Raw genomic sequence first — 66008 nt, 5'->3', positions numbered from 1 at the left:
ACTCTGGAGTACTTTTTTGATATCTCAAATGCATCTGGAAATCTGGGAGACTTCTTGCTGTCTGCTGACATTCAAATAATGGAGGTCTATGGCGCCCGAGACAGAAAGGTCCACAAAAGTCCACAAAAACTTGTCAATATTCCTCCATACTGCTCGTCCAATGTAATCCAAGTGTCCTGAGTGGGTAGCATCCAGAATTTACTCGAAACGAAGTCATTTAGAACGTTTTAGAGCCTAAACAGTAGTGTATAGGATTTCCTAATAGCGCCCCCATGCGCGCTCACGATTCTACGGAAGCCGGCAGACCAAACCAGCGCATTCAGCTCGGCAAAGAACTCATGCTCTTCCTCAACACTGAAGTCCTCAGACATTTTTCTTTCGTTGTTTCTTTCTTTGCACAGGTAAACAGCACATTTCTTCTTCTACGCTTGCATTATCGGCAGACCAGACGCTGAATGCGCACTTCCTTCCGGTTTGGTCTGCCGGCTTCCGTAGAATCGTGAGCGCGCATGGGGGCGCTATTAGGAAATCCTATACACTACTGTTTATGCTCTAAAAACATTCTAAATGACTTCGTTTCGAGTAAATTCTGGATGCTACCCACTCAGGACACTTGGATTACATTGGACGAGCAGTATGGAGGAATATTGACACGTTTTTGTGGACTTTTATGGACCTTTCTGTCTCGGGCGCCATGGACCTCCATTATTTGAATGTCAGCAGACAGCAAGAAGCCTCCCAGATCTCCAGATGCATTTGAGATATCAAAAAAGTACTCCAGAGTGTTGTTCAGCATGGAGGTGAGTAGAAAATGAAGGCTAATCATGTTTTGGGTGTACTATTCCTTTAATCAAGAACCAAAAACCTTTAGTTAAATGATTCTTTTACCTCCTTGAAATAGCTAGCAGCGAATAGACATCAGGCTTCCACTAAATGACTCTTGGTCATACTTGGTAATGGAAATGTAAAGAGCATCTGAGGAACACATGAACACTAATGTTCTATCAGTGTTTAAATCCTTAGTGAATAAAGCTTGTCTAAGCTTTAGCAACAGCTCAACACATATTCCTGTAGCATAGCGTAGCATGCAGTCCATTCTTTAGCATCAATTAGCGTTGTCTTTACTCAGCAGTAAACACACGATATGATTAGCATCATCAAAAGACATATTGCTTGTTCTGTCCCTAATCATGCCAGACCTGCAAACCTTTTTCCATGTCCATTTGGAAAGCTTGAGTTTTATCCAGTTTTGCAGCTCTGCAGTCAGGGATTCTGTGTCTCAGTGTCACAGCAGGGGTCCCCTCAGTCTCACACCCAGGGCATGCTCCTCATCCAGTTTGGCTCTGTAAGTTCTGAAACTCAAGAGAAATGTGTTGCAAAAGTTCTGTTTGCAGCAGTTAGGTTCTGAAGAGTTCTGACTCATCCTTGATGGTTCTGGGGATCTGGTTCCCCTGGGGCCTGCATCTCCACTGTGGGCCACAGTGGGCCCCAGCTTTGAGCGCAGGAGCAGAAGCAGGCTGGATCAGACGAGGGAGAAAGAGAAGAGGCAAAAGAGACAGAATCCTCTGTGCTCTGTGGTTTTCTCTGGCTTCACAGGGAGGGGGGTAGGTTTTCACACCTCTGGTGGCTCCCATGTGACTTGCCTGTGACTTTGGCTGAAAAGGGGGGGCTGCAGAAGTCCCTCAGCTGTTATCCACCAAAGCTGCGTTTTCTTCTCTGGTCCTGGTCCTATCAGGATGAAATATGGACACTGCTTCCCAATGTCCAAAAGGTATGATCATGGCATATGGCACAACACAAGTGATAACCTAAAAGTGGAGAAACCTCAAAATATGACGACACATTTTAGAATGAGTTTAGTAAAACAAGCACATTTTTAACATAAACAATAATTTTCGATGATAAAAACACACAAGTTGTTATAAACTAGCTTATATATGAAAGCCATAGTTTTATGTGATCATCTATTCCAGTACTCATTCTGATCAGTAAAACTGTAATTTGATGAAATAAAAAAATACTGAACACTTAGGGAAAAGAAATAAAATAAAAAAAGGAGGATATAAACGCTTTATGCTGTTCACATCAAATGCGTTTTGAGAGTAGAGCAGCGGTGTCAAAAGTACACACATTTGTTACTTAAGTAGAAGTATAGATACTGCAGTTTAATACACTGGTAAAAGTTGAAGTATCAACTTTACCTCTTTACTCAAGTAAAAGTGAAAAGTGTGTGCTCCAAAAACTACTTAAAGTATAAATGTATAAAGTAACCTTTAAGATAAAATACCCAGATGCCACTGTATGAATTTAAAGCTCAATTTTTCGACTATTTTGAGAAATTCTTTGAGATAGGGCAAAGGATGAGGGAGGTCTTGTTGGTCTCCGTCTCCTGATACGCTCTCGCCTGTGTCCGACCTTTCAGACATTTCAACATCTTTTCAGACATTTCAACATCTTTTTCTGTATCCGACATTATAGCATGGCATAGACAATTCACGTTTGCTTTTTGAAGAACACCTGCTTGCTTCTGAGGATTTCATTTACTGTAGCTAACCAATGAGTGTTTGCATTATATGACTCATCCAATTACACTAGTTTTCACTAGATGTGGATGGTGCCAATGATCTGCATTGGATGGCACACATGACGTGAAATAAATATTTAGAAACATTAAACCAGCGGTAACCAATTGAAAATGCTGCTGTGAAGCAAGATTCTCCACCATGAACAGAATCAAAAATAAATATGGATCTAGGCTCAAAATGAGAAGCTTGATAGGTGCTTGTAGAAAAGGCTATGGACATTACAGACTTTTAGTCTGACAAGTAGTGTTCCCTAGTTATTTTAATGTACTTGCTAGTTTCAGGATATGACATCACATGTTCATCCATCTTTGTTTAGTTCAGATGCAATGCCTCAGAGTTACCTGACTTTCATCCAAAGTAATCCTTGTGTTTGTGTGCATAAATGACCAAAGTAAGTAACCAAATATTGTTATTTAAATAAGTTAATTTTATTTTGATGCATATTTTTGTATATTTTTCCTATTATCTGGTAGTTATTTGGTAGATTTTGCTGAACCTGCCTAGATCACCTGTTGCCTATGCGAATAATGTAATTCTAGTTCATCTACTTCAGTTATGTGTAATATTGATACTAATGATTATTATGGATCTTATTGTGAATTTAGCAGTAACTCCACAGACAGGATTTGAGTTATTTTATCTTCATTTCTGTTGTGTTTAGGATCACACAGACGCATTGTTAAAAACCCAAGTATGATACCACCTAAAGTTAATACAAGAAGGTCAAGTTTAAATCATCCCGTCTGGCGTCCTCCTTTCTGACCTAATCCCCATTCAATGTCCTTCTGGGCTTAAGTAGTGCTCTGGCCGGCACCCCCTTTTGATTGTGTCCGATGGAAAACTGAACGGTGCAAACTAACAGTTCAATATACAGTCCAATCACCTGCTATCTTCCCTACAGTGCTTGAGAATGGCTTTGTCTCCATTCAAACACAGGTTTAAAGCCTTGCAGGGCAGCATAAAGCCCACTGGTTCATTATGCCAGAAGAAAAGATAGAAAATAACAAACAGTCAGTTCAGGTGTTTTATAAAAAATGTGAATCAGGAAATTGTCTATATACCAAACTGAAAGATTTTTGTCCTCTAATAAAAAAAAAAAATGGGCAGCATAAAGCCCACTGGTTCATTATGTCAGAAAAAAGAAAGAAAATAACAAAATTGAATCAGGAAATTGTCTATATACCAAACTGAAAGATTGTTGTTCTCTACTTTAAAACATTTTTTTTATTTATATTCTTTTATTTAAAAATTCAATGTATAACATGAATGCATAAACACCTCAATTCATTTCAGTGTTACATTCTGTTTAAAGTAACAGATCATTAAAAATGTCTCTGGACCTTTACTGGTTGATGATTTTCTTTATTCAGACCCTGCTGATTTTTAATTGGGTACCCCTGGTTTAATGTTTAAAAATATTTATTTTACGTCATGTGCTCCATCTAATGCAGATCATTGGCACCATCCACATCTAGTGAAAACTAGTGTAATTGAATGAGTCATATAACCCAAACACTCAATGGTTAGCTAAATGAAATCCTTAGAAGCAAGCAGGTGTTCTTCAAACTGAAAACGTGAATTGTCTATGCCATGCTAATTTGTCGGATTCAGAAAAAGATGTTGAAGTGTCTGAAAGGTCGAACACAGGCTAAAACGTATCAGGAGATGGAGACGGAAACAAAACAAGACCTCCCAGGCCTCTCAGGCTATATATATATATATATATATATATATATATATATATATATATATATATATATATATATATATATAGCCTCTGGTAGAGGCCTGGGAGCTTGGGTTTCTGCAAAGTATCTTTGCTGATTCTGTTAGGAATCCAGTTTGTGTGGACATATCAACCAGGAGTTGGAAGCCAGCCTCAGATGCCTGTCCGCAACGAACCCCACTGATTGGAGCCGGTTTCTCCCCTGGGTTGAGTATGCCCACAACACACATGTCTCATCTGCCACCAAACTCTCCCGATTGGAGGTCTCTCTCTGGTATCAGCCTCCTCTTTTTCCGGCCAAGGAGGCTGAGATTGCTGTTCCCTGACTTCAGCACCACATCCGCCACTGCAGAGCTGTCAGGAACAGGACTGCAGCAGCTCTCTGACGGTCTGCAGAACTGAACCGTAGGTGGGCTGACCGCAGGAGGAGGGTCGCCCCTACGTTCACGCCAGGCCAAAGGGTGTGGCTCTAAACTCGGGATATTCCCCTGAAGTCCATGGCTGAGTCTTTGTTTCTCTGAGTCTAACTTTGTTTTTGTCTTTGCCTTTTCAGCAGGAAGCCTTCCTGTGTAACTGGATGCCTGGCCTTCTCCCCCTGGAAGGATTAAAAGAGTTCACACAGAGCAGGGGAAAACTTCTACATGTGCCGTTCAAGTCCCTATCGGAAATCTAAGTGACAGTCCGCTCCATTACTCCTCATTGTCCAACGAATGTTTACCTGTCCGCTCTCCAACGAGTTCCCTCTTTTCTGGATAACTGGATCAAGGAAAGACAAGAACCCCCTCAAACGTGAGTCCCGCTTCCACTGTGCTAAAGACTCAAACAGTTTTTCCTACAGCCCATGAACTGATCACTGAGATCTCCTCTCCAGGATTTTCAGTTCCGGTTCACCAGTTCCCTGAGGTCCTGATTCAACTCCTGTACAGTCATCTTAATAAACCTGTTAAACTTTTCCCCTGGTTCTCTGAGTGGTTCTCTGCGTGTGGGTCAGATCTCTTATATTGATCATGACAGATTCTAGAACTGAGGTTTTCCGGACCAAGATGTCTGTTGTATTTCCTGGCAATGCTGCTGATGGAGTTGTCAAAGTGTTTCCCATTTTGATCTTGAGGTTTCTAGCCCATACTGTGCACAGATGTTACTGTGCACAGATGTTCCTGTACATCCTGCAGTTATGTCCCTGAATGTGCCTTTTTGCACAGTCTGCACCTGGGGTCTTGTCCAGTGTGGTAGATGTGGGCCTCTATTGCTCTGGTTCTCAGGGCCTGCTTCTGTGCAGCCATGATGGGTGCCTCTGTGCAGTCCTTCAGTCCAGCTCTGTCTAGCCTTTGGTAGGATTTGCTCACACCTGCCACTTGTTAGGTTACATAACACAGTTACGTTTCAGTAGTACATCCTGTGTAGGGGCTTGTCCTCCCATGACAGAACCTCCAGTACCCAGTCTCCTCTTCCTTATTGTCTGAGAGATTTACTGAGCATGTCATATGTTGGATGGATGTTTTATTCTGAATAGTAGCTGCATTGCTGGATTTGGGGTGGAACCCTCCGTACATGGTTAGGAGCTTTTAGGTTTTAACATCTGGGGCCTTTATCTCATCCTTTGGCCATCTTTTTCCAGCAGGGTATTTGATTACTAGTAGAGTGTAGCGATTTACTGCCGGAGACTTGTTCTTGCCATTTAGCTTTCTTCTAAGGACCTAAAGTGTGTACAGATGCATCCGATGCTTCTGCTGCTTCTATGTTCATTGGCACAGAGTGGCTTTCCTATATTTGCAGTGATAAGCTTGTAAAATGTAGTTTTAAAAGATTTTAAGTGATTAAATCCACCTAAAAACTTCATCTGTGCAGTCAGTTCATCAAGATTCTGATTAAGAATATTATTTCGCTGTTGGAGCAGCTCAGACCCCCACATGACGACAGGGCTCTGTTGCTTGAAATCCCCTCAAACAGCAGCCACTGGCCCTATCGGCTCTTGGGGAATTTCCACTACTGTTCGTGACGGCTGGAAGGCATTTTTCATGTACATAATCGAAACTGCAGGGACCAGAATAATAAAATCATGTTAGGAATCCAGTTTATGTGGGTTGTGTTTTTGTGTCTTCTCTCCCTCCCCCACCAGGTGGTGGATTATGAATTCAATTATGATCTGCTGAGAAGGAAAACAGAGAAAAATAGATGAATAAACCTCTCTTACCTTTAGCATATCCACTCCAGAGTGTGCAAATCACTACAATAAATAACAGACAAATATTAGAACAAAAGAAAAATAAACATTAAACTTAAAAACCAGGTTTACAATGGATAAAACATTTTTCTTTGCAAGAATATGAAAAGTAAAACTGGTTTTAAGCTTTATACAATGGTACATGTAACACACGCCGCTTTGTTTTTAAAACATATAAATATAACTAATATAACTGCGGATGTCTGGGGAACAGTGATTCACCTACATTTTATGAATGCTGGCGTACCATGAATGATAAATTATGAACAGTTTAGTTTGTGCCTTCAACTTGTTTGCCCATAGGAAGACATTACTTGGATGTACGGAATATCTTCAGAACAGCTCCAAACCACACAAAACCTATATGGGTGAGTAGAACATGATGTAATGTCAAATAAAGGGCCCAATGTAAAAAAAAAAAAAAAAAAAAAACGGCGTTCCCCTTTAAGCTTTAATTCAAACATTAAACAGATTCAAATAAAATTTAAAGATAACATATAAACGGAATTTACAAAATCAGAGGTGTCAGGTAACAAAGTACAAATATTTGCTTACTGAAATTTAGTACACTTTTAAGGTATCTATACTTTACTCCATTACATTTTTTTTTCTTCCTACTTCTGACTTTTAATCATTACATTTTCGCATAAATGTCTGTACTGTCCATTCCTTACATTTTTACTCGTTACTCTAGGCTTTGGTTTAATGCAGAGGTCACGGATTAGCGGACCGCGGTCCAGAGTTAAGCCGAAAAGAGCATGTCTTCCGAGATATGCATCATCAGCCACGGGGCACGGCTGGCTCTGTACAACTGCGACTATCGACGAGGAAAATGGATTAAAATATGACAAATCGAGCTACTTGTTTTTATATTATAATATATATATATATAATATATATATATATATAAATATATATATATATATATAAAACATTTGGTTATTTTGCAGATTCATTTACAAAACTACGGGTGTTATGAACAACATTAAATCTAAAGATTTTGTCCAAGGTACGGCTGATTTATGTGTTGCAGTCTCTTGTTATTCACACACAACAATAAACAGTGATAGCTGATGGGAGTTTGGAAACTGCAAAGCGTCAGATAGCTATGGTGCAGTATTTATTCAGAAACATTGTGGGCTTTCTTACAATACTGAATGTTCTATAATTGTATTTGTTATTTTTTGATTATGCAAATCTTTTATTCTAAAAAAATCTATAATATTAGAGCAGCAAATTAACAAAGTTTCACAAAAGCCTGTTTAAAAGCTCCAAATGAGGCTTCAGATCACGCAGCGACAATAAAGCTATCATTGTTTTAAATGGTAGAATTTGCATTTACTGACCCTTTTCCTTTAACTACTGATGGATATACAGGAATACAGTCATACAAGTGTCAACTCCTCTCAGATAGGACAGGATGCAATTTTTTACAATTTCTATTTTTTTTTCTTAAAGGAAAATTCCGGTTTTTAACACTTTTAGCCCATTTTCTGTAGTGTCCAGGATGAAATCGAATGATCGACACCAAAATTTTGACGATTGGTCCTGTCTCTGCTATTTGGCTCATGCAGAATCCCCCCCTGGCTGCTTCAGAATGGCTTCCATAGTGCATGTCCGATAATGTCCTTAAAACAACCTTAAACGTTCTTTTTTAAAACTATGCTACTCACCGGGTCGTCAGCGCTGTTCAATGACGTTCCAAAAAAAGTTTCGTGAAGAAAAACCGTTCCTGTCTTGTTTTAGTTAGCATTTTGTAAATCCCAGAACTATTTTTTCCGATACATCACAACCGCTTATAAACTTCGAATCTGAAGCGTTGCACACTCCAGACCACTAGTTGGCGATGGTATCCTCTACCGTCAAACTCAAAGTCCAATATGTCCTCCTCAAGAATCCACCTTTCGTATTCCATTTTCAGAGTTTTTTAAAGTGTTTAACAGAGACGTTAGCACCTCGATGTCGGAGTACACAAAGTGAAGCAGAAACACTTGGGCCTTGCGAAAAGACTACAACTAAGCGTAAACAGGCCCCATTTCCGTTTCCGGTGGCGGAGGGATATTGACTATTCCAACAGAACTCAATGGGATTTACAAAATGCTAAATAAAACACTACAGGAACGTTTTTCTTTACGAAACTTTTTTTGGAACGTCATTGAACAGCGCTGACGACCCGGTGAGTAGCATATTTTAAAAAAAGAACGTTTAAGGTTGTTTTAAGTACATTTTCGGACATGCACTATGGAAGCCATTCTGAAGCAGCCAGGGGGGATTCTGCATGAGCCAAATAGCAGAGACAGGACCAATTGTCAAAATTTTGGTGTCGATCATTCGATTTCATCCTGGACACTACAGAAAATGGGCTAAAAGTGTTAAAAAACGGAATTTTCCTTTAAATTCAATGTATAACATGAATGCATAAATACCTCATTTTTTTCAGTGTTAAATTTTGCTTAAAGTAACAGATCATTTAAAATGTCTCCGGACCTTTACTGGTTGATGATTTGCTTTATTCGGGCCCCGCTGATTTTTAATTGGTTACCCCTGGTTTAATGTTTATAAATATTTATTTCACGTCATGTGCGCCATCCAATGCAGATCATTGGCGCCATCCACATCTAGTGAAATACATACTTTTTCGCTTTTACTTGAGTAAAGAGGTCAAGTTGATACTTTAACTGTTACCAGATTGTACTTACACTTCTACTTAAAGGAATAGTACACCCAAAACATGATTAGCCTTCATTTTCTACTCACCCCCATGCTGAACAACACCCTTGAGTACTTTTTTGATATCTCAAATGCATCTGGAGATCAGGGAGGCTTCTTGCTGTCTGCTGACATTCAAATAATGGAGGTCTATGGTGACCGAGACAGAAAGGTCCATAAAAGTCCACAAAAAACGTGTCAATATAAACAGTATAAACAGTAGTGTATAGGATTTCCTGAAAGCGCGCACTTGCGCGATCACGAGGCTACGGAAGCCGGCAGACCAAACCAGATGAAAGTGCGCATTCAGCGTCTGCTCTGCCGATAATGCAAGCGTAGAAAAAGAAATGTGCCGTTTACCTGTGCAAAGAAAGAAACAACGAAAGAAAAATGTCTGAGGACTTCAGTGTTGAGGAAGAGCATGAGTTCTTTGCCGAGCTGAATGCGCTGGTTTGGTCTGCCGGCTTCCATAGCGTCGGGATCGCGCAGGTGCGCGCTTTCAGGAAATCCTATACACTACTGTTTATGCTCTAAAAACATTCTAAATGACTTCGTTTCGAGTAAATTCTGGATGCTACCCACTCAGGAAACTTGGAATACATTGGACGAGCAGTATGGAGGAATATTGACACGTTTTTGTGGACTTTTATGGACCTTTCTGCCTCGGGCGCTGGGCACCTCCATTATTTGAATGTCAGCAGACAGCAAGAAGCCTCCCAGATCTCCAGATGCATTTGAGATATCAAAAAAGTACTCCAGAGTGTTGTTCAGCATGGGGGTGAGTAGAAAATGAAGGCTAATCATGTTTTGGGTGTACTATTCCTTTAAGTAAAAAATGTGTGGACTTTTGACACCACTATTTAAAATGAAGATCATATTGATTAATAACTTATACTTTAGACTCATATGTTAAAGTCAAGGCCTGCAATTTAGTTATCCATGGCCCCCTGGATGATATTTATTACCATTAGAACCAGCCTATTCCAAGAAGAGGCTGATTGAAGCCAAAATAAAAGGAGCCTGGATGGAAGGAGGGGCAGATCTGATCCTGCAGGTGATAGAGATGGACACGATGCTGAGTGAGGGGCAGGTGGGATCTGCACGATACTCTTATCGAGACGGAGCGCAACTTACAGACGTGGAGCTCTGCCCTGACTATGCCTTCTGTTCACCTCCTGGAATTGTGTGCCTGGCGTGTGGATCCCACCTGCCCCTCGTGTCCATCTCTATCACCTGCAAAATCAGCTCCCCTCATGTTACCTCAGTCTCTCTTCCCACGAAATTCTGGATGTTTTTCTGTAGTCTTTTTGATTCTTCTGTCCTTTTTGGTATTGGTCTGCTTTTTGTTTACAAAATTCCTTTTTAAAGTACCTCTGACTGAATTCTGGGTCCGCTTCGGTGATTCATCACAAAATTTTTACATTTCTTAGTACAAGACATTGCACTACTAGGACATGATTTTTCTTTCAAGGGAGTATTGTTTTGTCTGTGTGTCATAGAGTCTGGTATTGTATTTTATTTATTCAGATTTTTCAGTTGAATGGACTTGGGGAAAATGCAGATAAGAGCAATGAGAGAGAATACAACTGATTTGATTCTTTTTTTCCACCCACTATTTGAAAGCAGTGATCGATAGGATCGTACAGCAGCACAGTAATGCCTTTTTGGTTTATAATGCTTGCACTTTCATTAATATGTTTATCTTATTAAGTTTATCAATATAATAAAAGTTTATTAATAATATTGATATTTTAGTATTTTGATTTTAAAGAACGATGTGTTAGGTCTTGGTTCAATTGTCTATGTTCATTTCAATATGTTTTAATAAACATTTAACCAGTCCTGCCCTTGGCTTCTAGCAAATTCGTTTTTTTTTTGCGGTAGACTCTCCTCCATTGCAGTCAGGGCCATAAGTAGGCCTACTATTGAGGACGCCTATGTCATGTCTTCTGTATTTTTTTATTTGTTTCAATTTTTGCTTAAATTATGGTAAACTAAAAATAAATTGTACTGAAACTGACTGTTGTTTCCCAAGGAACTGTATGGTGTTTTAGATTTGCAGAGCCTTTAGTAGTGCGGCTGTCCGTTTCTTAACTCACAATAACCCAAGTACAGACTGGGGTCCTCGCCAAGTATGTTCTTGAGAAGAACACAGGAAAGTGTGGACTTGGGGAGAATGGGAGCATGCAGCATAAACATGGGTCAATTGGAACAGAAGCGTACTCGTGACGTCATCACGCACTCGGCTCGTCTGGAGCTGCATTTCACCGCCTGCTATTAATAGTCTGTAGATAATTATAAATTAGTACTGTTTCATTTATTGGGGGTATAATGGTTAACACATTCAGATAAACACATTTTGCCAAATAAAACAAAAAACTTGCCACCAGAGCCAGCAGTCCTTCACACACGGCTAGGCAAAGAGAGGGCTGCTGCAGAGGGGCTATGATTAGACCTGGCTGCCGTTACCCTTTGGAGGTCTGCTGATTGCCGTGGTCCTCTCAACTTCAGAAATGTTTTTAAAATTACGCATTATCTATACTTCTCAGTACTAGAACAGAGGCTGATGACGTTTCACGAGTACACAAGCATATGAGAACACACAAGTACACATATTGAGAACGACAAGTCATTCGAGGGTTTGGACAACTTGCTGCACTTCGTCATCAACATGCAGTGTCGCTATGGTAACCGCCACAAACAGGCTCCGGATGCTGTTAGTGAGTCTATCATTAATGGCCATTGTCATTGCGTTGTGGTCCAGTTTTGATGACACAAAAAAAGAAATTCACCATGGACTAAGTAATTTACGCTGGCAAACGAAAAAAATGTTTCAGGTAAACTTCTTTAGTTTTCCCAGTTAATTTTTCCTCAGATAAGCAAACAGAAGAAGACAAACATTTCCTCCATGCTTCTCTTGTGCAGGTAAAAAACCATACGCCCACCCAGATGCATGCTGGTCCTACCATTGACAGCCTATTTATAAAAATAATTCACACAAATTAATCATAACTAACCAAAAACAAAGGAACATGACTAAATGACCAAAAACAATAATCTGAAAACAGATATCAAACAATAAAGTAGAATAAACTTAACTAAAAACAAAAATCTTTGGAAATAAATAATGTAATTATGGTACTGAAATTACTTATTTCTATCCTTAACTCACTAAAGAACGCTAATACACATCTTTAAAAAAAAGTTTAGACTTTTCTGAGACAATGTTGATGCTTTTTAAATGTTCAGTTAAACTGCTTCTCTGACATCATCATTAGTCATGCTCAGAGTAGACCAGCAAATTTGATTAAACCATTTTTATTTACATTTTAGTTTTTTTTTTTCTGTAGATTACGCACTATACAGGTGCTGGTCATAAAATTAGAATATCATGAAAAAGTAGATTGATTTCAGTAATTCCATTTAAAAAGTGAAACTTGTATATTATATTCATACATTACATACAAACTCATATATTTCAGATGTTTATTTTGTTTAATTTTGATGATTACAAATGACAACAAATGAAAATCTCAAATTCATCATATCAGTAAATTAGAATATTACTGAAGACCAATAAAAACAAAGGATTTATAGAAATGTTGGCCAACTGAAAAGTATGAACATGAAAAGTATGAGCATGTACAGCACTCAGTATTTAGTTGGGCCTCCTTTGGCCTGTATTACTGCAGCAATGCGGCGTGGCATGGAGTCGATCAGTCTGTGGCACTGCTCAGGTGTTATGATAGCCCAGGTTGCTCTAATAGTGGCTTTTAGCTCTTCTGAATTGTTGGGTCTGGTGTATTGCATCTTCTTCTTCACAATACCCCATAGATTTTCTATGGGGTTAAGGTCAGGAGAGTTTGCTGGCCAATTAAGAACAGGGATACCATGGTCCTTCAACCAGGTACTGGTAGCTTTGGCACTGTGTGCAGGTGCCAAGTCCTGTTGGAAAATGAAATCTGCATCTCCAAAAAGTTGGTCAGCTGCAGGAAGCATGACGTGCTCTAAAACTTCCTGGTATGTGGCTGCGTTGACCCTGGACCTCAGAAAACACAATGGACCAACACCAGCAGATGACATGGCACCCCAAACCATCACTGACTGTGGAAACTTTACACTGGACTTCAAGCAACGTGGATGAAGTGCCTCTCTTCTTTTCCTCCAGACTCTGGGACCTTGATTTCCAAAGGAAATGCAAAATTTACTTTCATCAGAGAACATGACTTTGGACCACTCACCAGCAGTCCAGTCCTGTTTCTCTTTAGCCCAGGCAAGAAGCTTCTGACGCTGTCTGTGGTTCAAGAGTGGCTTGACACAAGGAATGCGACAGCAGAAACCCATGTCTTTCATACGTCTGTGTGTGGTGGTTCTTGAAGCACTCACTCCAGCTGCAGTCCACTCTTTGTGAATCTCCCCCACATTTTTGAATGGGTTTTGTTTCACAATCCTCTCCAGGGTGCGGTTATCTCTCTTGCTTGTACACTTTTTTCGACCACATCTTTTCCTTCCCTTCGCCTCTCTATTAATGTGCTTGGACACTGAGCTCTGTGAACAGCCAGCCTCTTTAGCGATGACCTTTTGTGTCTTGCCCTCCTTGTGCAAGGTGTCGATGGTCGTCTTTTGGACAACTGTCAAGTCAGCAGTCTTCCCCATGATTGTGTAGCCTATAGAACTAGACTGAAAGACCATTTAAAGGCTTTTGCAGGTGGTTTGAGTTAATTAGCTGATTAGAGTGTGGCACCAGGGGCCATCAATTTTGAACCTTTTCACAATATTCTAATTTTCTGATATGATGAATTTGAGATTTTCATTTGTTGTCATTTGTAATCATCAAAATTAAACAAAATAAACATCTGAAATATATGAGTTTGTATGTAATGTATGAATATAATATACAAGTTTCACTTTTTAAATGGAATTACTGAAATCAATCTACTTTTTCATGATATTCTAATTTTATGACCAGCACCTGTATACTATAACGTTAACATGAAAGAAAGAAACATAAAACTCAAAAAGACTAGATTTATGTTGACATCCAAAGCCAAGAAAGTTAGCTCCTGTACAGATCGGGCACCGACGACTGATAAAACAGACATTTATTTTCTCAGGAAATACATTGTTAACCTTTAACACATTGTATTTTAGTACGCTTACTATTTTCTTGGAGGGAAAAACATAATTTAGGCCTTTTTTACAAAATAAATCGAGAGCGACCCGGATGTATATCTGGATGCTCATATTAGCTGATGGTACGGATTCTGCGTCCGAGACGGATCGGGTAGTGACAGCTGTTATTGGAATAGGACTCCATAAAGCTACACATGAAGGTGGAGAGCATTTTAAGTTGTAGATGACGGTGAGATAAACAAGCATTTTCAGGGGGAAATATTCAGCCCAGCAAGCTGTTCAGACAGCAAAGAACCATCAAACCAAAGCTTATTTAACTCCATCAGTCACTTTCCACCGACTGAATCAACATCCATTATGCGACTGATATGTTAGCCATGTGTTGGATGTTGAACCCACAGGCGTAACTTTCTAAAGGACTGGTGTGGACATGTCACCCCCAACTTTGGCCTGACGGGGACAGTCCCCACCTATACTTTCCACTTTTTTCCCCTTTCCACTCATTTACTTAAGCCAAAGGTAGCAAAGGTTGGGTGCAGCTATCTGAGTTCAGAGCGTTTTGAGTCAGTGATTTTTTTTCCCTCTCTCGTGCTGCTTCAGTGTCCCGCCTCTTGGTGTAACATAATCGGATCTGTCGCTTTAAGACATCTGATTTGCTGGTGAAATTCACTGTGTACAAAGTAGCTACGTGGAGCAGGACAGAAACACAGCAGCACTCAGTGATTATTAACCGGCAGCTACTTTGATGTTTAAGTAAAATATAAAAAATTTGAGATGCCACCAAAAAATCCGTTCATTAGACATATGGAGCTTTTTCTGCAAAAATGGCAACAGGTTATAAGTTTATAAAAGTGAGTATTATAATGCAAGAAGCTTGAGAAAACATAGTTTAAATGTTCTGTACTTCTTTTACTAGTTTAAAAAATATAGGTTTCTCAGAGGACCATGACTCAAAATTACATGTTAAAATGTTTTCTTATTGTGCAGACAGAATCAAGCTGTAAGGCTTCTACATATCTTGAAATTTTGTTTCTTGCATCATCATATTAGTAAATAGGTTTGTAAATCTTTTTAAACAGAGCACAGCGAGAAGTAGGGATAACTGCAGATTTAAAGGTGAAACAGGTTTACTGGGGTATGTAACATGCAAAAAAATATATCTCCAAGTTTACCAGAAAGTTTACAAGAAAAAGATATGTTATTCTATATTTAAAATGTAACATACCCATATATTTGACTGGATGGATGGAATTGAAATTGGACAGTCTAGCGAATTTGGCATTGGAATCAGCTGTTATTTGTTATTTTTTTATACATTAATATTTTGGGGCTACATATATATATAATGCACCAAAAGCCATCTCTCTAACTATCTATAAATATAAATATCAGTGTATTATGGTTCTCTTGTGTTCTCAACAATAGGAAAGCAGTCAATAAATATATGTTTGAGCTCATTTTTGGAAAATACAAAAACCTAATTAAAGTGTTTGTGTCGAGTTACTGTAGATCCATTAGTCCCCACCCACCCTTCCAGTGTCCCCACCAACTTTCATTACCAAGTTACACCCTTGGTTGAACCTGTTTATTATTTCTGCCATATGCCAAAGCAAATGCAGCAAGATATCACAAAGCGGAAGAGAAAGTCCTGCACAAAAATAAAATAAAGCATCAGCTTAATTTTCATAATAATAACAATAATTTTCTGTGGTAAGCTTCCCTCACTTAAAGAGTCACCACGGTCCTTCAAAAAGCATCAGAATACACCATTTTATTGAGAACTGTTGTAATGTTGAAGAATACTATATTTTTTTATTAAATAAAATTCCTTAACTGTGCATATTTTATGCTGTTTATTTAATATTTATCCTTCAACTTATTTACATCAATTTTTACTATTTCATATTTTGACATTGGACTGCTCTGGAACCTGCAAAACTAATTAAATTACATGTTAACATTTGTTAAATGACAAATAAAACTCCTTGAAACATGTAGAAATACAATATTGTTTTCATTTCTATCAGTTTAGTTTTTGACTGTGTTGATATTCTTTACTGGAAAAACAGGATGTGGAGGAAAAGGCCAAGTCAAACCGAGCTCCTCTTTTGGCCCAAGCAGCAAGAGGAGCAGTCAGGATAGAGATAGAGTGAGATCTCATACTAGAAAAGGAAAATGTTTTGGTTTTAAAACTAAAGTTTTAAAAGTGAAATGTTTAATACTTGATACTTAAGGTATTGTTTAAAATGATAATAGAACTTGGAGTTTAATGGGTTTAATGGAGCAGGGCTGAACACAGACTCACAACAGCAATCTCTGTAGTTGGCCATTTTACAGAGAGCCTTTTTCACCGTGGCACAGCATGAATTATTTAATGGAAATGCTGTTTATTCCTTCTGAGATTTTCAGAGTGAAGGAATCTTTTTGAAAATGTCTTGGCACTTATAGAGAACAGAGCCCTCTCCTTTTCTCCTCCCTGTCTTTTAGCCCATCTCTGCTCAAACTTCTCCACCAGAGATGAGGTAAAAACAAAACATAGTTGGTTTCATTTGATAATCATGCTTAAGAATTAATATCAAAATTCCCTCTTTTAGTGTTTATTGACAAAACATTTGCTGAAATCTTGAAAAGCATGTACGTCATGTCATTTCTCTTGTGCAATACATTAAAGATAACTTTATAACACTTGTTTTCATCAAGTGTCAGAGGAGGACTTGTGGAGAATATGATAATAATATTAAAAATAATAATAACAGTTAGAAAAATAGAACAAGCCGACATTTTTAGAATAAAAACACCAGAAAAACAGTGGAAAGAAATAAACAACAGCAGAGAAACCAGTTCATTCTAATAACACTATTCATCCTGAAAGAATGAACTGAGAATATGATTGTGAGCTTTAATCAGTCAGCCAGACTCACTAGAAACAAATCTGATTTCCCACATCTAAGGATAAATCTTCAGTGATATCAGAGATTTAAAGAGATGCTGCTGTGACCGATTTCTTAATCATAAGTCCTTCCTCAGCTTTCTCAGCCTCCTCCATCTTCTAAAATCTGGTGAATCTTTCTGAAATGATTCTGCTGCTACAACAAATCATTCTGGCTTCCAACTGTAGTAGGACACAAGCATAGGTACCTAGGCCTTCAGTGGGGCCCCCTCTACTTCTACTTCCTAACCCCTTGACGTCTGAATATAAATGTGTGTATATATATAATAAACTGTTAGGGACCAGTTGTAACAGAAACAAGAGCTTACCAAAGGTTCCTGTTCACTAACTGGCACTGAGGGAATGCACATGCTATCTTGGTAATACAAAGGGTCTGTTGTATATTTGCAATGATGTGTGTCAAGGGGTTGATATCACCATTTTCACATTTTAATGAAATAAACCCCCAATAATACTCATATATAATATGACTACTATAATATGAAATGTAACTAGTGCAGGTATAACCGGAAGATTAGTATGAGGGTGAATACAGAAACCAATTAAGCACGAAGCCCAGTTAAGACAATTGTAAATGTCTACTCTATAACTGCAGCTCGGCCATATTTACATCAGCAGGAGCCATTCAGATTAAATATGCATCAAACTACCAGATAGAATACACAATCCATCCTTCTGATTTTGTGCAGGAAATCTTAGTATCTCCATTTATTATCAGCCATTGAGGCCAGAAAAACATGAAACGAAAACAGATATAAAATGCTGATTCTTGCTACCTTAAGATAACATCAGTCAGCACTGCTGACCCTGAAGGCTCTGGGCAGATTTGACTGACATAGCAACACACAGAGGCTGAAATTTGATTGGACAAAAAATATAGCAACCACATAAATGCAATGGAATCATCGCAGCCAAGAGAAATTTAAATTAACAGATTGTTTGGAATAAAATCAAAGGTTTAGGTTATGAATGTAGGTTAGTTTTTCTGAGTGATTTTAGGCCAGCAGAAAAGGCTTTGAAGGCTCTGACTGCCCACCACTGGACACAAGTAACAAGGTTTGATCACATCTGGCTGCCACAGAGTAACATGTTCAAATCCTATATATTTTTAAAGTTTCATACTGTACTTAAAAAAATAAAGTAATATGATACTTTAATTTTTCAGCAAAGACAGTTTAAACTAGCAACATACTATAAACTGCACTATGTAAATTCTCCAATAGATGGAAAGAAAGTAGGTAATTTACTTACAGAAGAAGCCCAGCCTGCAGAGCAAAGTGTGCCCCATCCTCACTTCCAGACCTGCTGCACAGAATCAGAAAACTTTGTTCAAACTTCAGCACAGAAAAGGAGAAGTTACATTAAATGCATATAAAAACTAATGTTCTTATACCTCTTCTTCAGACCATAAAAGTCCTGATCTGTCTGTTTCCTTCCCTTTTTTTTTCAAAGTTCATAAAGTACGTAGCTGCGTCTTTCACCACAATGATGTGTTAGAAACAGATTTCCTGTCTCTGCAGGAACTTCATCTCAGTTTGTGGGAAAATATATCTGTCAGGTTTCAAACATTGTTTAAATGCTAATACACTACTCATTTTTAAAAGACTTGGGGTTCCTAAACACATAAGGGAGGTTTGTTCTAAACAAAAAGACGTTAAATTATGAGCTTTACAACTTTTTCTGCTCTACGCGCATTGTGTTAGAATTATAAATTAAATACAGTTCATCTCTTTTTTTCTCTATCGTCTACAATCTATTTATGCAGCCATTTTCTTGCTGCAAGTATCCGTCTATGGACTTGAAAACAATTCACAGTTGTCTGTTATCCTAACAATTTATCTTAGCTCTTCCATAACACTTCTTTATTTTCTTTCCTGCTGTTGCATGAAGACGCACAGAGTTTAGACCCACCCCATATCTGCAAGAGACTGACCTCTCAGGCTGAGCCAGGTCATCTGACAGAGGACCATTTGAACATTTAATATCATCCTATAAAATATATCTTTAAAAACAAGAAACAAAAGTAACCAAAGTAGATCATTTAATAAAAAAACAAAACAAAACATGAAAAACTAATATAGGATATAGCATCAATATATGGTATGGGGCTGCCATGTGGTCAGTCTCTTCTGCTTTCTGTGTGCTGCAGTGACTTCCTACTCTACCATATAAAGAAAATCATTGCCTATGTGGTAAACGTTCTTGCATTTGGCTGCAAAAATGCAATTATCTTATTCATTCACGCCTTTTCAAGTTAATAGACCAATAGTAGTTTTTGAATAAAGAGATAATGCCATATGCATCACAAACACTTGTGAATCTTGCTTTGTAAATATGTAATTCTTATGTGCTTGTTTGAATCAGCATGTTAATGTGTGGATCTTATCATGTGTGTACCTGTCCAGCCATCAGAGTGAGGACCATTTTTTCAATTTCACCATCAGAGTGAGGACCAGTTGTTGCAAAGTGAGGACATTTTGGCGGTCCTCACAGGCTATTTTGCTAACGGTTAGGTTAAGGGCTAAGGTGTCAATTGGGTTAGGGTTAGGGTGAGGAATGCATTGGTAATGGTTAGGTTTAGGATTAGTGCATAGAAAGGGTTGAAAATGACCGAAAATCAATGGAAGTCAATGGGATACGACACATGGTCCTCACTACATATAGTAGAACAAAATGTGTGTGTGTGTATCTCGTGCTGTGCTTGTGTGAATCACATATATGACTTTGTGAAAACTGAGACTTTTCTAGCTCCGTATAAACTAACACCTTCACCACATTTAGATAGCAGCTACACTGTTAGGAAGTAGATAAGAAGTATCAAACATTGTGAAAGATGCTCAGTTTAGACTTAGACAGATTTATTTGTCATTTTCTTTACATAAGTGTAAAAAAAAAAAGAAATGTCGTTTAGATCAGCTCTCTGGACAATTTCATTGCAGCCTTGAAGCATCGTTAGAAAATATTTACAGGAAATTGGATGATTTTTCCAAGGCAACATTTTATATCTTTAATTACCATTCTTGCCATTTTACTTTAAAAAATATATGTTTCTGGAGAAGTAACATACATTTAGCTTTAAATGCTCTACTTCCTCATTTTAAAGCAGGATAAAAAGCCGCTATGAGATCATTAATTGAGGTGAAGGGACATTTATTTTGAAACCTGCTTTGGATTTAGAAGAACTATGTCACCAACTTAGTCTCTAAAGTTTGTCTATTCCTGCCTTTATTGTTGGGACCTGATCAGGAAAGCCTGCATCGAGCTAATGACTGCTAAAAAATAGAAACCAGGCCTGCTACAACCTGGAAGGATATGAAGGTATACTGGATGGATGGATGGATGGATGGATGGATGGATGGATGGATGGATGGATGGATGGATGGATGGATGGATGGATGGATGGATGGATGGATGGATGGATGGATGGATGGATGGATGGATGTGTTATAGAGCAATACCGACTGACGGTTTGTTTTGATGCAGCCTGTCCCTCTGACATCACATCCTGAATCATGTCGCACCTTTACATTCACTAAGGAAAATCTCTTTCTTTGAACCTTGGTCTGGATGCAACAGAGAGACCTGAAATTCTAGCTGGATATCACGTTACATGTGGTGCAATCTCAGTAACCGAAGTCCATTTTTCTTGGCAAAAAACTGCATCCCTCTTTGAAAAGAGCTCTGAGCTTAAAATGTAGCAGAGCCTTGGTGGTACACCCCCTCTGATACAACAAATGAGGAGTTTTGTTAAATATCCGCCATAGATCAATCAATCATATCATCACCTGGTTCCTGTCCTGGCCAGACACCTTGTGTCAGGTGTGTCATTCTGCGCTGTGACTTGTTCCGACCCAAACACTTTAGTCACTGCCTGCCTTCCTGAGCTGTGGGCTCTAGTAACACCCAGTGCTGAGGTGAGAGCATCATGAGCAGATCTCTTCAAAGCTGCATAGGTTCCCCAGAAGTTCAAGGTCTACGATATCATCTCTGCTGTATTAGAATGACTCTTAGTTTCCCAGAGTGGCCTAGGTGGACATAAGACCGTGACCCATTGGTGTGAGGCCGCCAACGAAACAACTACTCACAACAGATGGTCCTAATCCTTCCTCTCCCCTCCCATGGAAATGTGCCCCATACATACACACTTCATCATTTCATCATTCTTCTCCTTCACTAGACATTGATATATTGTAGTATATTAAAAATTAATAGTAAAATGAGTCTTATCGGGCTACCTTTAGTTTCACTACTCCCCTCCTCACCCACGCTCCCTCCATTCATCTTCTGGTCGCAATCTTTACTCACTGTAGCAGCAGCAACGTCCACCTCTTCCTCTTTGGTTCTTTGAAAGAACGTGTTTATTTTGGGAAGTATTTTCCATTCTTCCAGCAGCTCTTTGCTTTTTCTTTTATGGAATCCACTTAAGTACCACATTTTCGTATTCATCGTCGAGAACACATTTTACGTAACGGTTATGGATTTAATCTACGCTCTGGATTACCCATAATTCCAAGTCGTATTGTAAAAAAAGAAAATAAAACTCAAATACATTGTTCTTTTAAGACCTTTATTGTGGTTTGAAACATATTTTATGAGTGTATTTTTACCAACCGTCCAATGAACAGTTATTAACATAGTAATTTAAAGTACCACTGTCTGCTTTGCTATTGGTGTCGTGTTTAAACGGCTCACCATCATGTTGAAATCTGACATGTGTTGGGGTATAAATACGGTCCGATCAGTCATCCTATTATCAGTTAGGTTTAAGAGGAATTTTTCGCTCCATTACATCTGCAAAGAGACATCCTTGTCCACAATTGTGTAAGGGACCTACCTGGTGTCAGAGGTCGGGGCCCCCTAAGCAACTGCAGTCTCTGCTTACCGATAGTTACGGCATTGTTCCTCTCCACTGTCGCTACAAGCATGCTCGGTGTGAGGGATTTCTTTCGAGTACTTTGAAACACCCTGACTGTATGATCAGGCTCAATTGTGTAATGATCTCAGAATACTGGACCCAGAATTCAAGGCGAGACAGGCAGTGGGAAAGTTAAAAGCGTTTATTGAATACAAACAGGTGCGCGGGGCTGCTCGTCTGCTGCGGGGCGGATTCAAAGTTCAGTCCGTTCGCGGAGAACATCAGAATCCCGGAGGGAGGTTTGACCGCAGATGCGGCGGGCGACGCCCTCAGAGTTCTTAGAGAGCTCCAGCCGACGCCGAGCAGCAACAGAGTCCAGAAGGGAAATCCAAGGCCGAAGTCAGGAGACAGTTCCAGGTTCAGAAGCCGGTAGAATCCAGGACCAGATACGACAAACAGAGCAGACAGGGGCAAGGCAAAAACTTGAGATCCTCAGGGCAGAAACTGGTCACAACTGGGAAAACAGACAGACTAAAGATTGCGAGGGAACGTCTCACAAAAACACGAATAACTTCGCGCTGATGGGAGGCAAACACACAACCTAAATAGTAGAGAAACCAGGTGGAAATGATCTGCGATAATCAGCCGCAGAACCAATTAGACAGGGGAGCAAGGAGCAAAGGAAAAAACCAAACCTTCAGCGCCAAGATCATGACAGAATTGTCTCTGTAAAGTGCCATGAGATGACTTGTGTTATGAATTGGTGCTATATAAAGTTAATTGAAATTTTTTTTAACTTTACCTCCTTTTTATGTACATAAAAACATAACAAAAAAGGAAGTGGTTGAACCTGTTTTTTTACATTTCTCAGCTGTATGATTTTTCTTAGGCTAACGATCTTGATAACAAATTAGGACCAGATGAAAGAAATACTGAAAAGTTCTCACAAATGGTTAAAATGTTTTTATTTTCAAAAGAGTCTATAGAACATTAAACTAAAATTATATTATTATTTTTTTTGCTGCATTGGTTTTACAAGGAAGCATTTGCCTCATTAAACTAAGCTTCTATTCATCAGACTTTTGTTTGTAATGTTTTGATTGTTAATAAGTTTCATGAGGGCTACCTCTTGAATGATAACCAGACTGTGAGATTGTGAGATTTATTTAAATCACATATAGTCCTGGTATTCTGTTTGGTGTGTAATTGATGTATTTTAGTAAAGAGATGTAGGTACTCTGGCTAAGCTGTTGTGCTATCAGTTTATCAAAAGCATATAACTGTTCAAGTTCAATCCAACTTACAGAGAATGTCTAATTGCATTTAGCTATTCATTTTTTAATACATAACAGGCACTGTTTCTCATTCAATCCGAGCCAATAACTAGTTTTATGAAATGCTAGAGGAACATGTCCAACCAGTTATACAATTCTTAGAATATAGAAATGTTTTACATTAAAATGTTAGCAAAAAAGTCAATAGTGCACTTACCAAAGAAGTCCGGCCAGTACAGCAGCCTGTTTAACATGCTTACATATGGACCTGCTGCAAAGTATACTGAGCATTATAACGTGTTCCTTCCCCTTTTACACAAAGTACACACCAGTGCAAATACTGTGACTGTAGCAGTTAATAGAAACTGGAACATTTCCTGTCCATTGCATATTGGCAACAATATGATTTCAAATAAGTGTGACAACAATCTCTTCACATTCAGTCAGATTAGATGCAGAAAACATTGAAGAGAGTTTGATTTACTCGAATAACTAAAGTAAATGTTCTCACCTTTTCTTCTGGTGAAAAATTTCAGCTTTTTTCATTAAATCTGACTTAGCTTATGGCATTTTACAATGAACAGGCTAACTCTCTATATATGCAAAGCTGATAAATACTTCATGCAAAAGTCTTACATTTATAATTTTAGCAAAACATGGTGCTACAAAGTATTTTCTGGGGGAGGTTGAATGCAGAATCATACCACAGTTACCACAGTCACGGCATTATTCTGTGCTATTTTCTACTGCTATATTAATGCAATGAAGAATGAAACTTTTGAGGTTTTTAGCTGTAAGGTGAAAAATGTAAAAACAGAACCACTCTTATAACTATCGGGGATTAGTCAACATTTTAGAGCTGCGAACTGCAGCACCAGGTTGATATTGTATTGTTGTCAACTATCACCTAGAAAAGTCACATATTTTGTTTTCTTTGCATTTCTCTTATTGGGTGTTTTAATAAGCTCACAAAAGGTTTTATGACCTTTGATATTTTGACTAAAAGTAGAACTAAATAAGAATACACAGTATTAATGATGCTTAGATGTGTAGAAACATCTGAAGCATATAACCAATAGTTCAGGATGGATTTCAAGGCAAAGAATGAATGGTCGTACATAAAACTGATCTCACTTCATCATTACTTTAACATGTTTGTAAGAGCCAAATAAGGTTTTTGTAGTTGCGCCTTTTTCACTAATGAAATCCATGTCTGTAAGTTGGAATGTGTACGCGCTTTGTGCACATGCCTCAGCTCCACAGTGATTGGAGGAGGCACTCAGGGAGTGGTAAGTATGTGTGCGTGTTCAACTGCATCTACTTTTGGTGTGTTTGGCCTGCAACATGGGGTGTGGTTAGTCTGGGGGATAAATTTTCTGTTGACAGCATCAATCAAGCTCCTTTATATCAATGAAATGCATGATCTGTCCAAAATGTTATTCAATTCAATTCAGTTTATTTACATAGTGTCAATTCACAACACATGTGACCTTAAGGCACTTTACAGTGAAAAGTAGAAAAGAAAACTAAAGTGTCAGAGGTATCTTAGTTCCAATGAAAACAACAGAAAAGTAAGGGCCATGTCCTTCTCTTTTATGCTGTCAAACACAGGAACACATACTCTAAACAAATGCAAATTGTCAATCCCCCTTTTCCAAGCTCACTCGATTAGGACCTCTTGATCTGCAACAACTATGCGTATACCAGGTCTTTGTTATGTTCATAATAAGGCTTATTATTTGGATCAATGTATCTTTCAGTAACCACAGCAAAAGTAAAAATAACTTTTCTTTACTTTTGCTGGTTTAGAGTGAAATGTATTTTCTTTAATTAATAGAAAATAGCATTTGTCCACCATGTCCTCTTGCACCATTTCAGGCATCCTATATGGGGAAGCTGCCTGCCCGCATAAGTCAGGGAAATTTAGGGTGGATATTTGTGTAGGTTTGTGAAATCCGTAGCTGATAAGAACACATTTAATAGAGTAATAATGTTTGAACATTACAAACCTGAGTCCTCAAAAAAACTACAACCACCTACAGTTTTACCTACTAAAGCCTTTGGAACAACGGTGGGCTTTGGTAGAACGACTCTCGCCACTAGCCATGTACCCCAGTGTAGGCTGTCTGTTGTCCTGACATCCCTGTCACTTCCTTTGGAGACCCTACTAATCTCATCTGAATCATACTACAACTCTTACTTTGAGAAAATGTGCTAAACTCTATCTTTTTTTTTTTTAGATTTTTCATTGTTATTATAAGTATATAAAAGCCAATAATTACTTTGACTTAGACTGATTTATTTTGTAATTTTGTATACACAAGTGTAAACAAAAGAAAATTTCGTTTAGAACAGCTATAGACAATTTCATATTTTAAAGTGTAGCTTTGAAAACAGTAATGAATACATTAAAAATAGTTATATAAACATATGACTGTATATTACAGTTCTAACCTTCTTTTTTTTTCTTATTTTGGAAAGATAGGCCAAACTGTATTTTTGGAGATGTATTCATTGTTATTATAGGTATATCATAACCAATAATTACACTATAGATCATTGTAGTGCCACAAAACGTGTAGCACACATAGATAACTTCATCTAGTTCACATTACAACTCTTATTTCCTGTATTATGAAAAGGATCTGATTGTGCTGCATTTTGATTTTCAGAAGAAGAAGAAACATTCAGGGATATATTTGACTCAGACAAATGCGGGTCAGACATGTTTATTCACTACTCTTTTTTCATCCAAAAATATCCCTCCATAGGGGACATATATTCACCAGAGTAGATAAACGATTTCCAGGGTCTTGGTCTTGATTGTTGGGTGAAGACAGAAACTCGCCGACAGCTGCCAATGTGTGAAAGGCCAGGCTCCTGGGATCTTCTTCTCTGTTGGGAGGTGCCGAAGTGATGCGTTCCATTCGATTTAGGCCCAATGAGATGTTTCTGGGAATGCTGTCTCCTTCGATTTCCTACTGAGGAAAAATGAAGTATTTTAGTAAGATTGACTTAAAAAAAAAATAAATCCTAAAAGTAAAAAAAAATAAAAGGATATTTACTTTCATTTCACCGTCTCATAGTACGCTGGGCACTTGGTCTGATCCTTAGAGCAAGAGGGGGTCTGTCTAGGAGATAAAACAATATATGATTAGATGATGTAAAAAACCTAGAATTATTTATTTATTTATTTTCTTACCAGCGGCTTCATCAGGTCTAGATCTAAAAGTTGACTGGTCAGATCTTTTTAATCGGAATGGATGTGACTGTGAGAAAGAAAAAAAGTAACACATTTTTTAGTTTTATATACACTATATTGCCAAAAGTATTTGCTCACCTGCCTTGACTCACATATGAGCTTAAGTGACATCCCGTTCCTAATCCATAGGGTTCAATATGACGTCGGTCCACCCTTTGCAGCTAGAACAGCTTCAACTCTTCTGGGAAGGCTGTCCACAAGGTTTAGGAGTGTGTTTATGGGAATTTTTGACCATTCTTCCAGAAGCGCATTTGTGAGGTCGCACACTGATGTTGGACGAGAAGGCCTGGCTCTCAGTCTCCGCTCTAATTCATCCCAAAGGTGTTCTATCGGGTTGAGGTCAGGACTCTGTGCAGGCCAGTCAAGTTCATCCACACCAGACTCTGTCATCCATGTCTTTATGGACCTTGCTTTGTGCACTGGTGCACAGTCATGTTGGAAGAGGAAGGGGCCAGCTCCAAACTGTTCCCACAAAGTTGGGAGCATGGAATTGTCCAAAATGTCTTGGTATGCTGAAGCATTCAGAGTTCCTTTCACTGGAACTAAGGGGCCAAGCCCAGCTCCTGAAAAACAACCTCACACCATAATCCCCCCTCCACCAAACTTTACACTTGGCACAATGCAGTCAGACAAGTACCGTTCTCCTGGCAACCGCCAAACCCAGACCCGTCCATCAGATTGCCAGATGGAGAAGCGCGATTCGTCACTCCAGAGAACGCGTCTCCACTGCTCTAGAGTCCAGTGGCGGCGTGCTTTACACCACCGCATCCGACGCTTTGCATTGCACTTGGTGATGTATGGCTTGGATGCAGCTGCTCGACCATGGAAACCCATTCCATGAAGCTCTCTGCGCACTGTTCTTGAGCTAATCTGAAGGCCACATGAAGTTTGGAGGTCTGTAGTGATTGACTCTGCAGAAAGTTGGCGACCTCTTCGCACTATGCGCGTCAGCATCCGCTGACCCCGCTCCGTCAGTTTACGTGGCCTACCACTTCGTGGCTGAGTTGCTGTCGTTCCCAAACACTTCCATTTTCTTATAATACAGCTGACAGTTGACTGTGGAATATTTAGGAGCGAGGAAATTTCACGACTGGATTTGTTGCACAGGTGGCATCCTATCACAGTTCCACGCTGGAATTCACTGAGCTCCTGAGAGCGACCCATTCTTTCACAAATGTTTGTAAAAACAGTCTGCATGCCTAGGTGCTTGAATTTATACACCTGTGGCCATGGAAGTGATTGGAACACCTGATTCCAATAATTTGGATGGGTGAGCAAATACTTTTGGCAATATAGTGTATATATATATATATATATATATATATATATATATATATATATATATATATATATATATATGGAAACCGTAAATTCGGCACACGGAACTAAGATAAAAAAAGCAATATGTTTTTTTTTTTTTTAAAGCTTACCTGTTCTCTCTTGATTTGCAGTAGTTTTGCTTTGTTGATTTTCTCCCTCCGCGTGAAAAACACATCTTGCTTCCACTATAATTTCATCCTGGACAACAGCTTCCCCGGCCTCCGGTTCCGGGCTGTGATGGACCCCCGGCAGTGATTAAATGAGCTGAGTGATTTGATCTGACCTAGAGGAAGGCTTGCTCGCCCTGCTCGGATCTCTGGTAATGAGGTGAGATAGCCGGTTAGGTGATCGGCCGAGTGCCGGGTGGCTGTGGAGTTGGGATCTGGAGGTCTGTCCACTTTCTCCACAAGAGGGCGTACAAGATCTCCTGGAGCCGGAGCTGATTGCACCACCTGTCGCTCATCTGCTCATCAGGAGATCCGTATTTAAGGAGGCGGAGGACTTCCAGTAACGGTTAGCAAGCCTGAGCCAACCAGCCTGTCTGAACCTCTGACTCCCTGAGAATCTGAACCTGAACCTGATCTGTTTTCTCCTCTCTGCTTCCTAGATTGAACCTGCCTGAAACCTGAAAACCTGAAGAGTTTCTCTGCCGGTGATCTGCCTGTCCGTTCTCAGAAGAACTCTGGACAACAATTCCTGTCAAAGATCTGCCTGCCCGCTCTCAGAAGATACTGGAAGGAAACTCTAATCTGTTATCTGCCTGCACTCAATTTAAGCTTTTCCTCCGCCTAACCCTCAGCCTGCCGACAGCCTCTGGACCCTCAAGGTTCCCCCCCTCAGCTGCTCTCCTCAACTCCAGAACAGGTACCGCCCTGCACACTCTCATCCTGCAAAATACCTGGACCTCCACTAACTCCTCTGTCCCCCTCTGCAATGAACCCACTCATGACCAGTCCATTCTCTTCCTGGATCTGATTAATCTGTGTGCCTTTCAGAACCCACTCGTTGCCAGACGACTTCCCTACTTGATCTGATTATTGAATGTGTTCATTCTTCTTAAATAAACCTTTGAACTTTTCTCCTGCCTCTGAGTGTTCTGCATGTGGGTTAGACATGTTAAACCAAACATGACAGAACACTCTGGCCAACAGACTAACCCAGCAGAAACACTCCGGAGGATGTTGGAGCAACAACAAACCCTCATTCAGAGCCATGACACCGCCCTCCGTGAGTTAAACACACGTCATGACGAAACAAATCGCTCATTACAAGAAATAGCCAGCTATTTTCAGAACGCTACACCTGGAACGGAGACCGTTCAACTTCCGGTACAAGATACTAATCCTACACTCAGGTCAGAACCAAGCCCGTCGTTTCCTGAATTCCACCCTTCACTTCCTGAAAGGTTTTTCGGTAATTCAAGTAAGTGCAAGGGATTTTTGCTCCACTGTAAGCTAATTTTTGAGCATTCACAGTCTAGTTTTCCAAATGACAAGAGGAAAATAGCTTTTATTCTGTCTCAATTGTCCGGAAAGGCCCTCGAATGGGCGGAAGCCAGATTTTCTTCAGAATCTAGTTTTGGTTGTTCTTTTGAGGAATTTATCCAGGAGTTCAAGCAAGTTTTCAATCAAGACACTGATAAGTCCACAGAATCTCGTGGACTTTTGGAGTTTAAACAGGGAAATAGAACTGTTGCTGAATTCTCAATCGACTTCCGAGTTAAAGAGGCTGCTTCCGGATGGAACGAATCCGCGCTCTAAAGCGCTTATTTTCATGCTCTTGACGATTCAATTAAGGACGAGCTGGCCACTCTCGATGAGCCAGCAACTCATAAAGTTAACAATCCGCTTGGATAACAGACTGCGAGCCAGATTCAAGTCTAGATTTAGAGACTATGTTTTTTCTGTTTCTGCTCCAGTGGCCAGGACAAATGACACCTCTTCTTCCTCTGTTCCCTCAGAAGTTGAGTCCAGATCTAAGAGCTGTAATCCACCTGTATCTGTTCCTGTTTCTAAGACTCATTACGTCTCTCCTTCCACAGAATCCTCAGAAGTTGAGCCAATGCAGATCGGTCACACGAGGCTCACATCCAAAGAGAGGCAAAGGAGGTTTAAGGAGAACCTTTGTATGTACTGTGGCGAACCCGGTCACTTTGTTTCAACCTGCCCAGCTAAGGTAAAAGCCGGGGTCCGCCAGAGGAAATGAGGAGTCTGGCGGACCATCTTGAAACTGAGAAATCTCCTCGCCTGCTGTTACCCGCAACTCTGTTTCTCGAAGATCAGTCCCTTACGTTATCAGCATTAATAGACTCAGGCTGTGAGAAGAATCCCATAGACTCCAGTTTGGTTAAATAATTGAACATAGAAACCACCCCTTTAACTAAGCCTCTGAGAGTCTCGGCCCTCGACGGAAAAAGATTACCTCAGGTCACACACCTAACCAAGCCGCCCGAACTTTTGACCTCTGGTAACCACAGAGAGACCATATCCTTTTTTTGTGTTTCCATCAGCTAGCTCATCCATAGTCCTTGGATTTGGGTGGCTTCAACATCATAACCCACACATCAACTGGTCCAAAAGACATGTCGAGTCCTGGTCTGCATCCTGCCATGTTTCCTGTCTCCGCTCCGCCGCACCTTCTACTCAGTCTCTGGCCAGTCATCAGGAGGCTGACCCGCCTGATCTTTCCTTAGTACCTCCTGACTACCACGATCTGGCACCTGTTTTCAGTAAGGTTAGTGCTCTTCCCCCGCATAGACCTTATGATTGTGCAATTGATCTTCTACCTGGAGCCCCTCTCCCTAGCAGTCGGTTCTATAATATCTCCAAGCCCGAGAGGGAGACCATGGAAAATTATATTAATGAGTCCTTAGCCGCCGGTATAATTCGACCTTCCTCATCTCCTCTCGGGGCCGGTTTCTTCTTTGTGGGGAAGAAGGATGGATCTCTGCAACCTTGTATCGATTACAGAGGTCTAAATCAAATTACAGTCAAAAACAAATACCCTTTACCCTTGTTAGCATCTGCTTTTGAACCCGTCCAAGGAGCTACGGTTTTCACTAAGTTGGACTTGAGAAATGCTTATCATCTCCTCAGACTCAGAGAGGGAGATGAATGGAAAACCGTATTTAAAACTCCTCTAGGGCAATTTGAGTATCTTGTTATGCCTTTTGGTCTGACCAATGCCCCTGCCTGTTTTCAGGCCCTGGTTAACGATATTCTGAGAGATTTTTTTAACATCTTCGTTTTTGTCTATATTGATGGCATTCTGATCTACTCCAAAAACATATCTGAACATAAGAAGCACGTCCGTTTGATTCTTCAAAGACTCCTTGAAAACAAGCTGTTTGTCAAAGCTGAGAAATGTGAGTTTCATCGTCCATCTGTCACCTTTCTAGGTTTTGTGCTCAAGGGCGGGCAGGTGAAGCCGTCAGAGGACAAGATCAAGGCGGTTCTGGACTGGCCCACTCCCGAGAACCGCAAACAACTACAAAGGTTTCTGGGGTTTGCAAATTTTTATAGAAGGTTCATCCGCAACTACAGCCAGACAGCTCAGCCTCTGACTGCCTTGACATCTGTAAAAAGGACTTTTCACTGGTCTGTGGAGGCTGATGCTGCATTTAATAAACTCAAGGCTCTGTTCTCTAATGCACCCATCCTCATCCAACATGACCGCTCCAAGCAATTCATCTTGGAGGTGGATGCTTCTGATTCTGGGGTGGGGGCAGTCTTGTCACAAGTATCTGATTCTGACCAAAGAGCTCATCCATGCGCATTTTTCTCCCGCAGACTTTCGCCTGCAGAGCAAAATTACGACGTCGGAGACAGAGAACACCTCGCAATTAAACTGTCTCTGGAAGAATGGCGGCATTGGCTGGAGGGCGCAGAGCATCCCGTTCTGGTATGGACAGATCACAAAAACTTATCTTACATTCAGTCTGCTAAACGATCCAATCCCTGTCAGTCCCGTTGGGCCCTGTTCTTCTCTAGATTCAACCTGATTATTTCCTACCAGCCTGGTTCCAAAAACATTAAACCCAACGCCCTTTCTCGCCTCAATGCTTCAGACAAACCTGAAACTCCTGATACGATTCTCCCTGCCAGCTGTACTGTGGCAACAGTTTCCTGGGAAATCTCAGATTATATTAAACTGGCCCAAGTTTCTGAACCCGACCCTTGTAACGGTCCACCAAACCGAACCTATGTCCCTTCTTCAGTTAGATCCCGTCTCATCCACTGGATGCACACTTCAAAATTTTCAGCTCACCCTGGCTCTGATATCACGTCGATACTGGTGGCCATCCCTCCATAAGGACATCAAGGAGTATATCCTAGCCTGTCCCGTCTGCGCTCGCAACAAACCATCACATCAACCTCCCTCTGGTCTTCTCCATCCTCTACCCGTTCCGTCTCGCCCTTGGTCCCACATCGCCGTGGCCTTCGTGACTGGTTTGCCCGCATCTAGAGGGATGACAACCATCTTCACCATCATTGACCGATTTTCAAAAGCCTGCCATCTTGTTCCCCTCAGAAAGCTTCCAAATGCCTTCCAGACAGCACAGCTCCTCGTTAAGCAAGTGTTCAAGTTACATGGAATTCCTCAGGAAATCTTGTCGGAGAGAGGGCCTTAATTCACCGCACAGGTCTGGAAACATTTCTGTTCTGCTCTTGACACTAACATCTCCCTAACATCAGGTTACCATCCACAATCCAATGGTCAAACGGAACGTCTAAACCAGGAACTAGAATCAACCCTCAGATGCTTTACGTCAACCAACCCTGCTCTGATTACTGAATACCGTGAGTCTCTGCCATCTACTTCATTTGGACCGCCAGGAGGCGGTCGTTGAGGGGGGGGTACTGTTGGGATCTGGAGGTCTGTCCACTTTCTCCACCAGAGGGCATACGAGATCTCCTGGAGCCGGAGCTGATTGCACCACCTGTCGCTCATCTGCTCATCAGGAGATCCGTATTTAAGGAGGCGGAGGACTTCTCTCCAGTGCCAGAGTGTTTGCCAGTAACGGCTAGCAAGACTGAGTCAACCAGCCTGTCTGAACCTCTGACTCCCTGAGAATCTGAACCTGAACCTGATCTGTTTTCTCCTCTCTGCTTCCTAGATTGAACCTGCCTGAAACCTGAAAACCTGAAGAGTTTCTCTGCCGGTGATCTGCCTGTCCGTTCTCAGAAGAACTCTGGAGAACAATTCCTGTCAAAGATCTGCTTGCCAGCTCTCAGAAGATACTGGAAGGAAACTCTAATGTGTTATCTGCCTGCACTCAATTTAAGCTCTGCCTCCACCTAGCCCTCAGCCTGCCGACAGCCTCTGGACCCTCAAGGTTCCCCCCCTCAGCTGCTCTCCTCAACTCCAGAACAGGTACAGCCCTGTACACACTCATCCTGCAAAATACCTGGACCTCCACTAACTCCTCTGTCCCCCTCTGCAGTGAACCCACTCGTGACCAGTCCATTCTCTTCCTGGATCTGATTAATCTGTGTGCCTTTCAGAACCCACTCGTTGCCAGACGAGTTCCCTACTTGATCTGATTATTGAATGTGTTCATTCTTCTTAAATAAACCTTTGAACTTTTCTCCTGCCTCTGAGTGTTCTGCATGTGGGTTAGACACGTTAAACAAAACATGACATTTTCTTTCTTATTAAAAGCCTTACCCTTGGTCTTGATTGTTGGGTGAAGACAGAAACTCGCCGACAGCTGCCAATGTGTGAAAGGCCAGGCTCCTGGGATCTTCTTCTCTGTTGGGAGGTGCCGAAGTGATGCGTTCCATTCGATTTAGGCCCAATGAGATGTTTCTGGGAATGCTGTCTCCTTCGATTTCCTACTGAGGAAAAATGAAGTATTTTAGTAAGATTGACTTAGAAAACAAAATAAATCCTAAAAGTAAAAAAAAATAAAAGGATATTTACTTTCATTTCACCGTCTCATAGTACGCTGGGCACTTGGTCTGATCCTTAGAGCAAGAGGGGGTCTGTCTAAGAGATAAAACAATATATGATTAGATGATGTAAAAAACCTAGAATTATTTATTTATTTATTTTCTTACCAGCGGCTTCATCAGGTCTAGATCTAAAAGTTGACTGGTCAGATCTTTTTAATCGGAATGGATGTGACTGTGAGAAAGAAAAAAAGTAACAAATTTTTTAGTTTTATATATATATATATATATATATATATATATATATATATATATATATATATATATATATATATATATATATATATATATATATATATATATGGAAACCGTAAATTCGGCACACGGAACTAAGATAAAAAAAGCAATATGTTTTTTTTTTTTTTAAAGCTTACCTGTTCTCTCTTGATTTGCAGTAGTTTTGCTTTGTTGATTTTCTCCCTCCGCGTGAAAAACACATCTTGCTTCCACTATAATTTCATCCTGGACAACAGCTTCCCCGGCCTCCGGTTCCGGGCTGTGATGGACCCCCGGCAGTGATTAAATGAGCTGAGTGATTTGATCTGACCTAGAGGAAGGCTTGCTCGCCCTGCTCGGATCTCTGGTAATGAGGTGAGATAGCCGGTTAGGTGATCGGCCGAGTGCCGGGTGGCTGTGGAGTTGGGATCTGGAGGTCTGTCCACTTTCTCCACAAGAGGGCGTACAAGATCTCCTGGAGCCGGAGCTGATTGCACCACCTGTCGCTCATCTGCTCATCAGGAGATCCGTATTTAAGGAGGCGGAGGACTTCCAGTAACGGTTAGCAAGCCTGAGCCAACCAGCCTGTCTGAACCTCTGACTCCCTGAGAATCTGAACCTGAACCTGATCTGTTTTCTCCTCTCTGCTTCCTAGATTGAACCTGCCTGAAACCTGAAAACCTGAAGAGTTTCTCTGCCGGTGATCTGCCTGTCCGTTCTCAGAAGAACTCTGGACAACAATTCCTGTCAAAGATCTGCCTGCCCGCTCTCAGAAGATACTGGAAGGAAACTCTAATCTGTTATCTGCCTGCACTCAATTTAAGCTTTTCCTCCGCCTAACCCTCAGCCTGCCGACAGCCTCTGGACCCTCAAGGTTCCCCCCCTCAGCTGCTCTCCTCAACTCCAGAACAGGTACCGCCCTGCACACTCTCATCCTGCAAAATACCTGGACCTCCACTAACTCCTCTGTCCCCCTCTGCAATGAACCCACTCATGACCAGTCCATTCTCTTCCTGGATCTGATTAATCTGTGTGCCTTTCAGAACCCACTCGTTGCCAGACGACTTCCCTACTTGATCTGATTATTGAATGTGTTCATTCTTCTTAAATAAACCTTTGAACTTTTCTCCTGCCTCTGAGTGTTCTGCATGTGGGTTAGACATGTTAAACCAAACATGACAGAACACTCTGGCCAACAGACTAACCCAGCAGAAACACTCCGGAGGATGTTGGAGCAACAACAAACCCTCATTCAGAGCCATGACACCGCCCTCCGTGAGTTAAACACACGTCATGACGAAACAAATCGCTCATTACAAGAAATAGCCAGCTATTTTCAGAACGCTACACCTGGAACGGAGACCGTTCAACTTCCGGTACAAGATACTAATCCTACACTCAGGTCAGAACCAAGCCCGTCGTTTCCTGAATTCCACCCTTCACTTCCTGAAAGGTTTTTCGGTAATTCAAGTAAGTGCAAGGGATTTTTGCTCCACTGTAAGCTCATTTTTGAGCATTCACAGTCTAGTTTTCCAAATGACAAGAGGAAAATAGCTTTTATTCTGTCTCAATTGTCCGGAAAGGCCCTCGAATGGGCGGAAGCCAGATTTTCTTCAGAATCTAGTTTTGGTTGTTCTTTTGAGGAATTTATCCAGGAGTTCAAGCAAGTTTTCAATCAAGACACTGATAAGTCCACAGAATCTCGTGGACTTTTGGAGTTTAAACAGGGAAATAGAACTGTTGCTGAATTCTCAATCGACTTCCGAGTTAAAGAGGCTGCTTCCGGATGGAACGAATCCGCGCTCTAAAGCGCTTATTTTCATGCTCTTGACGATTCAATTAAGGACGAGCTGGCCACTCTCGATGAGCCAGCAACTCATAAAGTTAACAATCCGCTTGGATAACAGACTGCGAGCCAGATTCAAGTCTAGATTTAGAGACTATGTTTTTTCTGTTTCTGCTCCAGTGGCCAGGACAAATGACACCTCTTCTTCCTCTGTTCCCTCAGAAGTTGAGTCCAGATCTAAGAGCTGTAATCCACCTGTATCTGTTCCTGTTTCTAAGACTCATTACGTCTCTCCTTCCACAGAATCCTCAGAAGTTGAGCCAATGCAGATCGGTCACACGAGGCTCACATCCAAAGAGAGGCAAAGGAGGTTTAAGGAGAACCTTTGTATGTACTGTGGCGAACCCGGTCACTTTGTTTCAACCTGCCCAGCTAAGGTAAAAGCCGGGGTCCGCCAGAGGAAATGAGGAGTCTGGCGGACCATCTTGAAACTGAGAAATCTCCTCGCCTGCTGTTACCCGCAACTCTGTTTCTCGAAGATCAGTCCCTTACGTTATCAGCATTAATAGACTCAGGCTGTGAGAAGAATCCCATAGACTCCAGTTTGGTTAAATAATTGAACATAGAAACCACCCCTTTAACTAAGCCTCTGAGAGTCTCGGCCCTCGACGGAAAAAGATTACCTCAGGTCACACACCTAACCAAGCCGCCCGAACTTTTGACCTCTGGTAACCACAGAGAGACCATATCCTTTTTTTGTGTTTCCATCAGCTAGCTCATCCATAGTCCTTGGATTTGGGTGGCTTCAACATCATAACCCACACATCAACTGGTCCAAAAGACATGTCGAGTCCTGGTCTGCATCCTGCCATGTTTCCTGTCTCCGCTCCGCCGCACCTTCTACTCAGTCTCTGGCCAGTCATCAGGAGGCTGACCCGCCTGATCTTTCCTTAGTACCTCCTGACTACCATGATCTGGCACCTGTTTTCAGTAAGGTTAGTGCTCTTCCCCCGCATAGACCTTATGATTGTGCAATTGATCTTCTACCTGGAGCCCCTCTCCCTAGCAGTCGGTTCTATAATATCTCCAAGCCCGAGAGGGAGACCATGGAAAATTATATTAATGAGTCCTTAGCCGCCGGTATAATTCGACCTTCCTCATCTCCTCTCGGGGCCGGTTTCTTCTTTGTGGGGAAGAAGGATGGATCTCTGCAACCTTGTATCGATTACAGAGGTCTAAATCAAATTACAGTCAAAAACAAATACCCTTTACCCTTGTTAGCATCTGCTTTTGAACCCGTCCAAGGAGCTACGGTTTTCACTAAGTTGGACTTGAGAAATGCTTATCATCTCCTCAGACTCAGAGAGGGAGATGAATGGAAAACCGTATTTAAAACTCCTCTAGGGCAATTTGAGTATCTTGTTATGCCTTTTGGTCTGACCAATGCCCCTGCCTGTTTTCAGGCCCTGGTTAACGATATTCTGAGAGATTTTTTTAACATCTTCGTTTTTGTCTATATTGATGGCATTCTGATCTACTCCAAAAACATATCTGAACATAAGAAGCACGTCCGTTTGATTCTTCAAAGACTCCTTGAAAACAAGCTGTTTGTCAAAGCTGAGAAATGTGAGTTTCATCGTCCATCTGTCACCTTTCTAGGTTTTGTGCTCAAGGGCGGGCAGGTGAAGCCGTCAGAGGACAAGATCAAGGCGGTTCTGGACTGGCCCACTCCCGAGAACCGCAAACAACTACAAAGGTTTCTGGGGTTTGCAAATTTTTATAGAAGGTTCATCCGCAACTACAGCCAGACAGCTCAGCCTCTGACTGCCTTGACATCTGTAAAAAGGACTTTTCACTGGTCTGTGGAGGCTGATGCTGCATTTAATAAACTCAAGGCTCTGTTCTCTAATGCACCCATCCTCATCCAACATGACCGCTCCAAGCAATTCATCTTGGAGGTGGATGCTTCTGATTCTGGGGTGGGGGCAGTCTTGTCACAAGTATCTGATTCTGACCAAAGAGCTCATCCATGCGCATTTTTCTCCCGCAGACTTTCGCCTGCAGAGCAAAATTACGACGTCGGAGACAGAGAACACCTCGCAATTAAACTGTCTCTGGAAGAATGGCGGCATTGGCTGGAGGGCGCAGAGCATCCCGTTCTGGTATGGACAGATCACAAAAACTTATCTTACATTCAGTCTGCTAAACGATCCAATCCCCGTCAGTCCCGTTGGGCCCTGTTCTTCTCTAGATTCAACCTGATTATTTCCTACCAGCCTGGTTCCAAAAACATTAAACCCAACGCCCTTTCTCGCCTCAATGCTTCAGACAAACCTGAAACTCCTGATACGATTCTCCCTGCCAGCTGTACTGTGGCAACAGTTTCCTGGGAAATCTCAGATTATATTAAACTGGCCCAAGTTTCTGAACCCGACCCTTGTAACGGTCCACCAAACCGAACCTATGTCCCTTCTTCAGTTAGATCCCGTCTCATCCACTGGATGCACACTTCAAAATTTTCAGCTCACCCTGGCTCTGATATCACGTCGATACTGGTGGCCATCCCTCCATAAGGACATCAAGGAGTATATCCTAGCCTGTCCCGTCTGCGCTCGCAACAAACCATCACATCAACCTCCCTCTGGTCTTCTCCATCCTCTACCCGTTCCGTCTCGCCCTTGGTCCCACATCGCGGTGGCCTTCGTGACTGGTTTGCCCGCATCTAGAGGGATGACAACCATCTTCACCATCATTGACCGATTTTCAAAAGCCTGCCATCTTGTTCCCCTCAGAAAGCTTCCAAATGCCTTCCAGACAGCACAGCTCCTCGTTAAGCAAGTGTTCAAGTTACATGGAATTCCTCAGGAAATCTTGTCGGAGAGAGGGCCTTAATTCACCGCACAGGTCTGGAAACATTTCTGTTCTGCTCTTGACACTAACATCTCCCTAACATCAGGTTACCATCCACAATCCAATGGTCAAACGGAACGTCTAAACCAGGAACTAGAATCAACCCTCAGATGCTTTACGTCAACCAACCCGATCTACTGGAGCCAATATCTACACTGGGTAGAGTATGCACACAACTCCCACACATCATCTGCAACCTGTCTGTCCACTTTCGAGATCTCCCTAGGATATCAGCCACCCTTGTTCCCCGCCGACGAAAAGGAAATCTCTGTACCATCAGTTCAGCATCACATCCGCCGTTGCCGAAAGATTTGGAAGGACACAATCGCCGCGCTGAACTGGACATCTGCCCAAAACAAAAGATTTGCTGACCGCAAACGACGCCCTGCTTCCACCTACACACCCGGACAACAGGTTTGGCTATCCACACGTGACAGTCCTCTCAAATCCATGTCCCGTAAGCTCTCTCCCAGGTTCATCGGTCCATATAAAATCGAGTCCATCGTCAACCCATCTGCTGTCCGCCTGCATCTGCCATCCTCACTCCGGATCCATCCAACATTCCACATCTCTCAAATTAAACCTGTCCTAACCAGCCCTTTTTGCCCTCCGTCCGACTACCCTCCACCCGCCCGGGACATTGATGGTCACTCTGCCTTCACCGTCCGCCGGATCATAGACTCCCGTCGCCGGGGCCGCGGCTGACAGTACCTGGTCGACTGGGAGGGCTACGGTCCGGAGGATCGCACTTGGGTTCCTGGATCCTTCATTCTCGACCCTGCTCTGATTACTGAATACCGTGAGTCTCTGCCATCTACTTCATTTGGACCGCCAGGAGGCGGTCGTTGAGGGGGGGTACTGTTGGGATCTGGAGGTCTGTCCACTTTCTCCACCAGAGGGCATACGAGATCTCCTGGAGCCGGAGCTGATTGCACCACCTGTCGCTCATCTGCTCATCAGGAGATCCGTATTTAAGGAGGCGGAGGACTTCTCTCCAGTGCCAGAGTGTTTGCCAGTAACGGCTAGCAAGACTGAGTCAACCAGCCTGTCTGAACCTCTGACTCCCTGAGAATCTGAACCTGAACCTGATCTGTTTTCTCCTCTTTGCTTCCTAGATTGAACCTGCCTGAAACCTGAAAACCTGAAGAGTTTCTCTGCCGGTGATCTGCCTGTCCGTTCTCAGAAGAACTCTGGAGAACAATTCCTGTCAAAGATCTGCTTGCCAGCTCTCACAAGATACTGGAAGGAAACTCTAATGTGTTATCTGCCTGCACTCAATTTAAGCTCTGCCTCCACCTAGCCCTCAGCCTGCCGACAGCCTCTGGACCCTCAAGGTTCCCCCCCTCAGCTGCTCTCCTCAACTCCAGAACAGGTACAGCCCTGTACACACTCATCCTGCAAAATACCTGGACCTCCACTAACTCCTCTGTCCCCCTCTGCAGTGAACCCACTCGTGACCAGTCCATTCTCTTCCTGGATCTGATTAATCTGTGTGCCTTTCAGAACCCACTCGTTGCCAGACGAGTTCCCCACTTGATCTGATCATTGAATGTGTTCATTCTTCTTAAATAAACCTTTGAACTTTTCTCCTGCCTCTGAGTGTTCTGCATGTGGGTTAGACACGTTAAACAAAACATGACATTTTCTTTCTTATTAAAAGCCTTACCCAAATCAAGGTCTGACAGGTGAAAATCATCGATATCAGAATCTTGAAATAGATGAAAAAAAATGTTAAAAAAGCAGATCTTGTTAAAACATTTTACCTAAAACTATTGCAAGAATTAACGGGTTAACTTCGGCCACTGCGATCTGCCCTTAAAAGGAAATTAAGTAAATGAAAAAGTTTGTATTTAATTCTAATCCACTTACTTTTCATCATGGTGGATAGCCTTCCGAAACGTGGATACAGTAGGTTAAAAAGAGAGTGGCATGGATCATGTGGCCTTTTTGTAAAATTAGAATAGAATAGAATAGAATTAAACTTTATTGTCATTGCACTGTCACAAGTACAAGCAACGAAATGCAGTTAGCATCTATCCAGAAGTGCTATACAGGATATAAATATGCATTACAAGTGTACAGAGGGTATGTATAAATAGACTATAAAATGTATGTATAAACAGTATAACAGCATTAACAGTGATTGAGGCTGTAAATGAATATAGACACTATATACATGTATACAACTATACAGAGATGTTACCTGGATCATATAAATATATATATTAGTGGGGCTATAATGTATGGTACAAGTTGACATATTATATACACGGATTGTGAATGCGTGTGAGGAAGCAGTTTTTGGTATGTGTGAGGAGCGTCCATGGTTATTGTTGTGTAGGGGGATGGGAGTACAGTCCTTATAGTTCGTGTCATGAGGCGTTCAGAAGCGTGACAGCTGTGGGGAAGAAGCTGTTCCGGTGCCTGGTGGTTTTAGTCCGTATGCTTCTGTAACACCTGCCAGAGGGCAGGAGAGAGAATAGTCTGTGTGCAGGGTGAGTGGGGTCCTTGCTGATTTTCCCGGCCCTTTTCAGACACCGCTTCCTGTAGATGTCCTGGATGGCAGGAAGCGGTGCCCCGGCGATTAACAGGATGGCTTAACAGCATGTTTAGACTCTAAGGTGTGAAGAATGGTTTGATAAAAAGGTGAGAATAATGTTGTTTCCTCTATAAGGTGAAAAGTTAAAAGAAGTTTCTGTTTCATAGTGTGGGAAAGGAGCAATGGGAAAGGAAGGCAAAAATTTTCATACATTTACAGAGTCAAGAGTGGTTTGTTAAAAGAGGTGAGAATAATGTTGATTAGGAAGATTTATTTATTTATTTATTTATTTGAATAGGGACAATGCACATTAATGAACATCAGTATAAAAACAAATGTAAATATGCCGGATTATAGCTACAAAGCTAGTTTCCATCCGTAGTCCCTAGGCAGGCAAATACATAAGAAAGAACATAACATATAATACAAGCATCACAAGGAAATGTTAAGAGTTTAGTGGTTACATGACTGGTTTGTTTTCATCTGTAGTTTGAGTTGGGCTTTGAAGCTGATCAGTGTAGGGCTCTCCCGTATGTGTAGAGGAAGACTGTTCCAGATGTTAGTGGCTCATGACGCTACGGAAGCCGGCAGACCAAACCAGATGAAAATGCGCATTCAGCGTCTGCTCTGCCGATAATGCAAGCGTAGAAGAAGAAATGTGCTGTTTACCTGTGCAAAGAAAGAAACAACGAAAGAAAAATGTCTGAGGACTTCAGTGTTGAGGAAGAGCATGAGTTCTTTGCCGAGCTGAATGCGCACTTTCATATGGTTTGGTCTGCCGCGGTTTCCGTAGCGTCATGAACTCGCCGGCGCACGCTTTCAGGAAATCCTATACACTACTGTTTATGCTCTAAAAACATTCTAAATGACTTTGTTTCGAGTAAATTCTGGATGCTACCCACTCAGGACTCTTGGAATACATTGGACGAGCAGTATGGAGGAATATTGACACGTTTTTTGTGGACTTTTATGGACCTTTCTGTCTCGGGCACAATAGATCTCCATTATTTGAATGTCAGCAGACAGCAAGAAGCCTCCCAGATCTCCAGATGCATTTGAGATATCAAAAAAGTACTCCAGAGTGTTGTTCAGCATGGGGGTGAGTAGTAAATGAAGGCTAATCATGTTTTGGGTGTACTATTCCTTTAAGGACATTCAGCAGTCTTTGGGTAGGAGCCCAGTTCTGCATTGCCCTGACTTTGAAAAACCTTTTATTCTACAGACAGATGCCTCAGAGAGGGGCATGTGAGCTGTCCTTCTGCAGGGTCCAGCAGAGGAACAACATCCGGTGGCATTCGTCAGCCGTAAACTCTTCCCAAGGGAAACTCGCTATTCTACAGTGGAGAAAGAGGCCCTAGCAATTAAGTGGGCCCTTGATTCTTTAAAGTATTACCTCCTGGGAAGAGAGTTTACCTTGCAGACTGATCATAAGGCCCTCCAGTGGTTGCAGCGGATGAGGGATACAAACGGCCGCATCACGCGATGGTACCTGGCTATGCAACCTTTCCGCTTCACTGTGAAGCACATCCCGGGCAAATGTAACCTGACGGCAGACTACCTCTCTCGCTGGGGTTGTGAAGACTCTGAAGGGAGGGGGAGTGTGATGGCTGCATGTACAACCACACAAATGGTCTGGTAATTCTTTCATTAAATCTTCTATTTTATTGTACTGTATTTCATTTTTTTCTACTTTGATTTGGCATTGGTTAACTATTTGGGTTCACACATTTAGTTGACTCATTTTGTCATTTCTTGCTTTTTGGTTTTCTGTACATTAATATATTTTTCATTTGAGTTGCCAGTTCCTGGGAGGCTGTCATGAGTAAAGCCAGTAAAGGAAAGGAGACCCCAGCTGCAAAGTATCTCCTCATTGACATGGAGGCCTAGTTGGACTCTTCCACTTGCATTTAGAAGGGGTGTAGAAAGGGTTTAGGTTTCTGTATTTGGTTTTGTTTTCTATAGTAACACTTGGAAAATTTTATATTTAAGTCCTCTTCTTCATAGGTTGCTAATTAAGTATGATGTTGATTAGTTTTGTCTTTTGTTGTAGTTTTGTTTAGGAAAATGTATTTTATGTTTCCCTCTTGTTTCAAAATGGTCTGATCAACCAGTATATATATATGTTTCCCCTGTGTGTCAATTAGGTAGGTCTTTTCCTGTGTCAGGTTTGGATTATGCACATTTTTGTCATTTGTTTTCCTTGATGGGCCCAGTGTTGTTTGAACTTTTGAACTTTATTTTTGCAAAATAAATTTGTTACCATTTTTTCATCAAGAAGTGCTTTTCTGATTTTTTTGGCTCGGTCGCTCACATGGACCAACCACCTTTTTCTAATGATCTACTAAGAGAATATTTTCAGAAATCATTCATTGCTCTTAATCATTTATAATTTTATTTTTTTATATTGATAACTAGATGTTTTCACTAATAGTGAAGAAGAGATCATTTAAAGGTAAAATATGGGCTTTTCTTTTGACTTATTTTTCACATTTTGGAGATTAAAGGGGAGGGAATAATCAATTAAAAGTAATAAAATAAGGTGAACAGGTGAGACAAAGCTGACATTAAAATCTAGTCTTATACTAGTGTTTTATTGTATATATGTTTTATTACCTGTTTTATGTTTTAATTATTTTGTATTTATTTGCACATCTATGTCTATAGCAAAGATCCTAAACTTCAGATATTCATGTTAAAACAAAGCAATAGATGCCAAGCATTCATCCTGATAGTTTTTACTTTTTTTTTTTTTTTAGCGTGAAAAGATTTCCTTACCAAATGCGATCAATAGACATAAACTGTGCTGTGCAGCCTCACCATCATCTAACAAACTCTGGCAGCTTCAGCTCCTGCCTCAGTGAAAACCAAAGTTCATATTTATTCTAAGCGCTACTCAGCTGTTTCCCTCTTGGCATCAAACATTTTGTTCTGCTTTTCACACCTGATCTGGACTTTTTCTTTTCACATCTCTGGTTGCTTTGTTCCTTTACTCTCTTGTTTACTCCTTGCACACATGCACAATATTGTACGTCTAATAATATAATCTTGTTACAGTAAATATTCAAAGGGCTAAAGTTTAACACAAATAGGCCAAAAACAAAGATAAAATACAATAAGCCAACAAGGTGCCACAATTTATTCTAAACGTCTTTGTAAACTACCAAAGATACGGGTGTAGAACTTTGTTGAGCCATAGTATGTGATAGCCTCCCTTCAAGCAGAGGGGTTAAAATCTGACGACCCAGATGACTGAGAATTTGCAAAGGCGGTTCTCAAATAAGATTTCCGAGTTTGCTGCACTCACAGCTAGAACAGCTGCCTTCAAACAATCCAGATCCTGAATATAGATATACACTTAGACTTAAACTGATAGACTGCAGGTAGATGTGAGGAAGCCGATAAAACCTGAAGGAGACTTCAGATAAACTCTGCCAAACCTGAACTGATTGTAAACATAATGGGCAGCATTATAGGTGCAATGCAAATTGTTGAAAAATAATCAACATTTAAAACACAAGGATCCTTGAACGAACAGAGATAAACTGACCTGCAGACCAGACAAACTTTGCTTCACTGTAATTAGTGTAAAACACTGGTTCTCCTCTTCCTGCTCTGCACACATATCCTGCTGTGTAATTCTGTCCATTAATGAGGTAGGTGTTCTGTTCAGTCCAGTTGGTTCTGCCAGTCAGCAGCTCTAAGCTGTAGGAGCTGCTGGATTTTGTTGGAACCACTTTATACCAGAAGAACCTCCATCCTGCAGATGGATGCTCCAACCCCCCACAGCTCAGAGTCACTGAGGCTCCAGGACTCAGCCATGATGGAGACACAGAGAGGACAGGCTGAGCTTTATCTGATGGAGACACAGAGAGGACAGGCTGAGGTTTATCTGATGGAGACACAGAGAGGACAGGCTGAGGTTTATCTGATGGAGACACAGATGGTCAGAGACAGTCATGATCTATCATAGTTTCTTCTCTTTATTCTTGTCTTTCTTTTAATTAATGCAAAGGTTATTACTTTCATGTTTGGGAGAGGTGGGAGACATAATGGCTGATTGTTTAAGTCTTAACATTTAAGACTTAGATTTTTATTACTGATCATTTTATAGGGGTGTTTATTCCCCAGAATTAAAGCCCAGTCATCCTACGAATCTACTAACGTTGTATTTTTCTTATTTTTTTCTCAGTTGTTTGTCTAACCACAACTTTTAGAGGCTTCACAATATATACACAGTAAACATACACAGTAAAATATACAGTAAAAATGACAACAACCAGGACTCAGGGTAAAGATGAACAATACAATTATTTTAAATTGCCTTTTGGTTCCAGTAGAACAGTAGTATCAGGTGGCTTTTAATACAAGTTTAATGCTATAATCTCTTTATTGTTTTTGCTAGTCTTATACTAGTGTTTTATTGTATATATGTTTTATTACCTGTTTTATGTTTTAATTATTTTGTATTTATTTAAAACAGTTTAGAAATGTTTTTTATCCAAACCTTGTCATAGTCAATTTTATGAGTAATTGTTTATCTCGTTATTGTCATGATGGATCAAAGGAGCAAGCCCATATGCAGAACACACACGGAGGAGGCAGGGAAAAAGTTCAAATGTTTATTAAAAGTTCTGAACACGAGAGAATAAACAAGTTCTGAGACTGTTTCACTGAAGTCTTGACTGGGACCGGAGACTGTTGGTTAGCAGAGTTCATGAGAAGCTACAGCGTCTAGCTTCAGACTTAGCATGGCAGACCTTGATCTGAGCTTCCAGCTCACTGCAGAGAACTACAGGGAATATCCACATAGGATTCTTCAGGCTGAGCTTCCAGCTCACTGCAGAGAACTACAGGGAATATTCACATAGGATTCTTCAGGCTGATTCCACATAGGAATCTTCAGGTAAACTCCACATAGAAGTCTTCGGGTTAAATCCACATAGGAATCTTCAGGTTGGCTCACCAGGGCTGATTGGCAGGTTAAGCTCACCCAGAGCTTCAGGCTAGAGACAGCTTTCCAGTGAGGCAGCTCACCCAGAGCTTCAGACTAGCGACAGGTTTCCTGTGAGGCACAGACAAAGGAGAGATTAGAATCTGATCTCACACTAGATACAACTAAGATTCTATCAGTAACAGAGGTTCAGGTAGCTAACCAAACTAAGATCAACACTGCGGCATGGAAGCAAGGTCTGGCAGGAGCTTATAAAGGGGAGGTCTCCTGATGAGAAGATGCATGACAGGTGTGCTGGAAGGTTCCAGCCCTAGGAGACCCATGGCGCACTCTGCTGGAGACAGAGGGTAATCTCCAGATCCCAACAGTAATTCCAGTCCTAAAAGACAATAACACAGAGCAGAAGAGGATCCTCGGCGCCCTCTGGTGGGCAAGCCTGAGGATCCCAACAGTTATACTTTGTAGTCTTAAGTGACAAATTCCAAATATTCTGTATTTTGTATCTAATAAGCAATAATTATATAAATCAAAATATTTCGAAGTCATCAGAAATTAGAATCCAAGGAGATTAACAGATTTGTAATATCAGAGCAGAATTTTTGATTGGTGCTCTAACTGCTGCCTTTGACACTATTGACCTCTGTATTTCCATCCATCCATCCATCCATCCATTCATCCATCCATCCATCCAACCATCCATCCATCCATCCATCCATCCATCCATCCATCCAACCATCCATCCATCAGTTTTGGGACTGGTGCCCCCCCTCCAGCAGTCTATGGATGAAAGGCAGGGTAAACCCTGGACAGGTCACCAGTCCATGGCAGGGCAACACAGAGACACACACTCACACCTAAGGACAATTTAAAGACTCCGGTTAACCTATTAGTCATGTTGTTGGACTGTGGGGTACCCAAAGTCAGAGAACAAGCAAACATGCTGAAAGACCCTAGGCCTGGAATTGAACCCAGGACCTTCTTTCTTCAAGTCATCAGTTCTACAATCTGCATCAGTTTAGATAAAATGACCGACTGACACAGAACTGATGTCAAATTATGAAACTAGACTGGCAGGAAGGTTCAGGCCTCTTTTTATTTGAGTTTAATACATTTTCTTTTCACATTTTGAAAGAAAAAATAGGACGTATTTTAATTTTCAGTTAAGAGATAATAATAAAAAATAGAACATGTATTAAAATTGTACAGATGCAGTGGGCCTCATTGTTCTAGGCTTACATAGTATGATTTGGCATTAACTTTATTTCTCTGGGTCCCAAGTTATCAAAATTACTAATTTTGGTTTTTCAAGAGGGTTTAGTTCCTAAATGTATTAATGGTTCCTAAGTGAACCACTGTGTAGGAGGAGTGGGTCAGCAGAGAGTAGCTGCCCAGGGTGGAGCTGCTGTTTCTCTGGGAGAGGTCACAATATCTGGGAAGCCAACACTAACAAAGGAATGGAGAAGCTCTGAGCTTCTTCATCCCTACCATCCTTCTCAGCCCCTCAGGTCGGCTGAACAGCAGCTCCTGCAGGAACCAAGGTCTAAGAGGACGTTCAGAGCAAAGCCTCTATTGCTGCTTCTCATTTAGGAATAAACTAGTCCTGCACATTGAGAGGCTCATTTACTGCCTACTTTTATAACATACAAAAATTACTATATTTATTTTTTGTTTTTTACCAATAGTAACACTAACTTTGATCTTGTTTATTTTAATGTTTTTATTCTTCTTTATAATCATTCCTAAACCTTATTTAAATATCTTTGTAGCTTTAAAGTTTGCAGTGATGTTCGGCACCTTGTTTCAGCTGTTGCTGTTTTATTCTGGTCTGATATAGATTATTTATTTAATCTTACTCTGAAATTTCACTGAAAATATTGCAGTAGCAATCATTTGTTACACATGAAACATGTTTTTGAGTTTAGAAGCAGATCCTGCTTTTAAATTAAGATCTTAATATAAATGTGATGAGAAATGAGTGTCATGTTTTATTACCAATTAGCTTATTTCCACCAATAGATAGATAGATAGATTTGTCATTTTTATACTAAATATGTTAAAATCCCAAAGGAAATTTATACATGGGGGAGAGATAAAAAAAAAACTCACCTGACACATTTAACCTAAGGACTCCCCACTCTGTTATTGTAAAGACATCAGTTCTTCCTCTGCATTTATATTCTCCTCTGTCAGCTGCAGTGAGCCTGTATTCACTGGATGTTGGAGAGTTTCTGCTGGTTGGTCTCCATTCATACGTCCACTGAGCTCCTCCACCTCCATGGATCTCACATCTCAGAGTGACTTTCTCTCCTCTGTATATCTGAGGCCAGTTGGGTTGAAGGGTCACAGTGGGTATAATAGGAACTGTTAACATATATGAAAAACACCAAAATGTTACATCAGACAGACATTGCTAACATAAACCCCTTTAAAACTGTTTTCAACATAGAAAAAAAAAAACTTTGTTTAAACATTTGTTTATCACATTAACAGGAGCAAATATTTTTCTTTAAAGCATCATTATGACATTAACCTAAAGACAAATAATCATTATCTCACTTCTGATTAATTAAATATATTTTTTCCCCCCATAACATAGAACTAAACTCACCAGTTTTATATATGGTGACCTTACTGCTGTTTTTAGTGTAGTAAACTACACCTTCTTTCCCTTCTCTTCCTCCTCTGCAGCTGTATAGACCTCCCTCTGAGATGCTGATGACTCCATCTGGTTCATTGTTTCTGATGAGCTGAGCTCCAGAAGACTCTGACTTCTGTCTGAACCAGTCAAACTTCAAGCCATTAGAGCTGGACATAGAGCAGGTCAGTGTGACACTGCCCCCTAGTGGTATTATTTCCTGATCTGCTGTCAGTGAGGCTGTGGGTTTATCTGCTGGTGGAAACAAACAGAAAACAGACCATAATTTTTTACAATTATTTAGAGATAACAGCCTGATGCTGAACGTGGAGATGATGAGGGAGATCATTGTAGACTTCAGGAAGAACCGCCCTAACCACGCTCTACTTCTCATTAAGAAGCTGTAGAGGTGATCAGCAGCACCAAATTCTTGGGGGTGCACATCACAGACAACCTGACCTGGTCTGTGAACACCACACACTGATCCAAAGGGCACAGAAGCGCTTGTACTTCCTGCTGAGGATGAGGATAGCCCTACTGCTGCTGCCATTCCTCAAGATGTTCTCCAGAAGCACCATAGAGAGCATTCTGACCAGCTGTCTCTCTGTGTGGTGAACGTGATAATAGCGCTGTGTGTCCAGATCCGTAATATTATCAGTGACCCATCACACCCCCATCATGGACTGTTCTCCCTGCTGCCCTCTTGAAAGAGGCTCTGCAGCATCTGTAGGTCCAGCAGGTTCTGGAACAGCTTTTACCTTTTTGCCATCAGACTGTTGAACTGTTAAACCCTAAACTGGACTCTGGATCACACACGCACAGAACTGAAATTTAGGGTATTTTTTGCACCATTGTAATTTTGCAATGCTAATTTTCATTCTTCTGTACATTTTTTAACTTTTTTTTCTGCTGCACTGGTAGATTCTTGTTACTGTTGCACTTTATATTGTAAAGTTATTAAATTTAACTTTAGTCTGATTACTTGTCATAAGCTGTATGCAACATATATATATATATATTTTGTGCCCTCTGTGCAAATAAAGCAACAATAACGTTTTTTTCTAAGTTTAAATAATCTCTGTCCTGTTGCTACATGTGTGGTTTCCACACTGAGGAGCCGGTTCTGAAGAGATTGCTGTTGAGGTTGAATCATGAGGAAACGTAGAGGATGATGGGTGGGCAGTGAAAGTCATTCCTATTTCCCACTGTCACAGTTCTCCATTTTGTTACCTTCACACTAGAACTATTTCACCAATCTGACCAAGTACTTCATAGAGGGGCATAGGGTGTAGTGTGGACATTGGGATCAGGCCCTTCTCTGCATACTGAGGAGGTAATTCATCTATTTAATTCAGATGTGTTGAAGCAAAGACACATTTTAAAGGAATAGGACACACCAGACTGGAGTTAAAGAGCTCTGATCTACTTTATGCCAGAATTGGGAATTACCTTGATGGATTAAATATTATATTTTCATCTGTTAGACTTTGTTACTTTGGGGACTTATTTTATAGTTTCAAACATCTGTATTATTGAGCATCCAGACTGCTGATGAATAGCTCTAGAACTAGTGTTCATCTCCAGTGGTTATTGTGAAAGAGGTCATCTTTCTATCACAGAGCAAATCAGAGACACACTGGATAAACAACCATGAAAGCAAACACTCATACAGTAACCAAAGACTAGTAGAGAGACTTATACAAGAGCAGACTACAATAAATATTTAACAAAGAATACGTTCATCAAACACACAATCTCTAACTGAAATGTTTCTAGAAAATAAAATAAAAATCAATCCCACTATGGTTCAAAATAGTGTTTTTAACAGCTTAATTAATGCTAATAATATTAATCTAATGCTGTATATATGAGCCTAGTTAGGATGTTGGATCCTGGTGGGTTTAGTGCAAACTTTTCATTAACAACAATTAAAAGCACAAAAAAAGAACAGAGTTTTTTTTCTAGTTAAAATTGCTATTCATAGGAAGTATTAGTAAATCGTCTTTTTAATGATTTTTAACAGGAAAAATTAAAGACAAACCATAAGAGGAATTTAGTAAGAAATCTTACTAGACATCTAAACTCACCATAAATAACAACTCCATCACTCAGAGAAGTTATGGTGTGTCTTTCTTTTTTTCATCCTCTGCAGGTGTAGATGCCTTCTTCTGCAGTTTTATTTTGTATGATTGCCATGTTCATCTTTATAATTCAATCTATGAACAACTTAAAGGAGGTATTTTGAAGACAGCAGAGGTCCAATGCAATGTCCTGCAGGTAAGGGTAGCAGGTCAACCCCCCTAAGTGGCGTCTGTAGTTTCTGCATTCAGTCAATGCAGGGTCTACTCTTATATGTTGGTCTATGGGGATGGGGGGCAGAGCGAGCGTTGTCATTAGGCTTAACCATAACGGCATTGTTTGACTAGCTCACTTCATATTTCCAATTCCTTGCAAATCCTAAAAGGCAAATAATTTCAAGTAAACTTATGTCATTTAATATGTAAGCAATATCAACCCCTTTTAGACACAGCAGGCAAACCTGTGGCAAGCCAGGTGATAGGAAAGAAGGAGAAGATGAGGAGAAAAAGAAAGCCGACAAAGTGTGGACTGCTGGAAGAACTGCAGTGAACTGGTGAAAGAAAAGTCAAATGGCGTGCTCAAAGATGACCCTGCTCATTTTGAGTATGTTTGGCTCAACCTTCTGCTGTGACGCAAGATCCCCCACCATGAGCTTAATCAGAAGTAAATATCGATCCAGGCTATAAATGAGCACCTTGATACTTGGGAATGCCTTTGTCGCCATCCATACCCAGCTGTTTAATACAATATGTGAATCAGGAAATTGTCTATATACCAAACTGAACAACTTTTGTTCTCAACTTCAAAAAAACACTCAAGATTTTAAAATGGAAAAAGAGTGTTTGTTTTTTTTAAATATTTTTTATTTAAAAAGTCAATGTATAACATGGATCCATAAACACATCATTTTATTTCAGTGTTAGATTCTGTTTAAAGTAACAGATTATAATAAAAAATGTCTACAGACCATTACTGGTTGTTGATTTTCTTAATTCGGACCCCGCTGATTTTTAATTGGTTACCCATGGTGTATAGTATACCTGGGTATACCCTGGACTACACTAGTGATACAGGAGAACGTTGATATCTTGACAGATTTGTTAAAAAGACATATATTAATTCAAAAAAAGTAAAAGAAAAAAACATCCACTGGACCCCCTTTCTAAGTGTGAAGACATTTCGCTTCCCACCCAGGAAGCTTTATCAATTCAAAATGTTAGAATTAGTGTTTAGTTGACCTTTTGAATTGAAAAAGGTTCCTGGATGGGAAGCAAAACTTCTTGAAACATTTCAAACTCTTCAAATGCAGGCAATGTGTTGGTGACCCCATACACTAACCAATTGTCAGCAATAAAACTGTTAGATCAATATAAGATGACTTCACCATTTTATTCCGTCTGCTGCAGGGGCAACCGGTCTGAGCACCTGCAGCAGCTCCAATTACTGGGAGTTGCTGCACCTGGGAGGGGTACCACATATATTCCTTGCTCTCCCAGTGGGTAACCAGATTCTTGAAAGCTGTATTGTGTGTTCAGACCATTCAACCCCAATTTGACCTACTGATCTCAATCTGTCCCGTTCCTGTTTCTCTTGCCTGCCTTTCCCCTTTAGATTCTCCTGTTGGTTTCTGATACCTGGACATCAACCTCCTGCCTTCCCTTATAGCCAAGCAAGTTTGCCTCTGTCCTCTGTCTGGATTGTTCTGTGGATCATGTATGACCAAAGCCTGGACTTCAGATCTGTCTCCTGGCTTTGCCCCACTGGAGACATCTGCTGTGTTAATGTGCTTCCTGTTACATCACTCTCCCCTAGATTTTAGATTCCCTTGTAATATAGTCCTTTACCCCTTCTGAAAAACTCTGCCCTGTGGACTGCTTCTCTGTATGAACCCTGGACTGACTTTGTGGATCACTCAAATACAGCCTAGAGACTAGGATAGATCATCAATGCCAGCACAGGCTCTCAGCTTCTTAGAAGGCTGTTTGATTTAATTCAGTACACCTTCAACATCACTGAGCTGTTTTTGCACTAATCCTGTTCCTCCCAACAGCAAATCCAGTGATTTTTCATTCCTGTAACAGATATTTACTTTAAAATAAAATCTTTGAACGCTTTCTACTTCTGTTGGCTGATTTACCGGGTCTCCATTCTGTTCAGGCATTGCATTTAATCTGCTGCTATCTTGCCAGGTCCCTCTTGAGAAGAGCTTTTTAATCTCAGTGAGGCTTAACCTCGTTACTAATGGCCATGGTTGCATATGCTAAATTATATCATGGATGACTGTGTAGTGTTATAGAAATATACATAATTTCACAAAAAGTTTCCAGGTGAGAAGTTCTGGTTCTTAAGGTGGGCGTGGTGTACATAAGGGAGCTACGGCGCTCAGTCAGGCATGTGTCGTCGTTGTTCTCCCACTGTGTGACTTGCGTCCGGTGGACTCTGGCAGCGGAAAGCAACAAACCGCTGGCTGGTGCATGTTGCGCTGATGATCTGGTGGTAGGTGTTTTCTCTCCCTGCACTTTAACTGATCTTGTCCAGAAAATCTAAATTGAAGTGTGATCATAGGTAAAATGCCTCAGCGCTGCGCTCCCTCTCTTCCTCGGTCTGCGAGTGTGTCTGTGTGCGCGCATGTTTGTGGATCAGCAGGTAAGACATTAACGCTCATCTAAGCTCCAGTTTATTTCAGCTTCATTCAAAATGGTGACTAATTTTCACAGGTCCCCCACAGTTGGACCATTGCTGCTCTGTCGGTGTTGCTTTCCCGGATTTCTGCACAATTGTTTTAAAGTGGACTACGGCGGCGTTACCTGCCCTCAGTGAAGCCGTGGTTGGGGTGTGGCATTGGCGCGCCCATTCCGCCTTCCGCAGTGGCGTGGCAATAGGGCTATGCCTGGTCCTGACGTTTTTAACTTGTATTGTCTGTTTTTCATTTTTTCTACTTATTTTTATTTATGGCCCTTTTGTTGATTTAGTCGGGCTGAAATTGTTCTTTTTTTAAGATTATTTTGGTTAACTGTCTGTTTTTGTCTGCAGTTGCTGAGGTCCGGTGGCGGCGTTGGTGTGGTGACGGTGTCTCCCTCGTCTGCGTGCTGTGCTTCTTTAGTTTGGGGTGTCTCACGGTGTTTGGTGTTAAAGTTTTTTTTTGTGATTTGCTGTGTTTGGTGGATGTCGTCCCATAGCACCCCCTCCAGCCGGTAACCTCAGCGGCTGCAGCTCTTTTATTTTCTATTTTCTTTGATTTCTTTGATTTATTTTGTCATTCTTCAAAAGGAACTGGTTTTAAAAAGAACTTTTTTTTAAAAAGAATTTTTAAAAAGTTTTTGTTATAATAGTGAAATTGTCTCAGATGTGTTAAAGCTTCGCATAACTGAATCTGTGTGCCTTAGACAAAAGGTAATATTCTCTGGGTTGCTGAGCAATCTATTAGAACTAAAATTTGAATCTCCATCTAGTGTCGCCACAACTGCAAGCTATTTTTTGTGGTGCATTTCAAAGATAAACAAATTTTCATGCGGTTTGACCTAAACTTAGAAGTAGTTCTTGTTTAAATTGATCTTGCAAAGGACTGGGGGGAAAAAATCATAAAAAATCAATTGCAATTATTATCTTCTGACTGGAATCAGGAGATAAAACATTTAAAGAGAACATATTTTCGGAAACATATTTTGAGGACAATTTTATCCTTTGTAAACATAGTATGGTGAGAAAACAACAATAAATAAGTTGTAAATTCAAGTAAGATCTGCTGAGAGATGAAATCATTATCTTACCTTTGGCATATCCACAGCAAATCACTACAATGAATAACAAAAAAATTAATTATTAGAATAATCTGGTTTTTGAAATAGAGGAATGAGAAAACTGTTAAAAAGAATAAAATAAATTAACAGAGAAACCAGGTTTACACTGAACCCTTATCAGCTGGACAAAACATTTTTCTTTACAATAATATAAAAACTAAAACTGGTTGTGAGCTTTAAACTATAGTCTGTGGCAGGGCCATGCAGAGACCACTAAAAGAGGCTTAAAGGAGAAGTTCGGTTTTTTACACTTTAAGCCCATTTTCTGTAGTGTCCAGGATGAAATCGAATGATCGACACCAAAAGTTTGACAATTGGTCCTGTCTCTGCTTTTTGGCTCATTTAGAATCAACCCCTGGCTGCTTTAGAATGGCTAGCATAGAGCATGTCCGATAATGTCCTTAAAACAACCTTAAACGTTCTTTTTTTAAAATATGCTACTCACCGTGTCGTCAGCGCTGTTCAATGACGTTCCAAAAAAAGTTTCGTGAAGAAAAAACGTTCCTGTAGTGTTTTATTTAGCATTTTGTAAATCCCATTGAGTTCTGTAGGAATAGTCAATGTTCCGCTGCCACCGGAAACGGAAATGGGGCCTGTTTACACAGTTGTAGTCTTTTCGCTTCACTCTGCGTACTCCGACGTCGAGAATCAAGAATCCACCTTTCGTATTCCATTTTCAGAGTTTTTTAAAGTGTTTAACAGAGACGTTAGCACCTCGACGTCGGAGTACACAGAGTGAAGCGAAAAGACTACAACTGTGTAAACAGGCCCCATTTCCGTTTCCGGTGGCAGCGGAATATTGACTATTCCAACAGAACTCAATGGGATTTACAAAATGCTAAATAAAACACTACAGGAACGTTTTTTCTTTACGAAACTTTTTTTGGAACGTCATTGAACAGCGCTGACGACCCGGTGAGTAGCATATTTTAAAAAAAGAACGTTTAAGGTTGTTTTAAGGACATTATCGGACATGCTCTATGCTAGCCATTCTAAAGCAGCCAGGGGGTGATTCTAAATGAGCCAAAAAGCAGAGACAGGAGCAATTGTCAAACTTTTGGTGTCGATCATTCGATTTCATCCTGGACACTACAGAAAATGGGCTTAAAGTGTAAAAAACCGAACTTCTCCTTTAAAGTAAAAAACGGTTACATATAATCAGATTCTGGGCAGAATAATTGCAAGTATCTAAATCAGATTTAACAGTTCGGTGTACTGAGGTGTGTTAAAAATAGTGAGCATGGAGCTGTTTAACTGAATTGAACTTGTTGGAGACTATAACATAGAACACAATACCATACAAATGGGTATTAAATACTTTAAAGAAAACAGAATTTAATTTGTCTTTTCATTATAGAGAAGTACTGAGATGTTCAAACCTGCAAATGAACAAAATGTAAATTAGAGATCAAGACCAACAGATATATATTTTGTTTTACTCTTTTACAGTGTTAAAATATAAATAACGGGAAACATTAAAACCTTTAAGTTACTGTAATAAAGGCCCTAATAATGAATAAAGCAGCAAACATGTTGGAATAACAAACTACTTTGATAAATGAAAAAGCTGGATGGTCAGATATAAAAATCACCTCCTCACTCCAGTGCTCCAGACAATATTGAGCTAAACTAAACTAACAACCTGATAGAAATATAATTATTTATTTAAAGCACAATTCTTCAAGATCGTAGTGAGAAACAGTTTAGGCTTCAGATGCTTCGTTAGGCTATGATTTAAAGATTTTAATGATTCAAGTAAATTTAAAGATAAAGTTTTTTTTTTTTTTTTTTTTTTACAGTGTCCTGTCTGGCAATTTGGCAATAAGAATAATTGTCTTGATGCCAAAAATAGCCCAACAGATTTTACTTTCACAAGTGTAGCGGTATGGCAATTGCCATATTGCTCCACTTGTTTCATGCATATAAATTGCTTTATTATAATTATGCGGGGAGTTTTACAGTTTATATGGACACTGCAATGTAAAAAGAGCAGAAAAACAGAAGAAGAAAAGGAAAAAAAGAAAAAAAGAGAAAAGACGAAAGAAAGAAGAGATAGAAAGGAGACAATGACAAAACATTTTCAGTCTGCTTCATCACCTGTAACGAGATGAAAAAAGAACAGCACAACCAAAAGACATGGTACGAGACATACAATAAAGCAACACCTTGAAACTATCACTAAAGTAATATTATTAAGTCTGACATGTACTCTGTGTTACCTGAAGATATGAATGTGGGGTTTCTGTTTGGAAGTGAATCTCTAAGTACCTGAAGCCTAGCACCTGTAATTGTTTGTGAGGGTGAACTTGTGCATGTAAAGTTTATCCATAGAAAAAATGCTCAATAGTGGTTGTGGAGAGCTGGAGAGGCACACCCCCCAGAGCACTGAGTCCAGCGCCAGGAGACCCAAAACCCCAGGCGTCCAAAGGGACCCCAGAAGCGAAGGCACCAAGGAGGGGCCAGCCCCGGAAATCAGACCCCCACCAAGGGAGGAGGAGAGACAGCACCGAAGAAGCCCCCCAGCAACCTCCATGTCGGCACCCCCGGGGAGCCGCGGGGACGAGTCTGCGGGGTCCGCCGGCAGCCGGCCACCCAGAAGTAGGGCCGGGCACAGAACACCGGCCCCCCCACGGCTGAAACACCCCAGCGCCACAGAGCACCAAAACACGCCCCGCCCCTCGGCACCAAGCCCCGGCGACCAGCCGCAACACCCAACGCGACCGCACCACACAGGAAAAAAACATCCACCGCAAACCGGTCCCGAGCACCGCGGGACCCCCCCAAAACGCCCCCCAGGCCAAAAGCGCGGCCCCACCCCACCTAGACCGACGCCAACAGCACGCGACGCAACACACTGCGCCAGGAAACAACCCAAGAGCTGAAACGACTGCAAGAAGCCACCCCCACCCCGCCCCGCAGCCACACCTGCCGCGATCAGTGGGAACAAAGCAGCTCCACCATGCCTCCAAGAGGGAAAACCCACCCGAATACCCAATCAGCGCAGCCAGCCCATCCACACCGGCCCCTCAACACCACCACCGCCGGAGCCACCCAGACCCCCACACACAAGCGGCGCACCGCCAGCAGGACCCCCACCCAACAGGCGAGCCCGCCCCCCGAGAAAACAGACATGCCAAACCCCCCAAAGAAAAAAAAAAACACGCCAAGCAGAAAAGCCCCCACAATGCGACAGTGGACACCAGACACCGACCCGCCTGCAACGGCCCCCCCCCCCCCCCCCACCGAGAGAAAAAAAAAAAAATAAAATAAATTAATTAATAATTAACTATATATAAATATAATTTCCCCTCTGCAAGAGGAGAAATGCAAGCGGAAAAACCGGAGCCCAAAACAAGACCTGCATCCCACCATGCCGTGCAGCTCCCCTCCCCCCCGAACCGATACCACAGAGCCGGCATCGGAAGAAGCATCGCCCAGGAACCAGCATCGAAGTGAAGGCACCGGCACCGACAACAAAAATCCCCGAACAACACCCAGCCCCACCCCAAAGTGGATCCAGTCCCGGGCCCCAGGGATCCAAGGCCCCAGGGGCACCCGACCCCCAGACAGGAGCCCCAGCAAAGCCCCGGCCCTCCTTCCAACCTTCTTTGGGGAGAGCAGAGGCGACAGCCCCGCCACCGGCAGGCCACTTAGGCCCCGCAGCCGGCCCCAGCCAAAACCACGGACCAGGTGGCTCACTCTTCCTCCAGGCCCCAGACTCCGGGCGGGGGCCGGAGATAAAGTTTAAATGGAAAGAAAGTACAAAGGCGTTAAAATGAACATTTTATTGATTAATAACTTATACTGTGGACTATCCTCCATTGCAGCCAGGGCCATAACTACCATGGAGGACCGTTATTTTTTATTTATATATCTATATATATATATATATATATATATATATATATATATATATATATATATATATATATATATATTTATTTTTATATATTTTGCTTAAATTATGATACACTAAAAATAAATCACACTTAAACTGACTGTGGGTCGATGATCTAGCTCTTCCACAAAAAAAGGTGTTTTATATTTGCAGAACCATTTTTACTATCTAAAACTGAATTCTGACAAGGATGAACTCCAATTTCTGTAGGCCGTCTGTACGTCACTAGGAATCCTGCTCAACAGCAGCCTCTGGCCCGTTCGCCTCTTTGCGGTTTTGCGCTACTGTTCGCGGCAGCTGGAAGGCGTTTTTCACGTACATAATCCAAACTGCAGGCACCAGAATAATAAAATCAAACATATTTTGCCAGCAGGTTTCGACATTTTAAGTTAATTTAGATGTTAATAATCTGTTTCAGTGAAGTGACGATAGCTATCTGCATCAACAGTGCTGTGTTTATCTGCCAGCTCCCAGATCATCTTCTCTGATTGGTTGATGTGGTGCTTTGAGCAGCAAAAGTTTAATTTTTCAACTCTAGCAGCTGCTGCTTCTGAAGCAAATCAACATTAACATTTTGCCAAAAAAAAAAAAAAAAAACTCGGCATCATAGCCAGCAGCACTTCACACAAGGCTATGCCGAGAGAGGGCTGCTGCAGACGGCCTGTGGTTAGCCTCGGAGGTCTGCTGGTTGCAGCGGTCCTCTCAACTTCGGAAATTTTTCTTAAAATTACTCATTAAATCAGTAAATGGGGCATATAGTGACGCTTAAAAGTATAATGTTCTCACCTTAAATGATCTTAAAACATACAAAAAAGCTATAAGTTGAGATGTTTTACTGGCTCAAATAATCAAAGTGATAACTTGGCTTGGATCTTGTTTTTCCGATTCAGCTGACTTTGCAGGACCTGCCTTATTCTTTGTAGGCATTTAGCTGTGGCAGTCTTTCTTGCTATCTACTCGTGGTTTCCGTTAGCCTGTGGCACCCCAAGGTATTTGTAGCTGTCCTGAACATCTGTAATGTGGCCTTCTGGTAGTTCAACCCCCTCGGTTCTGATCATCTTCCCTCTTTTTGAGACCATTCCACCGCACTTGTCCAGTCCGAATGACATCCCAATGTCGTTGCTGTAGATCCTGGTAGTGTGGATCAGTGAGTCGATGTCTCGCTCACTCCTGGCATACAGCTTGATGTCATCCATGTAGATGACATCATTTATATATATAAATATATAAATGAATTTTTATTTATCTGGTTTATTACATTTTTAATGTTGGGATATATTTGGGCCTGATGGCCATTAATTTGCAATTGCAGACTGCTGGCAACACTGAGCATGGATACAATAAACCTGCTATCCTCAAGAGTGAATGGAGTAAACCCCTTTTAGCTTCCTACCTGTATCCTGACGGATACATCATCTTTGTTCGCTGCTAAACCCTGAGAACTAGCCCTAACTTATTACCTCCTAAAAAAGGGCATAGTCAAAACGAGCCCTGATGTCCACCAAGTCAGCATGGAAAGCAACACAGACTTCAGCTCCCTGGTACTAGCCCAGTACAACGACCTGTTCAGTGATAAGCTGGGTGAACTTCCTGTCGTGGACTCCATGAAGCTGGATCCCAGTGTGCAGGCACTAGTCCTCCCCGCACACCTGTTGCTATGTGAGAGATAGTCAAGGACGAGCTAGAGCACATGCAGCGCATCGGTGTTATAACACCAGTCACTAAGCCAACTGACTGGGTCTCATCCATGATGGCACACAATAAGGACAAGAACAAGATTAGGCTGTGCATCAATCCAAAAGACCTCAACACAGCATTGAAGAAGCCCCGACACCCAATGCGTAGTTTCGAAGAGGTAGCAGCACTGATGTCAGCAGCCAGAGTGTTTTCTGTTCTGGATGCCAAGAATTCAGATTCAATATGCATCTAATTACAGTGGGCGCTGGTTGGAAATGGACACTTCACTCACGCTCCGCGTGTTTCACGTATTGTGTGAAAAACATGTGACTACTATAGCCACTAGGTGGCAGTCTGACTCCATTTCGGCGTCCCATGAGTCAGAATTACATAGGTCGAGTAGCAGACTGGAAGGGGTGTCACGGGTTGCGAGTTTATAGCGCAGAGGTTAAGCTGAGTGGTCTTTGGTTCGACAGACTGTGGATTCAATCCCAGCTGTGGCCGAGTTGCCTTAAATGTTTTTGTTGTTTTTTTATTATAATTATTATCGCTTTTTTATAAAGTAATGAAAGTTAGAATGTAAAGTAATGAAACCAGGTTTTCTATTTTTGAAACAACAATTGGAGTTATTCGTTGGACATTCACGCATGAGCCGGTATAAAAAGAGGAGCTGACCAGCTCCTTTAGTCAGAGACTTGCAGTAGACACCGTGTCTGTACGTTTGTGGGCCTGCAGTCAACTGAAAAGCAGGTTTATTGGGGATCTTGGTGTGATATTGTTCAATTTTATTTTGTTTTTGATTAAAATAAAGTTAATGAATTAATTTAACATTGGGACTGCATAATCTTATTTCATGAAAATATTTATAGATAGATTGATAGTAGTTATAGATACACCTCCGATCTTATCTGAGAACTGTTATTTCTATTTATCTGCATCGCTATTATTTAATGAAAAATAAAATTAATTAAGTTGGAGCCGGGGATACGGACTGTAGCGCAACCAGAGAAAGGCGACAGAGACAGTGCTGCGGCTGGTGATGTTGAAATTAAAATCATATCCAAAGTTGATTCCTCATTAAGATAAGCCAAAGTTATTCAAAAGGGTATGTAAGAAAATATATTTTCTTTAGTTTTGTAAAATATAAGTGCCGTTGAAAGCTTTGTTTTTGTGTGTTACTTTCTTGCCGTGCAATACGTGACACCCCTCCCAGTCTGGTCAAGTATGATGTAGGTAGGTCAAGTAGGATATCACGTGTTGCGAACTTATAGCGCAGTGGTTAAGCTGAGTGGTGTGTAGACTAACAGCTTGTGGGTTCAATCCCAACTGTGGCCGAGTTGCCTTAAATGTTTTTTTTTTTATTTTTTTTATAAAGCATCTTAATGCACCTTTTTCCTCCCTGTTTGCACCTCCAGTAACTTCTATGCCAATATGTGACGAGTGAATTTCTCCGCTGTGAGATCAATAAAGCTCATCTAATCACATCTACTCCAATCTAAATAAATAAATAAATATACACATGTTCAATAAATAAATAAGCATTCAATTAATTACCCCCAATAAATGGTGAAATGATATGTTCTCATAATAAATCATTTATTTAAAAAATGCTGTTATGTTCCTTTTTTTTTAAATTCCTTTTAAAATGCTTAACTATTTTTATTCTTTTATTTTCTTTCAAAAAATCACTAGATTTTAAAAACACTCATAGGTTTTGAAAGGTATTATATATATATAGAAACTAAAACGCTCGGATCTTTCTGTCATTTTGTGTGCGTGTGAAGCATCTGCAATGTTTTCGTTAAATATTCAAATAAATAAGATGGACTTTAAACTAGCAGACACGTTTGGATTTTTGCCATTTAATTTTTTTATTTAATTTTAAAAACGAAAGAAATGGAAATGGGGTTTTTATGTCATGATCTTGGCGCTGATGGTTTGGTTTTTTCCTCTGCTTCTTGCTCCCTGTCTCCCTGGTTCTGCGGTTCTAATCTGATTGTTTGCCTCCCATCAGCGCCAGGTTATTTGTGTGTTTTGGTGAGACGTTTCCTAGCTTTCTTTAGTCTGTCTGCTTCCCTGATTATGACCAGTTTTTTGTCCTGTGGATCAGCAGTCAACTGAAAAGCAGGTTTATTGGGGATCTTGGTGTGATATTGTTCAATTTTATTAACTTTATTTTTAAACTCGCTGCTTCTGCATCAACAGCGATGTTGATGAGTGGAAAAAAACCCCACCTGGTCTCCTTACCAAAGGGAGCACCGCACATTTCAAGGGATAAAAAGACGTTTATGTGCGCTTATAGTCGTGAAAATACGGTAAATTCTAACACTATCCATTCACAAAAATATAAATCCTACGGGAATGCCGGGGCCCCGGGCTGCAGCCCCGGTAAGCCCCTGCTAAAATCCGTCCCAGACCTGGATATACGGTATAGATATTGCTTATATATTGCCACAGTGTTTAGATATTTTTATAATTCTATTTACCCTTATATGTGTCATCTTGCACGATTGTACCATAAAAAAAATCCCTAGTTTGTGAACTCCTTCTCTGACAATGTCAATAAACCTGATTCTGTTCCTGAAAAAACTGCTGTGAAACATTTTGTTTCTATAATTTCTATTTGCGTGTTGTACGGAGAAATTCGTTGATCTTATCAATGCAGTCCTTCAAGTCACTCTTCCCCATATCAGGAAACTTTCGCTGCAGTGTTGAAACCACAAAGTTGAGCTGTGAGGGGGAGGGGGTCTCTGTAAATGGTGGTGGTTGAATTCTATTGTCAGAGAACAAGAATGTAAGTTGTCTGCAAAGTACCGCGTCAACTCTGAATAACCTGCTAAAGCCATTTGTCGTTATTTTTTGCACTGATTAGGCGGGGGTCCTGAGGGGTAGGGGGTCTCACAAACATAAGTTGTTCATGAATGCAGGCAGACCATATTTCTGGTTTTCGTCAAGATAAAAAAAAAAAAAACGGATTTCATTATTTGGGTTGGCAAGGGAAGATGTTTGGCCTGTATAACCCACACATCAGTCGGACAATAACATGACCAGTCCACTTACAGTATGTCCGCAGCAGATAACCACAAAAAAAAAAAAAAATTATAATTCAGATGCTTTTTTTCTATTTTTTCCCCTTTGGTTGGTGCAAAGAAAAATCTAAATAAAAGTAGAAATATTGGTAAATATATAAATGTTAAAGTATTGCAATTGTTTCCAAATTAATTTTTTCTTTGCACCAACCAAAGGTGAAAAAATAGAAAAAAAGCATCTGAATTATAATTTTTTTTTTTTTTTGTGGTTATCTGCTGCGGACATACTGTAAGTGGACTGGTCATGTTATTGTCCGACTGATGTGTGGGTTATACAGGCCAAACATCTTCCCTTGCCAACCCAAATAATGAAATCCGTTTTTTTTTTTTTTTTATCTTGACGAAAACCAGAAATATGGTCTGCCTGCATTCATGAACAACTTATGTTTGTGAGACCCCCTACCCCTCAGGACCCCCGCCTAATCAATGCAAAAAATAACGACAAATGGCTTTAGCAGGTTATTCAGAGTTGACGCGGTACTTTGCAGACAACTTACATTCTTGTTCTCTGACAATAGAATTCAACCACCACCATTTACAGAGACCCCCTCCCCCCCCCTCACAGCTCAACTTTGTGGTTTCAACACTGCAGCGAAAGTTTCCTGATATGGGGAAGAGTGACTTGAAGGACTGCATTGATAAGATCAACGAATTTCTCCGTACAACACGCAAATCATCCCAACGACTCTCAATGTAAACCTGTTCAGTATTCATCACATTAAACACATTTTCTCTCATGCTCTTTTCCCACTTTGTGTTGTTTTAAAATCTAATCTGAAATATAGAAATAGAAATTATAGAAACAAAATGTTTCACAGCAGTTTTTTCAGGAACAGAATCAGGTTTATTGACATTGTCAGAGAAGGAGTTCACAAACTAGGGATTTTTTTTATGGTACAATCGTGCAAGATGACACATATAAGGGTAAATAGAATTATAAAAATATCTAAACACTGTGGCAATATATAAGCAATATCTATACCGTATATCCAGGTCTGGGACGGATTTTAGCAGGGGCTTACCGGGGCTGCAGCCCGGGGCCCCGGCATTCCCGTAGGATTTATATTTTTGTGAATGGATAGTGTTAGAATTTACCGTGTTTTCACGACTATAAGCGCACATAAACGTCTTTTTATCCCTTGAAATGTGCGGTGCTCCCTTTGGTAAGGAGACCAGGTGGGGGTTTTTTCCACTCATCAACATCGCTGTTGATGCAGAAGCAGCGAGTTTAAAAATAAAATTAATAAAATTGAACAATATCACACCAAGATCCCCAATAAACCTGCTTTTCAGTTGACTGCTGATCCACAGGACAAAAAACTGGTCATAATCAGGGAAGCAGACAGACTAAAGAAAGCTAGGAAACGTCTCACCAAAACACACAAATAACCTGGCGCTGATGGGAGGCAAACAATCAGATTAGAACCGCAGAACCAGGGAGACAGGGAGCAAGAAGCAGAGGAAAAAACCAAACCATCAGCGCCAAGATCATGACATAAAAACCCCATTTCCATTTCTTTCGTTTTTAAAATTAAATAAAAAAATTAAATGGCAAAAACCAAACGTGTCTGCTAGTTTAAAGTCCATCTTATTTATTTGAATATTTAACGAAAACATTGCAGATGCTTCACACGCACACAAAATGACAGAAAGATCCGAGCGTTTTAGTTTCTATATATATATATAATACCTTTCAAAACCTATGAGTGTTTTTAAAATCTAGTGATTTTTTGAAAGAAAATAAAAGAATAAAAATAGTTAAGCATTTTAAAAGGAATTTAAAAAAAAAGGAACATAACAGCATTTTTTAAATAAATGATTTATTATGAGAACATATCATTTCACCATTTATTGGGGGTAATTAATTGAATGCTTATTTATTTATTGAACATGTGTATATTTATTTATTTATTTAGATTGGAGTAGATGTGATTAGATGAGCTTTATTGATCTCACAGCGGAGAAATTCACTCGTCACATATTGGCATAGAAGTTACTGGAGGTGCAAACAGGGAGGAAAAAGGTGCATTAAGATGCTTTATAAAAAAAAAAAAAAAAAAACATTTAAGGCAACTCGGCCACAGTTGGGATTGAACCCACAAGCTGTTAGTCTACACACCACTCAGCTTAACCACTGCGCTATAAGTTCGCAACACATGACAGCACTCCCAGTCTGCTACTTGACCAGACTGGGAGGGGTGTCACGTATTGCACGGCAAGAAAGTAACACACAAAAACAAAGCTTTCAACGGCACTTATATTTTACAAAACTAAAGAAAATATATTTTCTTACATACCCTTTTGAATAACTTTGGCTTATCTTAATGAGGAATCAACTTTGGATATGATTTTAATTTCAACATCACCAGCCGCAGCACTGTCTCTGTCGCCTTTCTCTGGTTGCGCTACAGTCCGTATCCCCGGCTCCAACTTAATTAA

General features: G+C 40.8%; 1 long non-coding RNA gene across 1 annotated transcript; it reads right to left on the bottom strand.

Annotated features, from left to right (window-relative positions):
• Positions 1-6505: 6505 nt before the first annotated feature.
• LOC119787467 lies at positions 6506-23728 on the bottom strand. Its single transcript, XR_005281324.1, has 3 exons — positions 23674-23728; positions 18579-18632; positions 6506-6538 (listed from the first exon to the last, which is right to left on the bottom strand). It is a non-coding gene; the product is annotated as an uncharacterized LOC119787467 (long non-coding RNA).
• Positions 23729-66008: the final 42280 nt, after the last annotated feature.

Source organism: Cyprinodon tularosa, unplaced genomic scaffold (genome assembly GCF_016077235.1).
Source record: "Cyprinodon tularosa strain WSP-4 unplaced genomic scaffold, ASM1607723v1 ctg299, whole genome shotgun sequence".
NCBI classification, from domain to species: Eukaryota; Metazoa; Chordata; class Actinopteri; order Cyprinodontiformes; family Cyprinodontidae; genus Cyprinodon; species Cyprinodon tularosa.
Note: the sequence above shows the minus strand (reverse complement) of the source record. Positions and strands in the feature narration are given on the sequence as shown.